At 30.3% G+C, this 72,089-nt stretch overlaps 7 protein-coding genes and 1 non-coding gene across 18 annotated transcripts in view; 5 read left to right on the top strand and 3 right to left on the bottom strand.

Moving 5' to 3' along the window:
- Window positions 1-3,111, top strand: part of LOC137836914 (transcription factor MYB16) — a 3,374-nt gene extending 263 nt beyond the window's left edge. Inside the window, exons 1-3 of one of the 2 annotated variants that reach the window (XM_068645708.2) lie at window positions 1-150; window positions 292-421; window positions 1,307-3,111. The exon at window positions 1-150 is cut by the window's left edge and continues 263 nt beyond it. In XM_068645708.2, the coding sequence (XP_068501809.1) occupies window positions 18-150; window positions 292-421; window positions 1,307-2,270 (1,227 nt within the window). In that variant the 5' untranslated portion in view covers window positions 1-17 and the 3' untranslated portion in view covers window positions 2,271-3,111. Of the gene's footprint in view, window positions 151-291; window positions 422-454; window positions 874-1,306 lie in introns of those variants that run through there. The other variant, XM_090301813.1, reaches the window with a different exon arrangement.
- Window positions 3,112-27,250: 24,139 nt separating this feature from the next.
- On the bottom strand, window positions 27,251-36,115 carry LOC137836375 (uncharacterized). Its single transcript, XM_068645103.2, has 7 exons — window positions 36,061-36,115; window positions 32,186-32,347; window positions 30,908-31,119; window positions 29,786-29,869; window positions 28,527-28,676; window positions 27,469-27,666; window positions 27,251-27,352 (listed from the first exon to the last, which is right to left on the bottom strand). Exons 1-7 carry the CDS (start codon window positions 36,113-36,115, stop codon window positions 27,251-27,253), a joined length of 963 nt encoding a protein of 320 aa, XP_068501204.2.
- A 1,003-nt stretch (window positions 36,116-37,118) lies between these two features.
- SPX4 (SPX domain-containing protein 4) lies at window positions 37,119-40,008 on the top strand. Its single transcript, XM_068645707.2, has 3 exons — window positions 37,119-37,517; window positions 38,997-39,162; window positions 39,364-40,008. The coding sequence occupies exons 1-3, from the start codon at window positions 37,221-37,223 to the stop codon at window positions 39,846-39,848; spliced, it is 948 nt and encodes a 315-aa protein (XP_068501808.2). The 5' UTR covers window positions 37,119-37,220; the 3' UTR covers window positions 39,849-40,008.
- A 1,719-nt stretch (window positions 40,009-41,727) lies between these two features.
- Window positions 41,728-43,757, bottom strand: LOC137836912 (UDP-glycosyltransferase 74E2). The gene is made up of 2 exons (XM_068645706.2): window positions 43,001-43,757; window positions 41,728-42,584 (listed from the first exon to the last, which is right to left on the bottom strand). Exons 1-2 carry the CDS (start codon window positions 43,661-43,663, stop codon window positions 41,871-41,873), a joined length of 1,377 nt encoding a protein of 458 aa, XP_068501807.2. The 5' UTR covers window positions 43,664-43,757; the 3' UTR covers window positions 41,728-41,870.
- An 833-nt stretch (window positions 43,758-44,590) lies between these two features.
- On the top strand, window positions 44,591-48,616 carry EMB2744 (Pentatricopeptide repeat (PPR) superfamily protein). Of its 3 annotated transcripts, none has more exons than XM_068645703.2 (3): window positions 44,591-44,967; window positions 45,384-45,456; window positions 46,464-48,616. In XM_068645703.2, exon 3 carries the CDS (start codon window positions 46,523-46,525, stop codon window positions 48,593-48,595), a length of 2,073 nt encoding a protein of 690 aa, XP_068501804.1. In that variant the 5' UTR covers window positions 44,591-44,967; window positions 45,384-45,456; window positions 46,464-46,522; the 3' UTR covers window positions 48,596-48,616. The 3 variants fall into 3 exon arrangements, with proteins under 3 accessions (XP_068501804.1, XP_068501803.1, XP_090157607.1); XM_068645702.2 differs by having other exon boundaries at window positions 44,615-44,967; window positions 46,456-48,616; XM_090301481.1 differs by having other exon boundaries at window positions 44,635-45,013.
- Window positions 48,617-48,639: 23 nt separating this feature from the next.
- Window positions 48,640-53,964, top strand: LOC137836911 (reticulon-like protein B16). Its single transcript, XM_068645705.2, has 6 exons — window positions 48,640-48,776; window positions 51,253-51,336; window positions 51,961-52,141; window positions 52,226-52,367; window positions 52,741-52,810; window positions 53,535-53,964. The coding sequence occupies exons 2-6, from the start codon at window positions 51,300-51,302 to the stop codon at window positions 53,675-53,677; spliced, it is 573 nt and encodes a 190-aa protein (XP_068501806.1). The 5' UTR covers window positions 48,640-48,776; window positions 51,253-51,299; the 3' UTR covers window positions 53,678-53,964.
- A 2,258-nt stretch (window positions 53,965-56,222) lies between these two features.
- Window positions 56,223-61,111, bottom strand: LOC137836909 (uncharacterized). 8 transcript variants are annotated; one of them, XR_011085351.2, is made up of 5 exons: window positions 60,538-61,093; window positions 60,225-60,455; window positions 59,926-60,134; window positions 59,363-59,815; window positions 56,223-59,225 (listed from the first exon to the last, which is right to left on the bottom strand). It is a non-coding gene; the product is annotated as an uncharacterized LOC137836909 (transcript). The 8 variants fall into 8 exon arrangements; XR_016520304.1 differs by having other exon boundaries at window positions 59,363-59,505; window positions 59,634-59,815; window positions 60,225-60,861; XR_016520308.1 differs by having other exon boundaries at window positions 56,223-59,241; window positions 59,418-59,815; window positions 60,225-61,111.
- Window positions 61,112-70,152: 9,041 nt separating this feature from the next.
- On the top strand, window positions 70,153-71,655 carry LOC137836908 (uncharacterized). Its single transcript, XM_068645688.2, has one exon. It carries the CDS (start codon window positions 70,708-70,710, stop codon window positions 71,434-71,436), a length of 729 nt encoding a protein of 242 aa, XP_068501789.1. The 5' UTR covers window positions 70,153-70,707; the 3' UTR covers window positions 71,437-71,655.
- Window positions 71,656-72,089: the final 434 nt, after the last annotated feature.

The following is a 72,089-nucleotide window of genomic DNA, read 5'->3' as shown; positions in this document are numbered from 1 at the left end:
CTAGTTTCATCTTGCAAATGGGACGATCACCATGCTGCGACAAGGTAGGTTTAAAGAAAGGACCATGGACTCCAGAAGAAGATCAGAAGCTCTTAGCTTATATTGAAGAACATGGTCATGGAAGCTGGCGTGCCTTGCCAGCAAAAGCTGGTACCTCACACTGTTTTTTGTTGTTGCTTTGGTTGTAATATTGCTTATGTAGTGTACATAGTAACATGTAAAAAGTACATGTTCCGATGTAGTTGATGTTGAAGTGAAACTGCTTGTGCTGTTGTGTGTGTCTGTGTTTAGGACTTCAGAGGTGTGGCAAGAGCTGTAGACTAAGATGGACCAATTATCTTAGGCCTGATATTAAGAGAGGAAAGTTCAGTTTGCAAGAGGAGCAAACCATCATTCAACTCCATGCCCTCTTAGGAAACAGGTTTGTTTTGGCACTTTTCAAATCAACTCTTTTTGCCTCTAGATGCTTAAATTCAATTTTCTTTACCAACAATGTTCTAAACTCAAGACCCATTATGGAGTTTTTTTGAAGATGTGATGCATTGTTTTTCCTTCCATTTCTTTTTGTAAATGAAAGTAAATTAAATGGATCATGTCACTGTTTTTCACACTGACCTCAACTTGTTATTTTATTCCCATACTCTCTCCTCACTAGCTTCATGAATCATTCATTCATTCATTCATTCATTTTGGGTGTGGAGCTATAATTTCTTTTCTGTTCCTGTGCCCTTCCTGTGCAGCAGAATGTCTTAAATGCAGTGACCTCTCAATTTCTTCACCCAACTATTCCAACCCTCCCCCAACAAAAATATTCAGAAACTGTGCTCTGTGCCATTTCCTTAAATTTTTCCCTGACATACAGGTTTATTCGAGGTGAATCTTAATTGCAAAATAATATATATATGTTATACACATCTTCTTCTGCAACAAAAGCAAAAATTCAATGCCATGTATGTGATTATCTAATTCTCTCAACATGGCACCACATATGCATACATACATACATACCCTTCTCATTCTCTCTCAAAAATCAAGTCACATTTTATATATATATATATATATATATGTGTATTAGCATTAAATGGTTAACTAAAATCAAACACAACAATAATCTGGTTTAGTAGTAACTTTTGGAACATTAGGGCTTTATTTAACATTGGCATTTTGTGGTGTGTCTGCACTATGCTTGTGCTGTCGTTGTACTCAGGTGGTGTTTGTAAGGAGTTTAGAAGATAAGAGTCTTAAACACACATTTTGTATAAGGTTGAGATATCCTAAAATACCTTGTTTATTCATTTGTTTTCAGGTGGTCGGCAATAGCAACACACTTGCCAAAGAGAACGGACAACGAGATCAAGAACTACTGGAACACACATCTAAAGAAAAGGTTAACCAAAATGGGAATTGACCCTGTCACACACAAGCCCAAAAATGATGCACTTCTCTCCAGTGATGGCCAAACCAAAACTGCTGCAAACCTCAGCCACATGGCTCAGTGGGAGAGTGCTCGTCTTGAAGCTGAAGCAAGACTAGTGAGAGAATCAAAACTACGTTCACATTCACTTCAGCAACAGATTGGAAGCTCTTCTACATTTGCATCATCATCTTGTGCATCAACTTCAGCTTCAGTTCTCAACAACAACAACAAGCCAGAAGCACCACCTCCGCCGCCGCCGCCGTCGCGATCCTCCCTTGATGTTCTCAAGGCTTGGAACAATGGAGGTTGGTTGAAATCCAGTGAAGGGAGTGGCGCCATTGCAAGCACTGTTGGGGCAAGTGGGGACCTTGAGTCTCCTACTTCCACGTTATCATTCTCTGAGAATGCACCACCAATTATGAACAATGCAATTGGAGGAGAAAGCAACAACAATGAGAACGCAATGCCTATGATTGAGTTTGTGGGAAGTTCAACTACTTCTCTTGTGAAAGAAGAGGGTGAGCATGAGTGGAAAGGTTATGATAGTTCCATCACCACTTTTAGTTCTGGTTTGCATGAGTTCACAATGTCCATGGAGGGCACTTGGGAGCACGAGACTCTGAGGACTAATGCCTCACATGATGACATTGTTGAAGAAGGATTCACCAATCTTCTCCTCAAGACAAACTCAGAAGATCCAAGTTTGTCTTCAGAAGGTGGAGGAGAGTCCAACAATGGTGATGGTGGCAGTGGCAGTGGCAGCCATAGTGATTTTTACGAAGATAACAACAACTATTGGAACAGCATCCTCAATTTAGTGAACTCATCTCCTTCTCATTCTCCTATGTTCTAATGTTAATTAGGTGAGGAAAACGGATCATCTAAGCTTGAGTTTTTACCTAATTTTGTTAAGGTGAAAATTGTGTTTATCTCTTACTTCGTTACAAGTATTTACAAAAATTTTATAGGCCCAAGGTTTTTAATGAGATGAACACATATTCATGTGACAAGGTCTAAGTGAAAATTCTAACACAAGAGTTTGCGTGTTGGAAAGGGTATGTGTTGGAAATGGTATCTGATGAAGAAGTTAAATATACCACTACAAGAAAATCATTAAATAGAAATTGATTTTAGAGGTCAGAATAATTAGTTGTTATATTGACTAATCAGAGAATTTTTAGAGACTAAACAAATTATTGATTTCTAAGTTAGTTTCTATTATCGATAAATAGTTTCAAATTGGTATCAAAATTTGGTGACTAACTAGATACCCATTTAAAAACTATTTATTAATAATATAAATTAATTTAAAAACCAATAATATTTTAGTCTAAAAATGGTATTTAGTTTAGTCAATATAAAAATTAATTATTTTTTATCTTTAAAATTAATTTTTATTTAATGATTTTTTTATAGTGTATATAAGGAGGTGGTGAAAGTCAAATCCAAGTCAGAAATGGTTGATTTTATCACCATAAAATGAAGATGCTCATCACAGAAACATGTGGAGTTGCATAGAGTGGTTTTAGTTGATGCTTTAACAGAGACTATTTTTTATTTTATTTTATATTTTATATTTTTCTTCCATTGGAAGTGTGTTATTGTAATTGTGATGAGATAGGTAGTTTTTGAAAACAGCTCAGAGGTTGGTCGTTTCCAGCATCAAATGTTTATATGAATTTGGGTTTGATTTTGATCTGTTTGAATGGAGAATGTGCAATTGGATCTGTAGTCAAAGTGATTGGAGACAAGAGTGTCTGCGAATTAAATGACTTTTACGCCAAGTAATTAATTTTCCGGTGTTTAAACTCTATACAAAAAATAAAATTCAATAAAGGAAACATTTAGTATGCTCTTTATTGCTGTTGGTTTCATGTCGCATTCGTGCTTTTTAATGTTTATATTTTTTTTAAGGATATTAATTTCCAATTCACCTTATCTTCAAACTAAATATTTATTCACTTCTACAATTATATCACTCTTTTTGTATCGTCTCAATCAATTTTATTTAGTTCCTCAAAAATTTAGAATAAGTTTATTTTGCTTGGTTGTTACATGTATATGTACTTTATAAAGGTGGAACCAAATAAAAAAAAATATTTTGAAAAAAAATTCTCCCTGAACTCGAAATATATATATTGTTTAAGATACTATTTTATGAAATAAGGGTTTCAAATGAATTCTCGATTGGAAAAAGTAAGAGTATTTATTTGGGTTAACTTTAACTTTAAACCGAACCATTTAAAATTGGTGGTTGATTTACCTATCATATTTATGATTCTTAAATTTAAATAAATGTAATATTTTTTTGTAATTTTGTTATAATTTAATTTATATAAGTTAAGTGTAATAGAAGATGTTGTTTAACTTTTTAATGAAAATATTACTTAACAATGTTTTTATTTTTTTTCTCAACAAATAATAAAATTAATAAATGAGATATTTAAGGGATGTCTCGACTCTTATACAGAAAAGCATTATTTGACAGCCAAAATTTTACTTTCATAATTCATGGTAAAATACTACACATATTTTTCGTTTGATCGACAAGGAAAAAAAAATCTCAACCACTTCAGGATGATCAAACCCTTATACCGAATAAAACATAACACAAAATCCTTACGTTTTCCCTTATAACTTGCCAACAACCCTACAAAAAAGCAAGCAACCCAACCAAGTGAAAAGCCCTATAAATACAAACTAACACCTCAAATCCATCATACTCAAACAAAAGGTCTTGTAGTTCAAAGTCACTTAATAAAAAACATACAAATAGGATCAATGCACCAATCAGAATAAGAAAAGCAAGCAGATACAAATTTAGATGTAACACTAGACCATACCTTTAGTTGGACTAAGGTGAATATTTCAGAATGATCAATTACTCCGTCTTTAAAAATGTGTTTGTTCATATGTTTTCAGATTTCACCAACGACTGCAAAAGTTTAAAATGTAACAAATGTGAAGCAGAATCATGATGGTCTAGAGACGCCAACCCCAACCAAGTGTAGCACTGGTTCCAAACTAGCCAAACTCTACATACAAAATACTTCACATATACTCAAGAGTTAGGCTTACAAACCCACATTAGACTATTCCAATAGGCCTTCAAATTCATTCCAGAAGCAACACCACCTGGTGCTCGTCGAATATTGAATGTATCTCGAACTAGTATTTGTCCAAAATGACTTCAAGAGGTATATATTGTTTTCAACACCAAAAGCAATTGATTCCTCTTAGTACAACCTTTGTGTAGTTCTTTCATCGATTGTTTCATATTCAATGCTGCAAAATAATGGATGATAAAACCCCTGAAGAGTAATTTGTAGCACCGTTCAATGTTATTATGCTTTCACTGACAACAAAAAATGCAACAATGTTGGATATAGTATCCTTTATAAATCACCCTAAACCATATTAACCATCTACCTACACCTGTAAAAGGAAAATACCCAACCTCCCAACATCTCATGGTAAGACCGAAGATAAGTATGTACCAAAAAAAACTATTTCGTAGACATAGATAAACTAATTCCATGTGTTTTATAGTCTTTATTCCATGTGTTTTATATAGTCTTTATTTTTTTCTATAGATTTCAAACAAAAAAGATTATTAAAACACCAGTCTGGGTAAGAGAAGTTTGTTGATTTTTGTTTACCAGAAATCCATGACCAAGTTTTCAATTGAGCAAGGAAATTTTTTTTCCAAAGGATCAGACCTAGCATTCCTGAAAATATTATTATTTCTTTGTCTCCGGATTTCTTCAATAATGGTTATCCACATGTATCCCCACACTTTATTTGAAGTTGTATTTAGTCTCAATATTGTGACCTAATTGAGATGATGTATTGGTTTATAGTGCAAAACAATATCCTTTTATATCCAATTGTAGCACAAGTTCTAAACTACCTTAGCTATAATGCAATTAAAAACAAATGGTTTACAATCTCCTCTTTGTTACCGATAAATGTCATTTCATACTAAAAGATATTATGGACTTTAATTGATAAAATAGTTATAATTCATCCTCTAATTTAGGAATTTGAACAGTTTTACATATTTTTTGATTGTGTGATGAATAAGAACGATTTATTCCCAATTTTGTATTATTTTTAGGAATTTAAGGAGAGATAAAGCAAAAGGATATATTATGAATAAATATGTCACTTAGTCCAAGCCCAATTAAGTTAAATAGAAGGCGTGAGGCATAACCCTAGACATGATTGGGAGGAACCAAAGGAAGGAGACCCTGACAATCGTCAAGAATAAACGTTCTAAATCTTCTTTTCTTGTTGTTCATGCTTGTAATAGCCACCATGAGTGGCTAATTCTTTTCTTTGGGATTATGAGTAATTTGTTCAAACTCTAGATCTTGATTGATGATTGATATTATCATTTTATTCTTAAAGCTTGAAACTATTCATGATTTTGATCCTTAGATTTGACTAGAAAGTATTTATGAGTATCTGACCTAAATGATAATGCTTAACATATTTGAAGGCTAAGAATAGATTTGAAATGTTAATTGTTTTATAATATTTGTTCGTAATGAAAAGGAGTTTTTATAAATATGCGAGGAATCGATATTTAGGATACTTTCTTAATAATTTTATATATGAGTAATTAATATGAATGATTTTTATATGTGCATCAATGCCAATTAAGATGGAATGTTATATGTTTAAAATTGAGACGAGTGAGAAGGATTAGCCCATAACCAATTTTCTTAATTCAAATCTTTAACTCATTTACTTTGCTTTTATTTAATTTTCATGCAAACTATTGTCAATATCAAATCAAATCAAATTATTGTACACATTCTTATACTCAGTGAATGTTATTATTAGGATTTTAAATAATTCTTCCTTGTGGGTTTGATATTCGTCCTTAGGGACAAATTATATTACTTTTGATTCGGTACACTTTCTGTAAAAAAGAGTCAATAGACACTTGACGCACAAAAGACACTTCAACAGTAATAATCTTTTACTCAGGTTAACTTTTGTGTCCACTCTGTTTTGTAACACTTTCCAAGCTAGAATCCACATAGAAGGAAGTGCTTTAATCCTCCAAAAAATTTCATATATACTTTCTTCCCCAAAAGCATGATTTAATAACTTATTGTAAGCTGATTTTACCATATAAACATGTGCCTCCTCTTCTTTTCACAACTATATGTCTTCCTCTTCTTTATTCAACATTACATCATCTAGCTCATGCAGCAAATTCATTATTTGTTCGACCTCCCACTGAAATGATATTCTTTTCCATTCCAAACTCCACCTCCAACTATTGTTTTGCTAACTCTCGGCTTCCGGCAAATTTGCATTCTTACAACTAAAAATGGCATATAACCTTGGATATTTATCTTTTTGAGATATGTTGCCTATCGATTTGTGCTCTCAACGTCAAGAAACACAGAGAACCCACCAATAAACTCCCCATAGTCCCACGGAAAATACCTCCACAAGTAGCAAGACCAAGATATCTCGAGCAGTCCCATTAGTATTAATTTTAACCGAGTCTGGTGAAGGGAATTCACATCTAACAGGGAGACGACGAAGAATTTTACTAGTACAAATATTAATACCAAAAAAAATTAATTACGATGAAATCCAACATATCATTCTTCATTGAAACTTTAGACGAATTTCTCATAAGACAAGTTAAATCTTTAATTACCGAAATAGCCCTAGAAACATCTATCTTATCCTGAAATCCAGCATAATTCCTCATACGCCATATCATTCAAATAGAAAAAGAAAAAGTTATAACATCAAGCTTAAGTAATTTAACTAAATGACTATCATCATTCTTCTTTAAAAAAAAAAGATCATCCTTATTAGAGAATTGAAGAGTAAAAAAAATTTGACGATTCTAACTCCAAATACGCAAAGCAGTAGAACATTCAAAAAATAAATGTTGAGTAAATTCTTCATGTGTCGTTCATGAAAAATTTCCAGAATACTGAAATTTTAGAAGGCGTAATAGATTAAGATGAAATGAATTTAACAGAAAAGTTTTGTAAAACAAATATATATATATATATATATATATATACACACACTACAAGAAAATCATGAAATAGAAACCAATTTTTAGAGACCAAAATAATTAGTTGCAATAATAGAAACTAAATTAGAGATCATTTTAGAAACTAAAAAAAAAATTGGTTTCTATATTAGTTTCTATTATTGTTAAATAGTTTCTAAATTCGTATCTAATTAGCAACCAAGGTTTTAGAGACCAAATTTAGATACTAAATAATTGGTATTTAATGTTTTTTTTAATGATATATATATATATATATATATAAAGCCATTTGAAAACATAAAAACTTTCAATCTTAAATGTGTGAAAACGAATTTTTTATCAATTTAAATAAATAATATATAATTTAAAAACGTTTTATATATATGTGTGTGTAACCGTGGAGGAGGGAAAGCATCCCATGTGGCCTGTTCCCTTCTCTTAAATGAGGCTTTGATTTGTCAAATCTGAACTGAGTTCATCCAAATACTGACGAAAGGATGTTTTACTGCGGATTATCATTTATGAAACCTGCAGTTACCACAATTTCTCAAAATGCTGCATTTTCAAACAATGGACAAAATCTGCATTTTAAAATCACAAGAACCCTTTCACCATGGACCATCAAACTTGTATACAAATTTATGCTAAATAAATAATGTTATCCAAGAACTTAATCAAGAATATACACAACACCATATTGAATAATAAATTGTACAAAAAAAAAAAGAAGAAGAGAGAAATAGAGTGGAGTTGTTGTGTGAAGGTTGGCATGCTCTCTTCTTTTGTATTGAGTAATGTGTTGTTTGGCAACAATTACTGATATCAAATTTATTACTCACAGCAAGTTCAAATCATGTGTACGAACTTTGGGAATCCTTATAAATGATAAAAAGGACATGACAGTTAATTTCCCAGAAAAATCATAGATAGGGCATGTCTCTTATTACTCATCCATAATATCACATACACAAATGTCTCTCATTCACATCATCTTATGTCACCATAGTTTACATCACATTAATTTAATTATATTAACGAAAATTATATCACTACAAGAAAATTATAAAATAAAAATAATTTTTAGAGAAAAAATAATAATTAGTTGCTATAGTTATTAAATTAGAGATCATTTTAAAAATTAAAAAAAAAATCTAAATTAGTTTTTATTATTGTTAAATGGTTTTTAAATTGATGTCTAATTAGCTACCAAATTTAGAATCTAAATAATTGGTAGTTAAAACTTTGGTAGCTAATTAGAGAACAATTTGGAAAACTATTTAATAATAATAGAAACTTATTTAGAAATCAAAAATTTTTTGTCTTTAAAATTGTCTCTAATTTAGTCACTATAACAAATAATTATTTTTTGTCTCTAAAATTGGTTTCTATTTCAAATCTTCTTTAATTCAAACACATTTTTTAAACTATATTTTATAGAGAGGAAAAGAAATAAAAGAAATAAATAGAATAAAACACAATTGAAAAAAAAAATGAAAATACATGTAGTTTTTAAATTGCTTGTTGTAAAAATATATATTATTAATATTTATTTACTATTATTATTGCAAAAATTGTAAAAAAACTATGAAGAAGTCACCTTGATTATTCATAATTATGAGATAGTTTAGAGTGAAAAAAAAACTTAAATAGTAAGAAGACATAATAGATTTTTTTTTCATAAGATTGGTGTGGGTTTCTCTAACAAAAATAGAAAGAAAGAAAAATTTGAGTTTGAATCCGTTAATAAAAACTAATATATTAACAATTTATTGATAAAAAATATTTTAATGTGAATAAAAAGTATCTTAATGTGAATTTCAAAATCCTCAGTAACAAAACCAACCAACAATGCAAAATCACAACATCTATATCAAAACACAACAAATCAAATCTACCCAATAACATGATTTTTTTATAAACAAAAATTATAATAAAATAAAATAAAATATTCGAGAGATGTCCCATTACATTGATATCATCAATCAATTTAAAAATAAATAAAAATTAGTAACCTCAAAAAAATTTGCAATAATTATTGAAGATCTCATGCCGACTATAGATAAAGATATTTTATAGGATATAAGTGGGTGCAAAACTCATCTTATAAGTCGCTTTTATAAAATTAAGTTAAACTTAAAGTCCACTTTTTAATAATATGGAATCATAATCATTTAGAGTGTATTTTATAAAGAATTTCTTAAATTCTACTTCTTATCTCTTTATTTTCTTTTTCTTTTTTACTGTATTTTTAGAACCTATCACTACAAGAAAATCATGATATAGAAACTAATTTTTAGAAACCAAAATAATTAGTTACAATAGGAACTAAAATAGAGACCATTTTAGAAACTAAAAAGAAATTTGGTTTCTAAATTAGTTTCTATTATTTTCTATTATTGTTAAATAGTTTCTAAATTGGTATCTAATTAGCAACTAAGGTTTTAGATACCAATTATTTAGTTTCTAAATTTAGTCTCTAAAACCTTGGTTGCTAATTAGATACAAATTTAGAAACTATTTAACAATAATAGAAAATAATAGAAACTAATTTAGAAACCAAATTTCTTTTTAGTTTTTAAAATGGTCTCTAATTTAGTTACTATTGCAACTAATTGTTTTGGTTTCTAGAAATTAGTTTCTATTTCATGATTTTCTTGTAGTGTATTCATTCTTTTTCGGATAAAAAAAATATGGATTAAAAGAGCCATCCTTTGATGTTATTTTAAGAGAAGTTATTTGTACAAGAAAAACTAGAAGAAGAATGTAGAAGTTGAATGCAATTTTTTTTGTAATTGTAAAGAGATTGAAAACCATAAGTTATTTGCAGTGAATAAATGTGATGATGTTTTGATAGTAGGATTAAAATAAAGTGGGGGAAGGGAGGGTATGGTAATAAGTTTGCTAGAAAGAGATATGGTCCCCCCATCTTTTGTTTGATTCCTTTGTCCCCTTTATTAATTGAAAATGGAATATCAAATTTAATTAAGCAAATGAAGGACATGGACAACTTCATTCATTGAAGTGAAACTCTACTTGTTTCTTCTAAGTTACATTCAATTCAAATTTGATGAAATGAAAAACAAAATATATTGGTAGAGAAGATTCTACTAGAATTGGTCAATAAGATTTTACTAAAAAAAGTTAATTATTAATAATTAAATAAATTATTCGATTGAGTCTTTTTTATTGTGTCAGTCACGAATTTAATTTTTGGGTGATTTTATTTTTACCTTATATGTTTGTTGTTATATGGGTGAAATGTGAGAAGAAAGTTTGTAAGTTTATGGTTATTTTAAAATGACATTTTTGTGGTTTCATTTGTGTACAGTTGACTATTTCACTACAAGAAAATTGTTAAATAAAAACTAATTTTATAGACAAAAAATAATTAGTCACTATATTAATTAGATTAGATAATATTTTAGAGTTTTTTGAGCTGACATGCTTATATTCTGGAATTGGACTAAGTTGCTGAAGTTTTTTATAGATAATTTGATTTATGCATTGATATCCTGATTTTTTTTTAAAGAGATTTAAGCTTATCAGAATTATATGTGCAGAATTTGACTATGTTTTGGTCATTTTTATCTCGAAACCTCCTTTCTCTAGCATAGGAGATTTTTGTTCATGGATTGAAGTACCCCGAGTACTCCTATTTATTAAATTTTTATTGCGGATTAAAAAAAGATATTATTTTAGAAACTAAAAAAATTATTGGTATCTAAATTAGTTTCTATTGTTAATAAAAATTTATAAACTAGTTTTTAAATTGGTATCTAATTAGAGACTGAGATTTTAGCTACAAACTTTAAAATTTAAAGTAATTAGTAGTTAAAATCTTAATAGTTAATTAGATATCAATTTAGAAACTAATTTATAAATCTTATGATTAATAAAAATTACTTTAGATACCAATCATTTTTTTTAGTCTCTAAAATAATATTTAATTTAGTTAATATAGTGACTAATTATTTTTTTTCTCTAAAATTAGTTTCTATTTAGTGATTTTCTTGGAGATGGGTTGAGGCACCAAGTACATTTCTATCTATTTATATTTTTTTTCTGATAAAAAAAAATAATTTAAAAATTTCCAAGTGATCTTCATGGCATCATATATTTTTCATGGGGTAAGGTTTCCAATTTAAGTTCATATTCTAGCTGTGATACGTTTTGTTAAGAAGTAGAGACATTGCCTTTTGAATTGGCTCTTATTTTAATAAATTTAAAGGTTTTAGCATTAGTTTAGCCACCTAAAATTTGAGAACCCTATATTCCATAAAAGTCTCTTACACCTTTAATTATATAAACCTAGTGAACCATTGTTCATGGTGTAGTAGTTGGCTATATTTGTGGGTTGGAATAACAAGTGAATTACATAGTTCATTGTATATTATATATCTTGTTTAATATCAAATTTTCTTTATTTTTAATACTGAATATATCTCTTAACTGAAAGTTGGAAATTAAACTATTTTAGTATTTAAAGATTGTTAAAATAAATGTTGTTTCTCTAAAAAAAAAAAATCACTATACATATTGATTATAAATTAAAATCCACGATTTTTTTTATCAGCAATAACAGATATATAAATGCAGGGGTGGATCAATCTTTATACAATAAATACATAATCCTGCGTCTAACAGTACCCTCCAAACCTAACAGACAAAAGCACAGTCCGCTTTAAAACCCCATAGTTGTGGAAAAACCAAGACCATTAAAACTATTGATTAGGGTTTATGGTGATGTGGTTTTGTGGAGTCTAAGCTTGTTCAAACAACATATTTAAGAAATTCAATTATTCATCAACTATGTTGAACCTTGATTGTTTAATATATTTAACAATCTCGAAATTTCCTCTTCAATTTTCCATTAGAAGAAAAGAAAATAAACGTGAACATCTTGGAATCATTTTCGTAATTAACATCGAGAGATACGAAAATCCAAATTCAAAAAAGAAATTCGTAAGAAATTATAAAACTTTATTCATTTATTATTTATTGTTGTGGCTCTATGATCACAAACATGATTAATCATACTAAAGGCCACGTTTTGCTTCTCCAAAAGTGTTTTCTCTTCCACACATTCATGGACCCATTGGAGAATAAAGTTTTATATTGGTGGAAAATACTTTATAATATTACAAATATTGTGGAATAATTTGAAAAATCAATATAAATCGAAGAACATCACTGCCAAATCCACACTTTCTTAATGCTTTACGTCACGTTCCACATGATTTTCAAATCAACTCAGGGTCCTATATTTTTGTTCAATCAATGCAAGGAGGTGGATGTTTTTTCAAACAAAAATCAAGTTTCTATAAATAAAAAACAACGTCACTCATTTATTATATTCTTTAATACCAATTCGAGAATAATTGCCTTTCTACAATATTTTCTTCCTCTATTTTCAATTTTTATATATTAGATAAAATTAATTACATAACAAAGATTTTCTGTGTCAATTATTTTAAAGTTATATATACATTAAAGAATTGACGTAAATCTATATAAATATTTTTTCAAAATTTATCTATATGGATTAAACAAATTTACATAATAAGTCAAAAAAAATTATACTGATTTCCTTACAATTACATAGATCAGAAGACTTTATCACATAAAATTTGATTTCTATAGAACTACCGAACATAGAAACTCACTTTATATCTTATGGTCATAATCAATAGTTTTTTTAAAAAAAATGTTTTGTTGGCTTATTTATTTTCTTCGTGCATATAATATTCCTTAAGTTAAAGTATTGGAAAAAATCATATACGTACAATATATATAAATATACAAACATATATGTACTATTGTATGTATAGAAATCTAGAAGCTACAAGTAGTTACAAAGAGCATGGATGATGTAGATGTATAAGAAATTTTTGAAAGACATAACTTTTTGCTTGAGTGTGATTTGAGCAAGTAAAATATCTATTTTAAATATCTTTTTCGAGATCTACGTGAGACAATAAGAAAAAAATTTGCTACAATAATTTTCATAAAATGCTTATAAGTAAAAGAAATATCAACGAAAAAGAAATTTAGAAATTAATTTATGAGATTTTTTATTTTTTTTCTCTGAATTTAAGATTTAAGTAATATTTTACTATGGTTATCAAAGAGTTTATAATAAGAGAAAGTTGCAACATGACCACCACCACCACCAAAACAATCATCATTTGGAAAAGGTATCTTGTAATACCAAACATTTCAACAACCATTTGCATTTATATAAGGACCAAGATAATGAATTTTTATTAGGAATATGAGAAGAAACATGTTGGAACAAAAATGGATTTGACACATGGAGCACCAAAGGTAAAGAAAACGCAACATACAATAATGAGAAGAAAAAACAAGAAGCTAAATATTTGCAAAAGAATAACAAACACGAATTTAATTTTAACCCCACATAAGATTTATTATATTAATTATTGATTTAAACAACATAGCAAGTATTTCTTATATTGATTATTAATTGACATATATTTTTTATCATCATAATAAATATTTAATATGTTAGTTTAATTAATAATTAACACAATAAAATTTATTATAATTGTAACTATATTGCTTTCTTATTTATTATAATAAATGAATTATTATTTTTATAAGGATAGGTTTTCGTGTGCAAATGAGCTAAAAGTGAGATTAGATAATATTGTGTTTTCTCAAACTCAAATTAATAGTGAGAAAAATTGTGTCTTTTATTAGAATGTTCTTCGAAGAGTAAGGAAGTTGTGTGAGATTGAGATAGTAATAAAAGCTTTAAACGAGATAGTTTTAAGTTTAATTTTTTCAAAGAGTTATGGGACCTTATAAAATATGACATGATTAGGGTTGTGATAAGTTTTCATATGTTTGGAAAATGGCCTAAAGGATGTAATGTCTCATTTATTACTTTCATCATGAAAGTTATTAATCCAGTAGGCCTACATGAATATATGTCAATATCTCTTGTGAGTAGCTTGTATAAAATCATAGATAAAATTATTTCTAAAAGGTTGCAAAAAGTTATGAATAAACTTAGATAAAAAAAATAATCTGCTTTCATTTAGGGTAGAGGAATTCTGGATAGTATAATGATGGGAAATGAGGTTATTGATGATGTTAGAAGGAGGAAAGAAAAATGATTTATAGTTAAGGTTGACTTTGAGAAAACTAATGACTCGGTGAGTTGGGAGTTCTTAGGTTATATGTTCGAAAGAATGAGTTTATGTGCTAAATGAGTATCTTGGATTAGGGGATGCCTTGAATCAACAATTATTTCTATCCTCATCAATGGTAGCCCATCCAAACAATTCTCTCCCTCTAAGGGGCTAAGGTAGGGAGATCCATTGGCTCCTTTCCTGTTTATCATTGTGGTTGAAGGGTTAGATGAGTTATTTAGGAAGACTGAGCGTAAAGGCTTATATGAAGGCCTCAAGGTTGGGAAAAATCAGGTGCAAGTTGGTTTGTTACAATTGTTATCTTGTGTCAACTCGAGATTTTTTTTCCTCCATCTTCTTTTGATATCATGGTACATTTGGTTGTTCATCTTGTAAGAGAAATCAGATTGTGTGAGCTAGTTTATATGTGATGGATGTATCCAGTTGAACGATACATGAAGATTTTGAAGGGATATGTGAAGAATCAATGTCATCCAGAAACTTTCATTATTGAAAGATATATTTTAGAAGAATCTATTGAGTTTTGTTTCCTGAAAAATGTTGGCACTCTCGTAGATATATAAGTAAATCTTCAAAAGGTGTACATGTCATAAGAAAATCTAGAGAAGAGGTTCTGCAAGCACACTTGTATATCCTGAATAACACTGATGAGGTGTTACCATACTTAGATACACACAAAGACATTGTCAAATATAAGAATCCAAGACAATTAGAGAAATGAGTGTTAATTGAGCATAACAAAACTTTCATGTCATGGTTTAAGCAAAAAATCATGAATGATCCATCAGCATCTGAAACATTAATATAGCTTACAAACGGTCTCAAGTTTGATGTTTTATGTTGTTTTGGCTATGAAGTAAATGGTTGTTTGTTTTATACAAAGTCTCGAGATGATAGGAGTATAATGCAAAATAGCAGAGTCACCATGGAGGTAGAGTTTATGCAGTTTTCAACTTCAAAGGATCAAAATCTTGTTGTGGGATCAATGCATTATTATGGTGTCATAGTAGAGATTTGAGAAGTTAATTATACCAAGTTTACTGTACCTGTTTTCAAATGCAAGTGGGTTGACAATAAGACTGATGTCAAAGTTGATGAATCAAGAATGACTTTGGTTGACTTTTGAAAGATATATCATGACGAACCATTCATAATGGCATATCAAGCTTCCCAAGTTTTCTATATCCAAGATCCTACGTCTAAACATTGGTTTGTTGTGCTACATGGAAAAAAGCAACATAATAATGCAGAAGATACAAACAATGACATTTGTGAGATTGAATCACTTACAAGAACGATGATCAATAAAGAGTACGAGGATGTTGTTGGTGTTGTACATGCAACTCGAAATGATCATGACGAAAGAATATATATTTGTATGTGCATGTGTTTCACGTTTAGTTTTACAATATATAATTTTTATTATATTTCATATTCTTGATGCTTATCATATTTGTTTGATAACTTGAAAATGGCAGATGATAAAGTTTCTCGTTCAAGAACTGGTAGAGGACCTACAAGATTAAAGAATATGTTTAAGAAGAAAAATGATGGTAAAAAAAACCATTAACTATTGATGTCAACACTGGTGTGGCAACTGGGCCATATGCAAAGGAGTTTAGCAGTTATCTCGGAGTAGTTGCTCATGAAAGGATCTTTATCTTAACTGATTCCTGGGATCAATAACATGTTGAGTGAGAGGGAAAGTGCAAACGCACAAAAACTCACTTGGATGTACCTTAAGGTATTTAAAGTATATATGTTCACTCAATTTAATGTGTCTCATTCATTCATTTAATACATTTATTTTCACATGCAGTCAAACAAGCAATCTGGAAGTTATGAGTGTGGTTATTATGTTATGCAGTGGATGTCGACTATTGTGAGAGCTACAATTGATAGGGGTTGGGATCAGGTAAATACCTCAATACAAAAAACACTTTAAAATTCAGGATTTATTATTCATGCACTAATTCCAAAAAAAAATCAACAGCCGCTAGCTTCGGAAGCATTGGAGTACGTAAGGACAACATGGTCAAAGTATTTTGTAACCATGTATAACACCTTAAGATAGATAAATTATTAAAATGAGATAGAACTTTTACATATATTAACAATTTTTTTTTACAATGTTATAATTTGTTGTATATGTATTTTCCATATTTAAATTATGATTTTAAATGTTTTAATTTTTTGAAAATTAGATATTTTATGCAGGTTTGAGGTGCATATAAAAAAATAAAATAATTCCACCTGGGAACTGTCTTTAAAAATAATTTTTTTTAAAAGGAGACGCACTTACAACGATGGTTTCTTTGGGAACCGTCTTTAAAAATATATTTAAAAAAAAAATTATTTACAGTATAGCAACGACGATTGAAGAACTGTCATTATCACTGATTTATAACGACAGTTCTCCAACCGTCATTATAAATGACTTATTTATAACGACACCCGTAATAATGACGATTCTAAAACTGTCTTTATTTGTCATTTTTAACCGTCATTATTAGACTCTTTTGTATAGTGATTAAACCCTAATTGAAAGGGAAAGAGAAGAATGATATTGGGAAAAGAAAGAGAATTTAATTGAATTTGATTATGTGTCTTTTTGGTAATTATATGAGTGCATCTAAAAAAGAAGGTGCAAAGAGCAACAAGCCTAAATACCAAATCAAATAAACTTTATCAGATTTTAGTTTGAGTATTTGTGGATTGTATATTAATGGAAGTGTAGTTGTTATGAAGAATTGTTCTATGTTTCTTTTTGTTGGGGTTATATGAAATAGTTTTTTTTAAGACTTTAAGTATTTATTGTTCCGACTTTAAGTCCAAAAGATAGCATTGCTAAGATCAATTATTGATGGGAAAAACGCACGCGGAAGCAACACACATAATCACAAATCAACTGCAGAAAATAAACAATACAGGATTTAACGTGGTTCGGTCGTCAACTGCAACCTACATCCACACGGACAACTATTAGGTTTTCATTCTGTCCTGTTGCACACCAATTACAAGTACAATTATCTCTTTAAATAGAGATTATAAAGAGGACACAATGATTAAGCTCACTCACTAGATATGGTGTCTAGTTAGCCCAACCCAATTGGTACTAGCTTCATACCCAACAATTATCGCATCTGCAGTATTGTCTGTTTTGGAGGTCAACACTTTGACACGATTTTATCCTTAAAAAGTATATCGATGAGTTAGGAGAAAAATAATTTATAAACATCGACTCTTAAGTTATGTAAAACTATATTAATATAATTTATAGAACATTATTATTTAAGGGTAAAAGAGAAAAGTGCATATATGTGGTTAAATTGTGGCCACGATGCAAGAAATACAGCTAAGATGCTGAGTTTCCTTTTTGAATTTGTTTGTGTGTTTTGGGGTTGTCAATGTTAATTTATTTGAGGGTATTATGAAGGCACATGCATGACTACGACAAACCATGCAAGGTTATTTATTGAAACCCAATATTTGATGATATATTCAATGTGCTTTGCACAACAAAACCCAATCTATGCAACCACTCACTTTGACTTTCATCTTTTCTCTGTTGAAAATGCTGTTTCTCGATCTAATATCAGATCTCAATCTAATCCCTTTCTCTCTCTCTCTAGGTTTCTATGCATTCATAATAGGGTTTTCTTCTTTTCACAAATCAAGCATTTATGTTTCTTGATTACCATTTTTATCAATAAAAAATAAATGAATAAAAAGAATCATTTAAAGATTATTTGTGTTTTTAATTATTATCGGAAAAAAAATGAATAAACAAATCGTTTAGAGGATAGATCAACTCGTAAATCAGGTTAAATATAGATATTTTACGAGTCTGAAAGGAAATAATTAAGAAGAATTTTTAGTTAATACAAGCTTTTAAAAATTTATATATTTTTTTTTTATAAAAATGTTCACGAAAAGTTGTACTTTTTTATTAGTTTTAACAAAAAGAAATCAAAAACATTCTATCTTGTCTTTTATTCAATTTATTCTTGCCTTGAAAAGAAATTACACACTAATATTTATGTATAGTAATGTGCCCAATGGAAGAATATACACACATATATTCAGTAATAGTTTTATAAATTTTATTTATTATAAATCTTCCAGCTTTTTCTTTCGATCTCATCATAATGTATTTTCCAATTTTCTTTCTGTTTATCTCTCTTACCAATCATAGTGAGCTACGTCTCCAAAAAATATACATCAAAATAAAGTTTATACATATTTTAATTCTCCTACTTTGTATTTATTTTCTTTATAACATAACTTTTTGATGTATATTTCTTTTTTTATAAACAATAAATACTTTTACTCTATTACCAAAATCATAGTATATTGCATAGTTAAAAAACCATTAAACATGAATTTATAAATGTAAAAAAAAAAAAAACTGCTAAGATAAAAGTACTTTTAACTATACATCATATACTTGTTTTGGAAAAAAAAGGTGAAAATGACACAAAAAGTTCAACCTATTTATGAAATAATATAAAACATTTTTTATATAATTTTTAAAAAAATTCCAGAGCCTTCTAATATGATCCGTAGCCATCATGTGTCTGAAGAATGGTGAGGCCAGGGACACTGTAATAATTGTCTTTAATAGTGACATATTTAAGAAAGTGTAGATACTACATGCATTATACTCACATAAGTAACAACTTTAGCATATATGTCATTTATTATATATGTACTTATTCACCCTTTTATTAAAAACTACATAATTTCATAAAAAAAAATTATATTCTCGTTATAAACACTACAATAAAAACATGAAATAGAAACTAATTTTAAAGATAAAAAATAATTAGTTATTATAGTAATTAAATTAAATACTATCTTAGAAATTTAAAAAAAAAATAGTTTCTATTATTATTAAATGATTTCTAAATTGGTATATAATTAGCTATCAAGATTTTAATTACCAATTATTTAGTTTCTAAATTTGGTAGAAATACTTTTGTTACTAATTAGATATCAATTTAGAAATCATTTAACAATAATAGAAACTAATTTAGAAACCAAAAAAAATTTAGTCTCTAAAATTGTTTCTAATTTAGTCACTATAACAACTAATTATTTTGTCATTAAAAATTAGTTTCTATTTCATTATTTTCTTGTAGTGTGAACTTATAGGTAGTATCACATTATTTTTTAAATTTTATTTTAAAAGCAAAATCTTTAAAAGGGTAAAAAAGAACATATTAATTAGTCTAAATTTAAAATAAAATTGATTAAAATTACAGTATTAACATATATTTAGGAACTCAGTTGTCAATAGATAATTTTGAAGGACTTATTTAATACTCAAGGATATTCAACTGTAGTTGTTGGATGTGTTTTAAAGTTTTATATCAATTAATGATATAATATAACAAACTTGAGTACAAAGGTGATAGATACATCACCTAAAACCATTTGAGGAACTTCAGTTAAACTCAAAATCTAAAATCTAAAAACTATATAAGTATGAATTTGGTGACATTAGAAACTCCAATGTTCACTATTATCCTTTCATGTAAACATGGAAATGAAAAATCTCAAGTTTTACAAGAGATTCTAATAACCTCACCAACTGTTTTCCTTATTTTTATTGGTTAAAAATAAAATAAATTAAAATTGAGCATTTAACACTCTATAAGAAAATAATTAAATAAAAACTAATTTTAAAAATAAAAATAATTAATTATTATATTAACTAAATTAATACTATTTTAAAAATTAAAAAAAAAATTATTAGTATTAAATTAGCTTCTATTCTTAATAAATAGTTTTTAAATTAATATATTAAAAATTTTAGCTATCAACTTTAAAATCTAAATAATTAATAGTTAAAATTTTAATAACTAATTAGATATTAATTTAGAAACTATTTATTAATAATATAAATTAATTAGAATATTAATAATTTTTTTAAAATTAAATTTTATTTAATAATAAGTTTTTTTTTCAACCCTCATACTAAAAACAAGTCATTTGTGATAACCTCCCACCTAAAACTAAAAGAGTTGCTTAAACATAATTCACTAAACCAAAATTAGCTGATATTAGTAAACATAACTCATATAAGTAAACAATGAACTCATATCAGTAAAAAAAACCCAATCAGCAACATAAATAAGAGAAGAAAAAATCGAAAGCTTGGAATCTGATGAAGACATGGGAGTTGTTTGTAAAATTGAAGTGTTGAAGAAAGTGTGTATAAGCAGTAAATGAATGGAAGTGATGGTCAAGAATTGAGGTGAAGATAGAAAGAAAGAGTTAACACTGATTTCAATGGAAGTAGACTTAGAGTTGTCAAAATTAAAGTTAATGCTTACCAACTCTGACATTATCACTGCTAATTTGCTTAAGATTGATTGATGGTGGTGCTTCAGAAAAGTTGTGTGGTGTAGAAGAATGTGTCAACAATGGAGGCTCACAACATACTAAATGATGCTCAGTCAAATTTAAGGCATCAAAGCTCATAATTCGGTTTTTAAACTGCACCATTCATGATATATATATATAGTACTGCTGTTAGACTCATAAAATTATTTGAATGGATATAACTATAACTTCAAAAACCATTTTTGTGGATCAAATTAAATGGTCAAGGACAACCATAAAGACCAATACTTTACTTACTTTTAACATTTCCATCTTCAACCTAAGTGCCATAATTATCTGTACTTATTTATACAGGTTTTCTCCTTTTTAATGTGTTTGTTGTTGGATGAAAATAACTTTGACTGGAAGTTTGTTCTGTGAAAGTCAATATAGTTTTAATTTAGAGTCGAGACTAATTACAGTTTATTATCTATAAAGACGTTTTTTAGAGAAAAAATTATGACGGAACATCGACCTTTAAAACTGATAATACTTGAAATGCAGTGATTAATCTTAGTAATATTATCTCTTGAATTTGAAGTTGACTATATATATATATCAAAGTTTAATTTTCATACATTATCAATCAATTAAAAATCACTTTAAATGGGATTTTTAATAATTATTACTGAAAAAGAATAATTTTATTACATACATTTGATCTTATTTTGCTAATGTAAAGGAAGTTATTTCATTTCAAATTTATTTATCAAATTACGTTATATAAAGAAAAGTTTACGTAAGGTTAAAAAATGTAAGAAATATGCTTTTAATGCCGAATTTATATATATAACATAAAAAATGTTTTTATATAAGTTATAAATAAGTCGACGTATTTAACTCTAATAGACCTAGATCAAAAGTGAATATAATTATATAAAAAAATATATATTATTCTAAAATTTTTAACATCTAGATATAAAATCAAGTTTTTTGTAATATCCTAAAAAATTTATACTACCAGCATAGTTTAGTTATATTATATAAATATTGTTGAAATTATTTTGTAATAAAAATGGACACCTCATCTCAATAATGGACGCTTTATTTTAATAAAATTAAAATATATATTTTTCCTTTACTGATATTTTAGTTTAATAGTTTCTTCTAATTGAACTGAAATTTTTTTACTAATTTTTTACACGAATGATGTGAATTTCAAGTTGGTTGTGTATTACTAAGTTCATCAAATTAGCGTAAAAAAAAAATCTAATTCACACATTAATATTTTCTAAACAATTTTTATCATGTTATCATGAACATTGAATAAAAAAATAATACTAACTTTATCATATATAATGTGACAAAAAATTATTAAAAAAATGAGAAAGAAAAACATAAAATCAACACAGATGATTTTAATCCGTAAGTGAAATATTAATTTTGTTGTAATATGTTGAGTTTAAAATTAAAATGAATTTGCATGAAATTTTGAGAATTAAATGTTTGCCTTGTAGGAAAAGGCAGCAGTTGTATTCTGACAAATGTAAGAGATGCAGAGAAAATGAGTAATGAGCTTTGAAGAACATTATTATGTGGCCATCATGGAATCTGTGACCTTCAAATTTATGATTCTCAACTTCCTTAAAATCCCAAAAATATGGCCATGACATCATTCTATCTTCAACTATATCTTACAAAACTTAAATTGTTCAAATAAATTCTTTAAAACCAGTACTTTCCCATCTTCAATATAAATAAATTATAATAATATACACTTTTTTATATCACTTTATTTCATTTAATAATATTGCTTTTCAAATTTTATTTTTATACATGCATAAAGTAGTTTAAACCATTATCATATAAAAAAGCATTGCTAGCATGTCTTTCAAGATAATTATACAAGAATTAATAAATTTACTATGCATAATGGTTTTGCAATCTAATGATATTATAAAACTTTTAACTTGTTGATATTTTATCTTATATTTGTATATCAAGTTTCAATATATAAAGTTTCCAACCATAATACAGCAATAAAAGTTTAGTTTTTTATATAGTGAAAAAAACCAGTTTAAGAAAAAATATTAGATGAGGTTAATAGAATTAAATAATAATATAATCAACTTATTTAGTTTTGAGTTAGTTTTTTTTAATTATATATAATACTGATTGCGTATTTTAAATTATCACCTGAGAATTATTTTAAAATATATTTTCTCAAATTAAAAAACTAAATAATAAATAATAAATTATATATAAATGTGAGAAAGGCCTTTCTTTCAATAACAACTTTAATATCTCAATTAGATATTTATAAATGATCTAAGAAGTGTTCGATAGTGACATAATATACTTAATTATTTTTACCAGATTAAATTCCAATAACATATTAGAAAAAAACGTTTAAGTCTAATTCAGATACAAAATATATATTTTTTTGTTCCGGACATATAATCTAGAAAATAGTTTTAGAGTAAAAGTGATATAATGAAAAGACACTTGAATATTTTATTATTAGAGTAAAAAATTCTAATAAATAGAAAAATCAATTATCAAAGTTTGATTTTAAAATAATCATCTATCTAAAACAAATTCCCCATTTGCATTCTCTATAGAAACCTGACTCCATTCTTCATCAAATTGACGATTAGAAACCCTTTTTAGACTCCTGATAATGAGTAGAATAAAGTTGTCTGACCAAATTTTGTTTAGAGTAAATTCTTTTCTCCTCCTTTTTCTTTGACCAATTTTGAGTTTTCTTGTTTATTTTTGGATAGACGTATTTTGTATGTGTTGTTTGTGACTGTAGGATTAGTCTCTGTTACTTCAGGGTTTTAGAGATCGATTCAAATCATTGATTAGGATTTGTGATGCAGGTTACGTTATCCTTGTTTTCTATAGGAGTTAGAGCTTTTTGTGAGTACTCGTACTTCTAATCAGGTAAGAGAAGTTAGTTTTATCTTTCAATAGAACTGTAAGTTAGAGGGCTTAGATAGATGTAAGGTGACATGGTCAAAAGTTCCAAAATTCTCTTGCAAGGTTGGTTGTTAATTGATGAAAAATGTTTAAAGTTTGTCAATTTGGAAAGTAGTTTATAAAGTTAATTATTTGTGTTTGAATGTGAGTTTAATGTTAAAGTTAAACTATATAAATTTGAGAAAGGACTTTCTTTCGGTAAGAACGTTAACATCTCGATTAAATATTTATAAGTGGTTTAAGAACCACTCTATAACTAGTTTTTTTTTTTATCAGCATTCGATAGCTAGTGATATAATAGACTGAATTATTCTTACTAACTTTAATAACATATTAAAAAAAAAACGTTTAAGTCTAATTCAAATACACAACATATTTTTTTTTTGTCCTGGTCATAGTATCTATAAATGAAATAATCCTGTAATAAATTTACTACGGGTTTTATTTTATAAGGATCTAGAAAATAGTTTTAGATTAAAAGTTATATACTTAAAAAGACACTTTATTTTATTATTAGAGTAAAAACTTCTAATGAATAGAAAAATCAATTATTTGAGTTTAATTTTAAAATAATCATCATCTCTCTAACACAAATTATTCCTTTGCATTTTCTTTAGAAATCTGACTCCATTCTTCATCAGATTGACATTAGAAGCCCTTTTTAGACTCCTGACAATGACTATATTAAAGCTGTCCGACCAAATTTTGTTCATAACAAGTTCATTTTTGCTTCTTTTTCTTTGACCAATTTTGAGTTTTCTTGTTTATTTTGGATAGACATATTTTGTATGTGTTGTTTGTGATTTTAGGATTAGTCTTTGTTACTTCAGGATTTTAGAGATCGATTAAGATAATTGATTATGATTTGTGATGCAGGTTACGTTATCCATGTTTTCTATAGTAGTTGGAGATTTTTGTGAGTACTCGTACTTCTAATCAGGTAAGAGAAGTTAGTTTTATCTTTCAATAAAACTGTAGGTTAGAAGGCCTGAATGTGAATGTGACATGGTCAAAAGTTTCAAAATTTTCTTGCAAGGTTGATTGTTAATTGTATGAAATAGATGTTAATTGATGAAAAATGTTTAAAGTTTTTTAATTTGAAAAGTAGTTTATAAAGTTAATTGTGTTGTGTTTGAATGTGAGTTGAGTATTGAAATCAAATCAATTAAATAATAATCTAAAAAGATTCTTCTTGTAAAAGTTTAATACGAGTGCTCTATATCACTGAAGAAGAAAGCACTATAATGGGCCGGATCAGAATATGTGGCCCAAGATAGTTTTGGTTAAATTGTAATCAGTATATTCTAGTCCGGCCCATATCATCCGATGCAGGTTTAAGGATCAAATTTGGGGATTTCTTTTTGCACCCCTTCTGCACCTTTACAATTATGAAAAATTTCACTTTATCCTAAACACATGGCTTTCAGATTACGCAATCTGAAATTCATTTCTTTGCATAAGAAAAAAGCTTTAGGATTTAACAGTTTGGAAGTAAAAAATGACTTCTAGATTGTATAATCTATTTTTTTTTATACTTTTAGAAAAAAGCTTTGGAATTTGAAAGTTTTTTAACTTCTAGATTTTGCAATTCAAAAGTATTTTCTGCATGAAAAAAAAGAGTTTCCAGATTAAACAATTTGGAAATAATCTTTTACTTATGGATTGTACAATGTAGAAAATGTTTTCTTTCAGATTATGCAATTCATAAGTCCTTTTATACATGAAAAAATTTATGAATTTCACTATCCAAAACCCTTTCTATCTTGAGTTCATCCATGACACAACATATAACACAAGAGTGGTTGCCATGACAAGGGGAAGTGACGGTGGCGGCAAAGAAGGCGCAGTTTAGTCTTTTAACCACCTCCATGGGGGTATAGATGAAAACAATGGAGGTTTAGAAAGAAATTGCCTAAAAATATTCTTAGCTTTTTTCATAGTTTCAAAGTCCAATTCTAAAAGCAATGGGAAAAAATTGGAAATAACATCCAAACAAAACAAGTGTTAAACTCTAGGTGTTTACACTCCACAACTTCAAGACGTTTAAGTTAATAGTTTTTTTTTCTCTTTAGACCCAATGGTTTTTTTCTTGCAATCACTATTTTCTGTTCAAAATTATTTGTTTTTCCCTTTCTATTTTAGAACAATTGTGAACTTCCATTGTTGGTCCTTGGTGGTGATGTTATTTGCTTTGTACATCGGTAAAGATTGTTGTTAGAAGTTAGGTGTTGAATTTGGTTATGTTATGTAAGTTTTACATTTTATTTTAAGGTATTTGAGAAAGAATGAAAGTGTTTGACATTAGTTTTCAAAGTTTTTTTTCTAGATTGTGCATTTCAAAAGTCTTTTGAATTGAGCAATCTATAATAGTAATTTAAGTTTCAATGTTCTTATCCATGGTATGTTCCAGAATATTAAATGTAACATTTTATATTAGACAATTCGTAATTATAATGAGATAAGAAGTTTTAGATTGTACAAAAATCAAGAAAAAAATTCAGAATTTCGAATTGTGCAATCTAGAATAAGATTTTTAAAATTCCTTATTAGAGATTCCATAAGCCTTTTTCAAAACACATTATATGGAAGTATACGTATGAAGTTTGCATTTAACAATCTAAAATACATTTTTTACTTCTGGATTGACGTGATGGAGATTCTATATCTAATTAAAAATAAGGTTAAATTTTAATATATAAGTGGAGTGCAATACTCACTTTATTAGCCGATTTTGTGAGGTTGAATTAGACTTAAACATACTTATTAAGATGATATCAAAACTATTTTGAGTCTATCATATTCAAGTTCTTTAGGACTATTATGTTATCGTTGACTCGTGTTGACCACCCATAAGATCTTAGTAAGTGGTGAATGACTTTGATACCATTTTAGTAAGTGGTTTTACGTCTAATTCAATCTTACAAAACTGACTTATAAGATTAGAATTGCACTTCACTCATAAATTATAATCTGAACTAATTTCTATTTATTTGACTACGTCCTTTATAATTTTCCATTATTATTATGCTCCAAGGAACACACAAATAAATACTAGATACCTAAACAATTCAGCTATGCCATTTCTTGTTCTATAAAAAACCTTTCAGAAATTATATGCACATAAGAACATTACAAATATAGATGGTTCTACAAGATTATTGGTTGGTATGCTGTTAGTGGTTAATTGTATTGTATAATTCATGTTTATGAACAAAATATGTCATACTAATTAGCAAAACTATTGAAGCATTCAAGACTACTTATTTATATCATCATAAATTATTATTCTTGGGAAATCTCTCAATGAATAAAAGATTACACCAAGTTTTTGGGTTTTTTCCTCTTGAACAAATTGTAATCTGCTAATAATCTAACAGCAAATCCATTATTAATATCATCCACATAAGTTTTTAGAACCTGCAACATCATGTCTCAAATTAGCATATAACTAATCATAAATTGAGGTGAAGGCACATTCACTAAGTACTATGATAATGAGATGATAAATTAAAGTAAGTATATATGATTCTAACCGATTGTAGAATGGTTTGCAACACCAAATGAGGAACCCAGTCTAGTAATGGAGGAAAATCAAGGTTGAAATTAATGTCTAAATGATTCTTCATCCAATTATGCATTCCCTTCTTTTCCAAATACAAGACTCCTTTTGCATTCATGTTGAAATGTGGTGGCATATAATCACCATTCAGATCAGGAAACTCAACCCTTGTCTGTCAAACAAAAATGCATGCTAGTCATCACAATTGCTAAAACTTTTAGGTTTTGATCCAACTTATTAAAGCGTTAAATATGTTTTTCGATCACTATAACACGAAATTGATTTTTATTTTTGTCCAAACTTTATATCGTTTCAGTGTTTATAGTATGAAAATGATTGAAACTTAGGTATGTACAATTAGTTCAATTTTAGGTTTCACTTCATTAATCCACTGAAAGTAACTACACTGAACATTAGTCTCCGATCAAAACAACAAATTTTGAAAAAAACTATCAATCTTTGAAAAAAAATTAATCATTTCATATCACTACAAGAAAATCATTGAATAGAAACCAATTTTAGAAATAAAAAATAATTAGTTGCTATAGTGACTAAATTAGAGACCATTTTAGAGTCTAAAATAATTTTTAGTTTCTAAATTAGTTTTTATTATTGTTAAATAGTTTCTAAATTTGTATCTAATTTAGCTACCAAGGTTTTAACTACCAATTATTTAGATTTTAATTTTGGTAGCAAAAATCTTGGTAACTAATTAGATACCAATCTAGAAACTATTTAACAATAGTAGAAACTAATTTAGAAACCAAAATTTTTTTTAAGTCTTTAAAATGGTCTCTAATTTAGTCACTATAGCAACTAATTTTTTTTGTCTCTAAAATTAATTTCTATTCAATGATTTTCTCATAGGGCATAGAGAATAACTCATTTCAATCATTTTCATATTATAAGTATTTGAATGATTTAAAGTTGGAACCAAAGACGAAAACTAATTTCGTATTATAGTATACCCTTAATTAAATTATTCTCTCATCAAAGTTTGATTGCATGTATATATTGATTTGTAATACTTACAACTTGAAACTCCAGATATTTGGTGATCTGGTGAGGAATGTGAGGTGGGTATTCATGAACTTCAGATTTGCATTTAGCTGTAATGTATATTACTGGATGACACTTTAAGAACAAGGCTTCCACTGGACTCATCTTAACTCTCCACTCTTCCTATATATAATTCACAGAGCTTTTTTAGATGAATGATTAATTAGATTAGTGCAAAATTTAGATATTTATAATAGGGTTATGTTTGAAAAAAAAAAATCGTTAAAATAAAATCAAAGTTTGCAGAAATAACTTCTAAAATTTAATTTATAAACATATATTAATTCAATATATAAATAAGTGATTTTATTATTTCTTAATTTTTTTTAAAGAGGTTTTTCCCACAGCCTTAAATACAATATTAAGATCCTTAAAAATTGTAGTTCCAAAAATATGTCATGGATTCATTAACACGAACTAAAAATTTCATTTTGGTGTATAAATAAAAAATGTATTTATTTTAATAATATATATATCCTTGGCTCATAATTAATAGGTTTCTTTTAATTATCAAAATAAATGAAATTTTTAAAATAATTATTAAAATGGATAAGTCTTAATATTTTAGTAGGTCTTTATTGTAATGAGATTTGAACTAATGAACTGAATCTTCAAAATTAATTGTATGTCTCTTGCATGGAATTTAAAAAAAAAAAAAAAACCACTTCACATGTTAAATCTTACGTTAAAATTATGAATTTAAGAGGATAAGCTGAAGTCCAAATAATTAAAAAATATTTGGTACTCAAGGTTCAGGTATGGCATATATATATATATATATATATATATTTATATATATATATATATCACTAAAAAAAATCATAAAATAAAAACTAATTTTTAGATATCAAAATAATTAGTTACAATAGTAATTAAATTAAAGACCATTTTCAAAACTAAAAAAAAATTGATTTCTAAATTAGTTTCTATTATTGTTAAATAGTTGGTATCTAATTAGCAGTCAAGGTTTCAACTATAAATTATTTAGTTTCTAAATTTGGTATCTAAAACGTTCGTTGTTAATTAGATACCAATTTAGAAATTATTTAACAATAATATAAACTAATTTAAAAACGAGAATTTCTTTTACTTTCTAAAATAGTATCTAAATAATAACTAATTATTTTGGTTTCTAAAAATTGGTTTCTATTTCATATTTTCTTTTATATATATATATATATATATATTTATAATTTGAACAGTAAAATCATCAATCTTCGAAATGAAATTACCTTATTAAGCTGCTGGCTTGCCGATTCTGAAAATATAGATCGGATTACTCTTCCCTTGTCCTCTATATATTCATTAAATGAAGCCTCACAAAAAAAATTGTAATTAACATTAACTTTAGTATAACACAAATTAAAAAAAAAAAGTATATCGCAAATTTTAATGCACAACTATCAACATTTTTAATCATGGTATTAATCAAAGTATTAACCAACTTTGATGATGATTATTTTTCCTTTATATAATTTTATATATCACTACAAAAGGATTTTTTTTTCTAACTAAAAATTCCTTAGAAAATCTCTTGTAAGAGTTTTCATTACGCAGATGATTTATTCTATTTGCTAAAAATTCCTTACTAGTTACTATCTACAGCAAGTAGAATATATTTATACAAACAATTTTTGAAGCATCTAATAAAATTAATTTGAATTAGGATAAATTTCAATTAAAACATACTTTTTAATGAATCAAATGTTATATGAAAGTAGTAAAAGTTTAATTTTAATTTAATTTTATAAGATTGATTTATAGTACTGTTTAAAATAATATGTAATTTAGTAAAATAAGATTTATTTTTAATTATATATTATATTATAATTTGATCTTATTTTTATTTTTAGTTAATATAAAATATGAAATATAAACCAATTTTAAAGACAAAATAATTAGTTGTTATAATGCCTAAATTATATATCATTTTAGAGACTAAAAAAATTTAGTTTCTAAATTAATTTCTATTGTTGTTAAATAATTTTTAAATTGGTATCTAATTAGCTACCAAGATTTTAACTACCAATTATTTAGAAAATTAATTGGTAGCAAAAACCTTGATCGCTAATTAGATACTAATCATTTAGAAACTATTTAACAATAATAGAAACTATTTTTAAAAACCAATTTTTTTTAATTTCTAAAATGATTTCCAATTTATTATAATAATTAATTATTATTTTTTTCTAAAATTAGTTCTATTTCATGATTTTCTTTTGTAGTAAGAAAATACAAAAAGAAAAGTTATATAAAAGAAGCAAGAACTTGTTATGGTTTGAAAAGAGATTGATGGAAATATTTTTAGAGGTAAACCCTAGACATTAAGCAAGAAGAAAGTGGGAGAAAGATACCGAAGGAAACTCATGAAGTGGAACAGAAGCACTGCTTCTGTAATTAAAGGAGGAAGTTCTACTCATACTGTTGCATTTGAAACGATGATTCCTTGAAGCAGAAGCATGGTGATGAACCTTGTGGTTCTTCAATGGAGCCAAAAGGGTATCTGAGAAAGAGGGTTGAGTTGGATTTAGGAGAATGCTTCCCATGTTCTCTCTCTCTCTCCTTTCTAAACAACACAATTGCTATATATCAAAAACTCTTATTAGAAACGTTACGTATCAACAACATCCTTTTCTTATATAATGCCAAAACTTTGCCTATCAAGTTATAGAAAGTTAAGGAATTAACACCGTTTTTGAAAATGAGACGTGTTTAGCTTGGAGTTGCACACGCTGCTAAGGAAACAATTCCAGAAAAATAATGAACAGCGAAAATAATATGAATACATGTGATACAATATAATAAGAAGAGAATGAAATAAAATATAAAAAAAGTGTAATAAAGGGTATTGAACTGAACTCCACAATTTAACATAATGGAACTAGCAGGGAACAAAATTTGGAGAGATCGTGGTACTATGCATTAAAATGATATTTTAATATTGTACTGATATGGATCGAACGATCGAATTTCATAATTCGATCTTTTTAACATTCGATCTTTTTGACCGAGCTGACCGAGTCCTGTATTGACGTGCAGGTCGACCAACATACTTAAACCATTAACGCTGAAAGTCAACCAATACACTTAAACCATTAATGCTGAAAGTCAGTAGTTAAATTATCATTAACACTACAAGACAATCATGAAATAGAAACTAATTTTTAGAGACCAAAATAATTAGTTGCAATAGTAACTAAATTAGAGACCATCTTAAAAGCAAAATAAAAAATTGGTTTCTAAATTAGTTTCTATTATTGTTAAATAGTTTCTAACTTGGTATCTAATTAACAACCAAGGTTTTAGAGACCAAATTTAGAAACTAAATAATTGGTAGTTAAAACCTTGGTTGCTAATTAGATACCAATTTAGAAACTATTTAACAATAATCGAAACTAATTTAGAAACCAATTTTTTATTTAGTTTATAAAATGGTCTCTAATTTAGTTACTATTGCAACTAATTATTTTGATCTCTAAGAATTGGTTTCTATTTCATGATTTTCTTGTAATGTAAGAACTAGGTAATACACCCCTAACTATGATTCACTCCATTAATCTGACCCAATAAGGTAAATCCATTAAAATAATATAAATAGCGCACTTTCCAAGAACAAGGTACGTCATTATTACCGTACACTTTCTTTCGAGTGTCGAATACCCATTTTACTGACTTGAGCGTCGGAGTACCTTTTACTGGTACCCCCATTTGACATTCACCTGAGATAGGGTGACTGAGATCTGAAGGAATACCATTAAAGCGAGGAAGACCACACTGAAGCTCTGATGGTTTGCCTGAAAAAAAGAAGAAGATGAAATCATTCAATAGTTCTTTAGGTCACATCTTCCTAACAGGAATAAATATGTTTATGTTTATGTTTATTGTTGTAAATTAGAAGAAAATAATATTTTGCGTGGGTTCTGCAGGAGTTTGGCAATACTCGTAAACCAATTGGGTTCATACTGGATTTCACTTAGATTTTGAAGATCCCTAAATAAAACCAATGAAACAACAGTTTCGTTTTCTTCTTCAAAAGACTATATAAAACAAATTCAAGAGATAATATAGATTAATGAACAATATAATATACTTGGGAATAATTTTTTTTAGTCAAAATTTATAACATAATGTTTTTAAAAAAAAAATTGTGCTAGAATATACCATGAATAAAATAAAACAGAGTCATATATGGTCATGTGAAAGTTGACAAAAGGCAAAACAACATTAATTATAGATAGAAAATTCCTAAAATGGAATTTTTTCAAGTTATTCCAAACAAAGTATAGATACTTCTAAACAAAAAAATTCAAACCACAAACTGACACCATGTATGATAAAAAAATATGGACAAACATATTCCTTTTTTTATCAATAGACAAACATTTATTTCAAAGTCTATGAACACATAATCATAGATAAATAATTTAGACTAAATTATAATTTTGTTCACTCTATACTTTCGAAGCTCAATTTTGTCTTTTTTATTTTAAAATAGAAACATCCAGTTTTCCATTTAAAAAAAATAAGTCATTTTAGTCCAACGGTCTTAATTAAAAAATTTACATTTAATATTTTAATGTAAACTCTCATGTCACATACTGCAATAAATATTCTCTAATAATATTATTTGATTTTTCTGTAAAAAATTAAGAAATTTTAAACGATTATGTGGAAGTAAATGATAAAACCATTCTAATCTTCTTAAAATAAAAAAATAATAATCTTAGTATGATGTGAATTGGAGTGTTTTACATGAAAGTTAGTATAAATGTATTAACAGTTTTAGATATATATGTATTAACAGTTTTAGATGAGCTCTATAAAACAGTTTTATATGAGATATTTAAACTTATTTTGTTTTAGATATTTAGATATATATGTATTTAGTCTCTATTTTGAAAATAAGTGGCACCAAAATTGCAAAAACAAAATTTGAGTACAAAGCTTTTATATATATATATATATATATATATATATCAGTCAATCATTTATTTAAGTTTAAATATGTTTTTAGTCACATATTTTTATTTGGTCTTTTGTAGAAACTATTTAGTTTCTCTAGTGTCATTATTTGTTATCTTCAGTATATTATGTTGTATTAATTAAGTGTTTATTTATTGAAAAAAAATACCAAATGACATATTAAATATATTAAGCTAATAATATGTGACATCTAAAAAAATCTTAAAATTAAAAAAATAATATAATCTATTTATCTTAAGATGTATATTCAAAGTTATTTCCAGTTATCCACGTAGATAATGTAACTCTAAATAAATACACAAAGTTATGATAATTTCTCTTAGAGATTAAAAGTATTGAGTACAATATCTCTCCTCAAAGTATTTTTTAGACTATACAACAAAAGGTTGTTAAGTTTATAAAGCTCATTTTCAACATAGAGGATATGAAAGTATATAGTTCTTGAATTAAAGATATAAATATGAGTTTTCTCTCTATGTCGTCTACAAGACGAACTGGATACTAAGCACTTGAAGTTTTTCTAACTTTTCGGCATTCACATATAACTCTTTCAAACAAATTTGATCCTTGGTTTTTTCTTCGTGGAAAAATTTCATTTTATAGATGTCCAAAAAGGACTATTATAGCTTTGAGTGCTTTAGAGGATCTTGTGTCAAAGCTTTATCATAATGTTATGACTTTATGTTGACATTTTTTGTTAATAAAAAAGGTGTGTGAGCCACACTATTTATCTATGTTAAATCTCGACTTTTGTTGACAATACCATATTAAGCATATGCATATAGATGATTAAAACTTTGTGTCAAACACTTTCATGAGAAGTGCTCTTGGTCAATTGGTATCTTAGACTAGGTGCGTCTTGTGTTAATCACATGTAAATAACACTTATCTTGTGTTTTATTCTTGAACTAGTCAAATGCCTTTGTTAGACTTGTTTGGTCTTGTAGCATATCTATCTAATGACACTGTCTTTAGCGCTTTTAGGACCCACCTAGTCTCCCGAGTAGTTGTGTCTACTAAACCTTTCATTTTGATACTTCACCAATTGTGTCTAGTTAGATTAAATTTGATGTGTGATTGATCTAATCGATATGATGTGTGTATTGGTTGGACATAGACCCAACTGGATTTGGTCTTGTCCATCTTGATCCCACTTTAGCCCTACTCGACATAGACCCAACAAGACTCAGCTCAATCTTAGCCTAACCTAACCGAATCTCGATCGAATCCGACCCGACCTGGACCCAACACCACTCGATTGAATGTAGGCCAAGTCGAATCAATTTGACTTGGACCCGGAACGACTTGACTCGACCAACTTGTCTCAACCTTCGTCTTTAGCTAGCTCGATCTAGGCAGCTTGGACTGACTTGGCTCGACTTGGGCCCAAGTTGATTTGACTTGACCTAGGCTCGGGCTCACTTAGCTTAACCTATGATTGGGCTGACTTAACTCGACCTGACTTGGACTAATAGAGCTTAACTCGGGCCTGAGATGACTTAACTTGAATTTGCCCATGCCCACTTAGCATGACTTGTGCCCATGCTCACTTAGCTTGACTTGAGCTCGAGCCCCCGCAACTTGACCCAGGCTACGTCGACCCACCTAGACCTAGGTCAGACTGAGCTTGCTTAACCAAGGTATGGCCAACTCGGTTCGACCTAAGCCTAGATCAACTCAACTCGAATTAGGCCAAAGCCCACTTAACTTTATCTAGACATGGTTGACTCTACTCGACTTGGGTCCAACCAACTTGAATCGATGTGGGCTTAGACTGACTCAACATATATGGAGTCTGGCCGACTTGGCTCAACCTAGGTTCGAGCTAGACTTGAGCTCGAACTGAGTCTACTTAAGCTGACTTGACTCGATCTAGTTTTGGGCCGACTTAACTCAATGTGTGTCCAAGTCAAATCAACTTGACCTGGGCATGGGTCGAGTGACTCAACTTGGGCCTGAGTAAACTCGACTTGACCTAGGTCCAACCTGAATCAACTCGACTTGATTTGTGTTTGAGTTTACTTAATTTGATCTGAGCCCGAACCGATGCTACCTTACTTGTGTCTGACTCAACCTACCATTTCATAACTTGAAACAATTGAGACACACCTGATTTTTTTATTTTTAAAATTTAAAAAATATCCAATTTATATCTAGTTAAATATATTTAATTTAAAATCCAAAAAATATGAATTTAAATTTGAGATAAATTCATTACAACAAACTTAAAATAATATAAATTTAGATAATTATAAATTAGAATCGATAGTTTTTTTTTTTAACTCTAGTGGCACACTTGAATCATTAAGGAGGTAAAGATGAGGGTGGTGGCTTTTCTGTTTGGGTTTGTGTCTCGGAGAGCAAACGTTGAATCCGAATCATTGCAAGACTCACTTTTTCCATCTTATTGTCGAAAAAGATGATGATGGCTCACTTATAAATGACAAACCTTTCACAAAACTCGACCAAAAACTTGTACAAAACATGAAAGTTATGATACTTTTACAAAAACATGCTTCCAAACCAATAAGCCAAGCCACCTTCATCTTCAACTCTCCAACCTCATTCAAAGTTACCATTATTGTCAACTCCTATTTCTGTCCTCTTAAAATTTCATGAAAATATACAATAAACAATAGTAAAATACAATAAACAAAATGAATTAAAAATTATAAAATATACATATTAATTTGCATCTAATTAATAAAAAAAAGAAAAAAAATACTACATATGACAACATAGGCTAATTTGGCCTATTTTGATATAATATGTTGTCAACCCACCAAAAATGGATGGAGCATACTCACTCCTCCTTGTTATGTTAGATAAACTAAAATCTTGACACCCTCAATTATGTTTTTTTATATTTTATTTTATTTTATTTTAATATATATATATATTAATATACTAATTAAAAGCACACTTAATTGTAAATATCTGAATGAAACAAAGTAGAATAATTGGTGGCATTTGATGTTGTTTGTTAGTCTCACTATTATATGGTGACGATGATGGAAGAGATACTTCATTTCCACCATCACATTCCATCAAACATTTTCACATAAAATATGATCCAACTTTCACATTAAATAACATTCTTAGATTCCTTCTAACTCACGAACACCCACTTTCCAATTTCCCACAAACACCCCACCTCTCTCTATGTGGATTCTTTATTAGAATATATATATATATATATATATATATATATATAAGCAAAAAAAAATGTATAAGTATATCAAAATTATAAAACTGAAAATATTAGAAAAATAAAGAAAGTAAGAAATAAATAAAAAAATACTACTAAAACTATCTTATTTATATGTTAGTTTTATCATATGGGACAATTTTCTATTTCTACACACTCTCTCTTATTATTGATTGACCTATGAAATAAGACAAAAGAATCGGTTTGATAGAAATAAACAAGCAAAGTGAAGAAAAAATAAAATAAAAGAATAAATGCAAATAGATAAAATAAATAAATAGAAATGTTTGTTTATGGAAAAATAAATGAATAATAAATAAAAATGTAATGAATTTTTTGATATTTTCACCCCATCATAGAACAAAAAATATTTTCACCGATTCCATCTTATTTTCATCTTTGCAGAGAAGACATAAATATGCAAACTCAAACCCAAATCCAATTGTGGAATTTTGAAGTGTGTTCACTCGCCAGCAATGAAATTTGGGAAAGAGTTCAAGACCCATTTGGAAGAAACCATCCCTGAGTGGAGGGACAAGTTCCTCTGCTACAAACCATTGAAGAAACTCCTCAAACAGCACCTTCCTTCAACCGCTACCACCCCCACCACCACCCCCATCACCACCCCCATCAACCTCCCTCTTCACCTTCTCCCACAACCCTCTTCCCCTCAACTCCTGCAGGCTTGGTTTGTCAGGATTCTCAACGAAGAGCTTGAAAAGTTCAATGATTTCTATGTGGACAAAGAGGAAGAGTTTGTTATCCGCTTCCAGGTTCTTTCAGTTTTTGCCATGTACTTTTATTTTCTTATTCTTATTAGTTACTGTTAAAATGGATGATTAGTAAACGGCAAAGGTTTTGAATTTCAGTTGTGGTTTCATCGCAATCCTTGATGTATAAGAAAATTGCATAAAAATGTAGCTCGTGTGGCCGGAATTGTGGTTGTTGAAAAGCCTAAAGCTTTGATTTTGTGGGTGAAATCACGATTGTGGACTGTTTTTTAAAAGCTTGAAATCGTGTTTGCACAATTGGGTATTTGAGAAAGCTCTGGGCTTGATCAAACCCAATTTTTATCTGTGATGGGCACATGGGATGTTGGTATACCAAGTGCCCTTTTGTTTAGAAGTCAGAAAGGTTTCATTTTTAAGCTGTTTAAAGTAATTAGGACATGTGTCTAACTTAGTTACTGTCATAGATTTTATGTAAAACAAACATATCCCAATCCACTACTTTTAATTTCTATCAAAATGGGAAATTGGTAGTCAGGAATTGTGTTTGCACAATTGGGTATTTAGGAAGGTCTTGGCTTGTTCAATTTTATGCTGATACAAAGAAAGTTTTACTAAACTATTGTAACCTTAAAATTAGTTGGGTTGGTTGGGTTCTGCAGAGAAGCATGCCGGGAGATGTCTGATACCATGTGGGTTCTTCAAGTTTTTTAAGAAATATACAAAATAATCTAGTATGAAATAACCTTGGTATGATACAAATTTGTACAATAGCTTTTAGTTGAAAGGGTGAATGGAATCAATACTATTTGTTGGTCTGTTTATAATCCTACTATACAATAGTCTGTCATTTCATAGAATTTATAGATTTTACTAACTTACAAATGGTAGGTAAGTATGTTTTTTCATGGACATGGCTTAGAATTGAGATTTATTCTCTCTGTTTTCTCTCCAGTGTGTTGTATGTAGCTCCTATGAAGGCACATATAAATTTATACTGATTTTCTTCAAACAATTTGATTCTCAAGTTTGGATCATTATGATGAAAAACAAAATGACACAAGTAACTATTAGGAATTAATATGCGAAAAGTTGATATATATTGTTCTAACATGTAGCAGATTGAAATTTACTCTATTCATTCAGTTATAACATTATTAATACTAGACCCCTCTATGTTATTCCTGCAAGCTGAATGAAGCTTCTCATCTAGTGCAAAATTTATCATAGTTTTAATGTGAGATGACATGGAATCTTCCATGGCACACTTCAGTGACCACATAACTATATTGACGGCATTCAAGAGTGTCTGGAGCTAATCTAATGTATGCTTTTCCTACTTTAGAGGATTAGTTATTGATATTTCAGTCATGAATTGTATACTGAATCCAACTGGTGCGTGGAAAACAGATCAAAATAAAAGATATTGCTGAATACCTAGAGAGTATATTTCCATTATAATACCATTTATTGAAATCATGTAGCTATGTATCTTCCCTGATTTTTGCCTGAAACATTGAACAGGAGCTGAAAGAGAGAATCGAGCGTCTTAAAGATAAAAGCAGCCAGAGGGAAATGTACACATCTGATTGTGAATTCAGTGAAGAAATGATGGACATCAGGAAGGACTTGGTTACCATCCATGGAGAGATGGTGCTCCTCAAAAACTACAGTTCTTTAAACTTTGCTGGTACATCATCTAACTAATCTAATATCTATCTTTTTATATACGTATGGTTTGTGAAGTCTCCACTTTAATGTGGAAATGCCATTTCTATAAGGTTTCTTGTTATGGCACATGCATATTACCTGATTCATGTTGTGTGTTTGATGGGGTTTCAGTTAGGTAATTGTTCATTCTTAAGACATTAACTTCTTATCACTTCCACAGGACTAATTAAAATTTTGAAGAAGTATGATAAAAGAACTGGTGGGTTGCTGCGTCTTCCTTTTACACAATTTGTTCTTCGTCAACCATTTTTCACCATTGAACCCCTCACAAGATTAGTTCATGAATGTGAGGAAAATCTTGAACTGCTATTTCCCCTACAAGCAGAAGTAATCCAATCTACTCTCCGTCCAGAAAATCCGGCTAGACCGCCAGTAGATAGCGCAACCAAGGCCTTACCTGAGCCATCCTCAACTCTTGGGGAGGAAACCATGTACATATATCGTAGCACTCTTGCTGCTATGAGAGCCATAAAGGGTCTTCAGAAAGCAAGTTCCACTTCCAATCCATTTTCATTTTCTTCCCTCTTTAGCAACCAAGATGGTGATGGCACTGGTGCTGTAACAGCTGAAAACTCAGCAGCAAATTCTCCGGTGACTTTGCCTAATGAAGCAAACACTGGCAAAGAGGGAGCCAATTCTGTGTAGGATAAGTTTTCTTTCATGGTTGCTTCTTGTATCTTCTTTTGAATTGCTTTTTCAGCCTTGTTAGTGGAAACTAAATCAAATGGGATCTTTCTGTTCGTATATACAATAAAACATGTTTGCTAGTGAGATGCACTTTCTCTAGCATTTTTAACCCAGAAAATAATGCCTCAACAATGCCTTTTTTTTTTCTTTCCTTTCACTTTAATACCACTCTGCTTCCTTGTAACTCTTGCTGTTGAAGTTCTGAATTATGACGATAAGTGGTAGCATTGTAATATAGTAAATTTCACTGATACCTCTTGAAATAATTTGAGATTTCATATGACCCCTACTTTTAACATTTATAACATATTTCTTATGGAAGTACATGGTATAATGTAACTCTTCTGCAGCAAGGGGTGTGCTTGAAATGTACAGGGAGTGTCTGTGTAACCTATTTCAAACAATTAAGGAAGGTTGGCATAGAAAATAAAGGTGAAAAAGAGGAGTTATTACGAGAAAATTTGACAAAACCGAAAATGGTGCCGATGTAATTTATTCTTTATGATAAATAAGATCAAAGTATGAGGAAGTATACTTAACATTCAACTTTTGGAAGTAATACTTAGCTACTGTTTTTTACATTCCACTTCTTTGTAACTCTTGCTAGACAACCAAAATTTTCCTCACTAGATAACAACCGAGCAATATTTGTACACACTTGTGATTCTTTGTATGGGATCAAATAATTCTTATGGATTGTGATTGAGATACAGGAATTAAAAACAGATTGCTGAATTGCAATTTACAAGTAAAAACTAATATTTGTACACACTTGTGACTCTTACTGTTAAAATAGAAAGCTTCCTATGTCTTGTGAGCAAATTTCTCACCCTTTTTTTCTACCTATGCATGATCATGTTGTCTCCACTTTCCTTCACCCTATCTTTTCTGGCCCTTCTCTCTTCTTCATCTTCATGTTTAGTATATTCCGGTTTCTTTTTTTTTTTATGTAAGTGTCTTTATTATCAAATCTCCTTCATCTGCATTTTTTCCTTTGCTAATCTGATAACTCTTTTGTAAACTTTTATTCACTATCATTTAAATCATGTCTACCAGAGTGCAAATCAAAGAAAAAGAAAGTGTATGACAACATGGTGGAAGTTATTTTCCACTATAATTTCTCCATGAAACTCTTTCAATTCAATCCATCTACACATTTTGTTTTGTGTGTATATTTGTTTTCATTTTTCCATGAGATTCTTTCAATTCAATCCATCTACACATTTTGTTATGTGTGTATATTTGTTTTTTTTTTTTAAAGATGATTATAGCAACCAGAAAATAATTTTCTTTTAAAAAATTGTTGTGGTTAGCAAATATACCAACTCAAATCGAATAAATTTTGAAAATAAATTTCATTTAGTGTCGTTTTAAATGAATTTTAAAATAAAAATTAGTTTTAACGCAAAATTAATATATTTAAAAATCAATTTAAAATTAGTGATTCATTTGTGTTGCTTTAATCCATGTTACATAGGGTCAATTTTTAAAAATGATACTAATGAATTAATGTCTATAATTGTAAAGTTCACTCTATATGTAATATTAATACAACAAAATTAACCGTCAATTTTTACTTATTAATGTCAATTTTTTACTAACACTAAATTCTTAGTACGACTATTAAAATCCTTATTTTTAAAGTCTAAGAACTATGTTCAATCTTAAATGAAAATTAATAAACCTGAATTTGTTTTTATACAAAATCACCATATTTTATATAAAAGAATATGTATGAATCATATGTATTCTACACATGTATTATGTCTTCAAAGGAAATAATACACCTGCATGAAGAAGAAACTAGAGATATAAGATGTGAGAAGAGAAAAAGAGGTTAGTTGAAAAATGGTTTATATAAAATGTTTGATGTAAATCAGTACATATACATGAATACATTATTATATTGATTACAATTACATCAGAGATAAATCAGAAGTATAACCAACCCCATAATTTTATTCAAATGTATGAAGCTTGTTAATGAAAAATGCTGTTTGAAAATTCTATAACACTTTCATAAGAACTTCCACCTTCACTAATGGCCCTTAAAGCCAAACTCTTCCACTGCATGACATTACTCTTGATCCCTTTGCCTTCCTCATTCTCCATCACTTCTCTTATACAATGCTTCAGTGTTTCTCCTTGCACAATCTTTTTCTCATCAGTAGGAGCTCTAATTCCAATCTTCCAAACATCTGTCATAAGCTTTGCATTTGTGGCTTGATCTGACCAATGAGGTATTGCAATTGTTGGAACTCCTAAACACAGAGTTTCTAATATGGAGTTCCAACCACAGTGTGTCACAAAGCAACCTATAGCCTCATGAGCTAAGACTCTTAATTGGGAGCACCATGTCACTACCAAACCCTTCTCTGATCTCTTTTCAAAATCCTTGGGGAGTTTGGTCTCTTCTGAGGCTCTCACCACCCACAAGAAGTAACTGGAACACTGCTTCAAACCACAAGCTACTTCCTCCATTTGCCCTTCACCAAGCATGGCCAAACTTCCAAATGATACATAAACAACAGACCCTTTTGGCTTACCATCAAGCCATTCTAAGCATTCTTCACTTTCAAATTGTGCAATGCCATAATCTTGGTCATCCTTGTATTTCTTGTCCAAGAACATAGATGGTATGTTTGGTCCAATGTTCCTAAATTTTGGCCAAATCTCAGTAAACCAATCTGCTACCTAAAGTCAGTTTCCATTCACCAATCATTACCATGAACCAAAGCTTTTAAATATATAATACAATTCTAGTATATGTATAAGTCAACAAATCAGATATTAAATCATTTTATATTAATATAAGTTTTTCATACATGATCTAAACTAAAAATCTTGTTAAAGTATTTGATAAAAATGAGCATGAATCATTAATCTTTTAAAATTTGATGCATGCAAAAACTATTCTGTACTTTCTGATATATTAAACAAGTTAGATTTTCTCAAGCCACTCTTCTAATAATGTCACAACAACACATAAATTGGGTGTTAACTTTCAAGTTTTGTATCACTAAAAATGCATTAAAATATGTTTCTTTATTAACAAAAGAATGAAATGAATAACTTAAAACATGAACATATACTAATGAGATTATTCTTACCTCTTTATCCAGCTCATAAAATGTGTTGCACAGAACCCAGTCAGCTTTGTCTATATTGCAGAATTGATCTGCAAAGAAATCAAGATAATAGGGATGTTGTGCATATGTGAGAAGGAAAGAGGGCATGTCCTGAAGCTCAAGTTTGGGCAAAGCCGGAAGAGAAAACTCATGTTGTGTGAGGGGAACTTGCAGGTTTCCCAAGTGAACATGATAGTATATGCTGTTCACTGTCATATTCTGAGTGAAGAAAACTGCTGCAACTATCTCAAATCTCTTCACAACATCCAGTGCCCAAGGGAAGAATGAATCATACACAACACAATCAACATGCTCATCTTTTGATCTACCAAGTTTCTCAAGAAGCTCAGCCAAAGATTCTGACCCCACTTCACAAGACCGATCTATGAAGGCCTTGTGGCTATCAGCATCATGTGGTGGTCCTCCTTGGTCAAAACCATCTGATATGGTTTCAATGGCAATGGAAGGAGGCACTCTTTTCAAGTTGTTGCAGTAGAAACGGGTTGTCACAAGTGTTATTTTCACTCCTTGATGTTCCAACTGTTTGGAGAACTGAAGCATGGGATTGATGTGGCCTTGAAGTGGATATGCTAAGACCAAACAGTGAGCTCTTCTAGCCATCTTCTTCTTCTCCATTTTCTCCATGAACTGGTTCTGTGTGATGGAGGGAAGGGTTGACTTATACACCAATAAATAACAGTTTCTGGACGGCAAAATAATGTGCAAAACACAACCTTATATATAAAGTTCATGGCAGAAGTAAAGAATTTGTGTTGCTCAAATTGAATTTAAATATACGAAGGAAACATGGTTTATTTATTTATTTATTTTTCTTTATAAATGTTGTTTATTAAAATAAGATCTTTGACCTTGTTAGAGTAGACTTTTTCAGTCCATTAAGAAAAGAATGTGTATATTTAAGGGTAGACTCCATTCCTAAACTCGTTTATTTGAAAAAAAAAAAAAAAAAATTATATTTAGTTCTTATATAACTTCAAAATACATCGGATAAAGAAATTTATACGAATAATACAAAAGTTAAATTATTTAAATCATTAAAAATAGAAATTTCAAGTTTCTATGTCCAATTCTTTAATATTCTTTCCTCTTCATCTTCATCACAATTCACATTTTATCACAATTCCCATTCGCATAAAAGTTGTATTTTCAAGATCAAATGCATCTAGAGTGAATATTTTGACCAGCACAAAGTTTAAAGGCCTCTTTAATTCAAATAAAATGATACTTGAATCTAAATATTTATCCAGTCACATTTTTTCTAATAATAATTACATTTCACCTTTTACTATTTTCATTAATATCTATGTGAGGCTTCCATCTAAAATCCGATTTATTTCCTAAAATATTTTTATTTCTATTAAAAATAATAGAATATGCACTTATATTAATCCTAGTTGAATTTAATCTACTTTTAGAGATTTCTTAAAAAATACACTGCTTCAAAATCAATTTCTGCCAAAATAAAATAAAGTTTGCAGAAAGTTTTTTCAATTAAAAAAAACTGCACCTCAATTAAATAAATAAAAAAATCTAATTTGGAACCCATCTTGTATTCTGCAGCGCAATTAAAAAATTGAACCCTAATTCCCTAAATCACACCACATAACAATGGAACCCTAATTCCACACCACCCATCTCTGTCCTTATATGATGAACGGCACCTCCGGCACCACGTCGACCTGCAACCCGAGACTACCGCTATCGCCGCACGAACGCACGAACGTACGAACCGCCACCACCCCGCGACCTAACCACCACTACCGCGCGACCGTGTTCGTTCCCTAATCGCGCTCCCAAATCCTACCCCCAATTTGTTCCCAAATTTGGTTGTTCTTCAAATACCCTAACGATTCCAAATCCCCAAATCGCAGTTGCAAAGCGCGACTCCAAAATGTTAGTGAACTAGATCACCGTTCGACGTTGTTCAGGTGCCTATCTCCCTTATCGTCTCACACGTCGAATATCTTTTACTGTGTAGGTTCTTTTTTTTCATTGAAAGTAATGGGTTAAAGATACTGGTGCTGTATTACTAAACGAAATTTGAGATTGTTATTTTTTTCATCTTGTTAACTGTCTGAGATGAATACCACCAAGAAAGAATAAAGAAAGATTTTGTTTGAATTTGAGAGGAATTGAATTGGTGTAAAACAGTTTTATTATCTTGTTCTTTTTAAGTGCACCAGAATTTTATGACAAATTGAGCATATGTAAGGAACTGGATTAGTGTAAAACAATTGTAAACTGTGTTGCACAAGTTACTTTGAAAGATGTCTTGTTCAATGCTGCAAGTGGTCAAGTTTCTTGATAATGTAGTTATTTGTTAACTAAATTTAATCTTGAACAGGCCATTTAGCTTTGGTGGCAAGTTGACTCAAACGGCTAAGGCAAGGAGATCTCCACTAATTGACCATTCCCAGGTAATGAAACAAACCAACCATAAACTATTTACATTTCTGGATATAATTCTTTTGTTGAGTTTGTCATATAAGTGTATTTGTTGAATGACTTGATTGCTGATGTTGGTTCTCTGCATGGTTAAAACTCTTTCTTGAAATGAGAAGGCATTGAAAGAAGTGAGAATTATCTTATTCTAATACTCTAGTCATGATCATATGCGCCAAATCCTCATAAATGTATTTTTCATTCCGTATAAGAGGCCCCTCCAATGTCCCAATATAAAAATATTACTAAATAACCTGTTATATCCTCCCTTTCTATTACTGAATCAACATTTTCTATTATACAATTTTCTATAGGCATTTTGGACTCTCAAATTTAGCCTCTAAGCATCCTAATTCTGACTCAGTACAAGTCTCTTATGGTTGAATTCCCCAATTTCAATCTTTTCCTCATCAATTTTATGGTTTCACTTCTATTCCCTTTCTCATCACAGTCAAGTATAAATTTGATTCAAGCTTCTCTCTTTCCATCCTCCACTTTGTGTTCTCGGAGAGACATAGGATTTCAATTGGTTTTCCTCGGATCTCTGTGGTATAAACTGTGTAGCCCGGTTTGAAATTTTGTTTTTTGATATTTAACATTTGTTGCTATTTTAGTGTTTTTTTTTTCTAATTGAAAATGGTATTTTAGATTTAGGTTTTCCTTTGATCATAGAGTTTCTAGCCTGGATATTTCTCTTGGTTAGTTACTGTGTTAATTGCTGGGATGGTTGTGAATATGATCTCGGTAATTTTTGTCTTTTTTTTAATGTAATTTTGTGTGTGTTTGCTCTATCCATTGTGTCAAACTTGTGCTAGTGTCTTTTCTAATTGCATGGGTATTGTTGTGATCCGGCTAACTTGTTGGATTCCGATTTGGCTGAGATTCCAGAATTTTAAAGCATGATTTTGATGCTTTGATATCATATATGGCTAATATGTTGGTTATCTCCTTGTCTGGGGGTATCTGCTTGGTAGGACTTCAGTTTTGGAGATATATGGTGATATATGGTGAAACAAATGGGGAATAGGGTGCTACATCAAAATGGCAAAGATGAATTTGAGCCACAAGTTCAAAGAACTTGTTAACCTTTTGAAACTCTCTGCCACTTCAAAGAGTCTAAGGTTGGGCAAAACAATCCATGCCCAATTGCTTGTTTGCAACCAAACTTCAAAAGATAGTGGCATAACTCAAATAAACTCATTGATCAATCTATACTCCAAATGTGGTCAATTAGAGTATGCCAGAAAGCTGTTTGACAGAATGCCCCAGAGAAACGTGGTTTCTTGGAGTGTTTTGATGGTGGGGTATTTGCACAAAGGGGATGTTTTGGAAGTACTTGGGCTATTCAGGAACTTGGTTTCATTGGACAGTGCATGCCCCAATGAGTATATTATTACCATTATTCTTTCTTGTTGTGCAAACGGTAGGAGGATCCAAGAGGGGAAGCAATGTCATGGGTATTTGTTTAAGTCCGGTTTGTTGTTGCATCAATATGTAAAGAATGCACTTGTTCACTTGTACTCTAGGTGCTATCATGTGGAATCAGCCATGCAGATTTTGGAAACAGTGCCAGGGAATGATGTGTTTTCTTATAATTCTATCTTGAGTGCACTTGTGGAATCGGGGAGTAGAGGAGAAGTTGAAAAGGTTCTGAACAAGATGGTGGATGAACGTGTGTCTTGGGATGGTGTTACATATGTGAGTATGTTGTGTCTTTGTGCTCAGATTAGAGATTTGCAATTGGGTTTGCAGATTCATGCGCAGTTGATGAAGACTGGTTTGGTATTTGATGTCTTTGTTATTAGCACACTAATAGACATGTATGGGAAATGTTGTGAAGTTCTAAATGCAAGAAAACATTTTGATGACTTGCAAGATCGGAATGTGGTTGCATGGACTGCCATTTTGACTGCATATTTGCAAAATGGATATTTTGAGGAAACTTTGAATCTATTTACAAGGATGGAGCTAGAGGATACGCATCCAAATGAGTTCACTTTTGCAGTTCTTCTAAATGCTTGTGCAAATTTGGTTGCACTGACATATGGTGATGCATTACATGGTCGTATAGTGAAATTAGGGTTTAAGAATCATCTCATTGTTGGAAATGCTTTAGTAAATATGTATTCCAAGAGTGGCAATATTGATTCTTCATATAGTGTGTTTTCAAATATGATATATAAAGATGTGATTACATGGAATGCTATGATATGTGGTTATTCCCATCATGGACTTGGTAAACAAGCTTTACTAGTGTTTCAAGACATGATGTCTGTGGGAGAATGTCCAAACTATGTAACCTTCATTGGGGTACTTTCTGCTTGTGCCCATTTGGCTCTTGTGCAAGAAGGGTTCTACTATTTTGATCAACTAATGAAGGAACTTAACATTGAGCCTGGATTGGAACATTACACGTGTATGATTGCACTTTTGGGTAGGGCTGGTCAACTTGATGAGGCTGAAAACTTTATGAAGACAAAAACACAAGTCAAGTGGGATGTAGTTGCCTGGCGCACTTTGCTTAACGCATGCCATGTTCATCGAAACTATAGTCTAGGGAAGTTAATTGCAGAAACTGTGATACAGATGGACCCTCATGATGTAGGAACATATACATTGCTATCAAACATGTATGCCAAGGCAAGGAAATGGGATGGAGTAGTGAAGATTAGAAAGTTGATGAGGGAAAGGAACATTAAGAAGGAGCCCGGTGCGAGTTGGCTAGATATAAGAAATGACACTCATGTCTTTGTTTCAGAAGGAAGCAATCATTCAGAGTCTACTCAGATTTATGAGAAAGTTCAAGAGTTGTTGGCAATGATTAAGCCACTGGGGTATGTGCCTGATGTTGGTGCTGTGCTGCATGATGTGGAAGAGGAACAAAAGGAAGGTTACCTTAGCTATCACAGTGAGAAGCTAGCATTAGCATATGGCCTCATGAAAATACCTCCACCAGGGCCAATCCGAATAATTAAAAACCTTAGGATGTGTGATGATTGCCACATTGCTGTAAAATTGATCTCAAAGGTCACAAATAGGTTGGTAGTTGTAAGAGATGCTAACCGTTTTCACCATTTTAGAGATGGATTGTGCACATGCAATGATCTTTGGTAGCAATATGAGGAAATTTCAATCCATGTTTGTTTGAAGTCTACATGGTGTGTTTTGTGGAGCGTAAAAGAACTTCAAATCAATTTGCATGAGTTGGGAGCTTAAGGATATCATTTTAGTTTGAGAATGTCAATCAAACATGGACATATATTTACAACAAAATTGTCACTATGGTGTTTTGAAGGTATCTGTATATCTTGAAATCAACTCCATTTTAAGGTTTCCCAATACAAATTTGGTGGCTTATCTAAACGAACTTAGTAGGTTTGAATGTTGGACCAAAAGTGAAAAAGCTTGACCAATACCAAGTATTTCTCACATGAATTTCTTGATTTGATTAACTTCATTATATATTTAATTTCTAATTTCTTTGGGAGAAGAGAAAGTACTTCTTAAATACAGATATCTGGTCAGTTTTTTATTTTTAAAGTATTTTTTTGTAAAAAATCAAATTTATGTTTTTTTTTGTAAAAAAACAAATTTATGCTTTTTTTTTTAACGTGTTTGTCTAATCTGTTTATTTTAAAAATAAGTAGTTTTCAACTTATTTTAATAAGCAAATCTTATCTTCTTAAATATGTGATTTTAAAAAAAAATCTTATTTCAAAAATTGGCACATGATCTCAAGATGTATAAATATGGATCATCCACTCTTATTATTTTACTTCTGAATTTTATTTTGTCAAAATAATTTTTTTGTCTTTGGTTCAAACAAAGAATAGAGTAAATACTCAATTGTTCCCTAAAAGATGAGTTCGCTGACTGTTACTCATTAAAATTTTCATATAAATGAATCATTGAAAAACTTATCTGCTTACATGTAAGTCCTTTATCTGTATTTAATACTTGATATGCAGACACAAACTTTTCTTTGTATTTGATACAAAGGGACTTAGTGCAAGCATATGAATTTTTCAAGGACCCATTTACATGAAATTTTTTAATTTGGAACCTACCAGTCAGTGAACTTTGCTTTGTATTTAATACAAAAGGACTTATATGCATCATGCTTTTATCTTGCAAGTCCAATAGGAACATTCTTGATCAATGCTTAGATTTTATTAACCAAATGCTTTTGGACGTGACACCCATAATATTAGTATCAAAGCTAGGATTGGAAGCTAAGAGGGTTGATTGTGTATAGATGGTTGTATGTTTTATGACAACGACTTTTGGAAAACAAGATGGAAAGTTAGTTAAATCAAATTTGTCACAAGCCAAGCATGACTTCAATACTGAAACATGTAACAAAAAAGAAGTTTCAATTAAGGCAATTTTCTATTTGCCTATAATCCTAAGGTTACAAAGAATGTCTGCATTGTTTCAAATTGCAGGACAAATGACATGGCATGGCACCATGAAAAGAAAAGAACTTCACGAGTCTTATGCCATCCATATGATGGCATAGCTTGTAAGCACTTTGATCTAGTACATCTAGATGTTTCTATAGATCTAGGCAATGTAAGACTTGGTTTATGTTCTCATGGGTTTAATCTATATATCAAGGCATCTTCTTCACTTTATTTTTATTGGCCTGTAACTGTTACCGTATATATACAATCTTCCACATGAAATGTGCATGTCAAAAGCTAGTATGTTTTTGTGTTGCCTTATACCAAGTCCATCTTATCCAAAGGCCAGTATTGATGTTTATTTAGAGCCTTTTATTTATTGTCTATCTAAAGAAGTTATGGGGTGGTGTTTTGACATGATGTTTCAAGGAAGCAAATTTTATATGAAGAAAGCAGCTTTGATGTGGATTATTAATTACTTTCCTGCTTATGTTTTGTTGTCCGGTTTGGGTACTCATGGTAGGTTTGCCTTTGTTCATTGCATGGAGCATAAGAAGTCCTTCACATTACATTATGGCAGGAAAAGTTGTTGGTTTGACTCACTGTAGGTTCTTACCCTACGTTTATCCATTTCAGAAGAACAAAATGGCCTTCATAAAAGGAGAAGTTGAGCAGGATGGGCTGCCACTAAGCTACTTGCACTACTTTGGCATAGATTTGAGAATTTTCCAAAAAGTCACAACTTTGACATATTAATTTAACCAATTCTGAATGATAATTAATTAGAAGGGTCTCCTAATAAATCATTCAAATAAGTTTTCAAAGATGAACAATAATTTAAATAATTTTAAAAACATACTATTACTATAGTATTTGATTCAAGCTTCAATCTTTTAATTCTCCTCATTGCATTCTTGGCATGACATAGAATTTCAATTGGCTTTCCTTGGATCTTTGTGGTAGAAACTGTGTAACCGGTTTGAAATTCTGGTTTTTTTAATATTTAACATTTGTTGTTGCTATTTTTATTGTGATATTTGCTAACTGGAAATGGATTATGATTTAGGTTTTCAATGGTCATATAGTTTCTAGCTGGGATAATTCTCATGGTTAGTTACTATATTAGTTTTTGGGCTGGCTGTGAATATGATCTTAGTAATTTTAGTCCTTTTTTTCTTTATGTGATGTTTTGTGTGATTGCACCATCCACAGAGTCAGACTTGTGCCAGTTTTTTTCTTCAAGTGCATGGGTATTGTTGTGATTCTGTTGACTTGTTGGTTTATGAGTGGAGGTGACTGAATTCTGAAGAATGATTTTCATGCTTTCTTATTATTATATATCTGTCTAATATGTTTGATTATTTCCAGATCTGGGGTATCTGCTTGGTAGGACTTAAGTTTTGGAGTTCAGTTTAATGTCTGAATCAGAATCTCAGCTTCCTACTGCCTTTGGTATGTTGTAATTTTCTGGCTTCTGATTCATGTTCACAGATTGTCTGGTTTATGATGTGTTCATTCAAGTGGAGATTTTGATAATTGGACACACGCACACACATGAACTTCCCCATTTTGATGGCTATTGAATCCAAGGTTTTAAGTTGTGGTCACAGTATTGTCATGATCCTTGTTATTGTGGTTTAGTGTGACTGATGTGTCCACAATTGTGATTGTGGAGACTTCAAAAGCCTTGATATTGTAGTGAAAATAATCGCCTTGAACTGTTTCTTTCTAAACCCTAAATCCTAAACCCTAAACCTTTCTTATGTATGGGTTCTTTGATTAGTGTATGATTTTTCTTTCTTTTTTCTGTCTGCATATTCTTTTCTTCTTTTGTGTTGGTCAACTTGGTGTAATATTAATTGTTCTGAGGAATTGAGAATTGTTTTGAGTTGACATTTTTGATTTCTTTCCCACGTGCTCAAACCAGTTAATGATACCTTTTAATAAATTGAACTCTATCTTTTCAAACAGAGATAAAACGCTGAAGGGCATAATTTTGATTGCTGCAGTTTTTTGTTATGGGCTCAATATGGTTCTACTAGTTCTGATGTTTGCTTTCCTTTGTCTGTTTTGTAGTTGCTGATGTTCTAATGTGGAAGAAGTGGCAGGTTTCCTTGGGTGTTATTGTTGTTGCCACAGTTGCCTGGATCGTGTTTGAGTGGACCAACTTACCATTTTTAACAATTTCTTCAGATGTCTTACTGTTTTTGATCATACTGTTGTTTCTGCGTGCTAACTATGCCGTCCTTAGAAATAAGTATGACTGCCATCCTTTAATTGTATTTTTTTTTATCGTTTTCAACTTTAGAACTGTCATTTGTATCCTTTTCTTCTCATGCAGACAACCACCAACATTACCTGAACTAGTTGTGTCAGAGGAGATGGTTAATAATGCAGCAGCTTCCTTTCGGGTCAAAATCAATAATGCTCTTCTTATAGCCAATGACATCACTATTGGCAAGGATTTTATAATTTTTTTCAAGGTTAGTATGTTTCATTTTACAGCCTTTTAGTACTGTGGCTTGGGGAAGTGTGACCTAAGTAAATAATTAGAATTTCTTTTTCTAAAGATATTTTTAGGTTTTGTATGCTATTAGGATTACTCATAATTTGGCAATGGCCTTATCAAACATGCTGTCAATAGTCACTACCTTCCTTGAACTTGCTCTGTTGAAGCAACTCCTTCAAATGTATCATTTGTTTCAGTACTATCTGTGGGCTTGAGTTTTTTCTTTTCTTTAGCAACGTGATTTTTGCACCTAGAATTAGAAATGAGATTATGGTAATTATCAATATTTTGTATGACTTGATGGAAAATTAACTGAGATAATTCAGTGTATATTGTCTACTTGACAGGTGGTTATTTGTCTGTGGCTCTTGTCTGTCATTGGCAGCGTCTTTTCCTTCTTTACTCTCGCATATATTGGTATGCTTTCAATTTGTGATGTCTCTCGCTGAAACCATCCCTTTTCATTGATCGATAGTAAATTCAGTAATATATCATTTTTGGATGTTTCACTTGATGCTCGGCTTTCCTTTCACTGCTTTATCTTTTGTTTGGTTTTTGGTGGGTTGTGTTGAAGGTCATTTATATCCAGCTCTATGCAATGTACTGTAATCCTTCGTTGTATGTGCTTTTGAACTTTTTTACCTTCATATCACTGTACACACATACATTGGATGTTTTGTGTACTGAAAAGCCATTTTGACAGCCAATTATATTGAACATCTCACGTCTGTTTTTAGTAGTAAGTTCTGAAAATATGCTTGAGTGTTATTTGCTAACATAATCCTTTTACAAAAACAAGTGGTGTATATTAGCCAATGCTTATAGGATCTGCTAATGTATACTTACATTTTAGGAGTACATTCACAAACTATAACTACAATAGATCTTAAAAATACAATCGAATATAGTTTGCTAACTTACTCCTACAAAATAGAAGTGTGTGTGTACTCACTTTTTTTTTTAGTGAGTGTGTTAGCAAACTATAATTACAGTAGATCTTAAAATACACCCATGTGTAACTTTCTAACATACTCATCTTAGAAAACAAATTGGTCTATCTTAGAAAAAACTTTTATTGCATACATTACCCTTTGTTAATCTTTCTTATATATTCACATTTCTTCCTCTTTAATGGTGACAGGAACCCTTCTTATGATTACCATCCCTGTATTGTACCGCAAGTATGGAGGTTATGTAGATAAATGTTGTGGAGTTATAAACCGCAAACTTCCAAGACGTTATAGAATAGTAGATAGAAATACACCACAGGAAAAAGACTCTTGATTTCCAAGGTCTTCCAACCCAATTCATGTTCATTGTGAAATAAACCATTCCATTTTGTTGTTTGTTGTGTTGTTTAGAATCGTACAAAATTGGCCTTGTGTAGGAGACAGCTTGTAGCTTAGGTTGTTGTCTGATCATGTCAACTAGTGGCAGTTTTCATTCTTCTGACTTCTGATAGAAAAATTGGAAACTTTTGTGTACATAGTTGGAGTACTTTGATGTAAAATTTGGTGATGTTTTTGTGAAAACCTTGTTGAAAATTTTATAGGAGTTGCACATTGTCATTATATGTTGTTATGTGAAGCTTCTTACTTTTCAATGCCAGATATGTATGTTTTTTAACTGGGTTTATAAAATGTTAGTCACTTCATTAACATCATATAATTTGTTAATCTACCATTGTTGCACCATTATTACAGCAGAAGAAGAAAATAAAGAGAATGCTGCAAAGTAAGAAAAGTGAAAAAAAAAACTCCTTCTAAAAAATGCATTATGAAAAATATTATATATGTTCTACAAAATTTATTCTGAAAATATTATTTTACAAAGTGTTTTCTGAAATTTTCGGAAATCTCATCTTATTCCACAAAAAAGTATGTTATTCCAAAATGTATGTTATGAAATATATTTCCATGAGTTCTGGATAGCGTCTTATGGAAAAACTGAAACTTGTAATTTCTTAACAAACAAACAAGAAAATTTTAAAATTATAATGCTACCCTCCAATAAAAAAAATACCAAAATAACAATACTGCTTACTGCTAACTTTAACAAAATTGAATCTTCTTTGTAGCCTACTAAATTACTACTAAATTTTGTAATTTTAAGTTTTTATATAACAAGTCTCATTAATAATTTCACAAATTTTCGTAATTTTAATCAATAATAGGTATTTAGTAAACATGTATTAAAAAAAATGTATTACTAGAACTTTCTTAGATGTCCAAATCTGAATCACATTTGGTGGCTCAGGCTCATTGTCTTAGACAGTATGCACATAACAGAAACTTGGCAAATTCTTATTGCACTTCCATAGTTTCATATCACACTTCCATGTTTTAAAATATACCGAAATTTTTCATTCCAAATTTTAATTTATAATTTGAAATATAAAATTTTACATTTTAGATTATAGAATTAGGAATACAAAATTTATATTTCAAATTATATAATCTAAAAATATAAATTTGTATTTCAGATTTTACAATTAAAAATATAAATTTTAATTTGTGCTATTTTTAGATTATTTAAAATATAAATTTGTTTTGTATTGTGAATTGTAAATCCAAAATAAATTATATTTTAAATTGTAGAATGAAGAAGTTAGGTGAAGAATTGGCCCACAAAAATTTCTTTTGCTCTTCCCTTACCTTCTTAGGCATATTCCTCTTTCCATTCCCTATACTTTCCCAAGAGAAACCCTACTATTCTTTGTTGCCTTATTATGGATCAAGAAAACATCAAGAGTACTTACTACATCCTCAAAAACCATGTTCTCACTTTTCTTCAAAGAAGCAAAAATTTGCAATTTGGTTGAACAACATTCACTTGGACCCTCACTTCATTCCATCTTTGGCTGCTATTCAATTTTTTTAATCAAAATTGGGAATACAAGTGGTTAAAAGTTCTAAATTAAATAGAAATAAGATAATAAATAATATAAAAAAAATGCTCAAATTTATTATCTTCAATTTTTAAGTTGAAATAAAATCTTATAATTTTATATCTTTTCATAAATTTTTGCATAAACCCTTTCATTTTTCTAAAGGTGAAATCAATTTTTTCACTAGTTAGTAGACTAATTTATAGGAGGTGTTCTATGTTAGTTTCTTCAACAAAAATTGATGGTTCCCGTATGCCAATATAGTTCCACATCGCTTAGGAGTCGAGGTCAAGGGCAGTTTATATACTTCCTCCTCCCTCAACTCACTGAGGCGTCTGTTTAGGACAAAACCGTGAAGGAGCACCGACCTCCAAAGCGAACAATACTTCGGATGCAGTGATTGACCTTAGCGATGCTGCCCAACGAACTTGAGGTCGGAACATTGGCGCCCACCGTGGGCCCGAAGAGGCTCCTTAGCCCCTCAACTAGGGGGATCCACTCCCCTTAGACCTTGACTGGGGGGCTTGTTCTCATATGCCAATATAGTCCCGCATCGCTCAGGAGTTGAGGCCAATGGCAGTTTATATACTCCATCATCCCTCAACCCACCGAGATGCCTTTTAAGGACAAAACCGTGACGGAGCACCGACCTCCAAAGCGAACAATACTTCGGATGCGGTGATTGACCTTAGCGATACTGCCCAACGGACTTGAGGTCGGAACAAAAATAATCTTATATATATATATAAATTACATATGAGTTAAAAGTTAATACTAATGATATTTATATTTATGATAAAAGTTCATCCAACTTTATTTCAATTTTTAAAATATTAAACATGAAAGATATAATGATAGACAGTCTAAGAAAGCAAGACCCATTAGAAACAAAATAAAACCCATTAGATATAGAGATTACATCTAGAAGTATTGAGCTATCACTTTAGAGTAGGAAGAATATATTTTTGTTATTCTTTTTGTTATAAGGGTACAATTGTTTCTTATAGACCAACTAGCAAAAACAATATAATGACCTTGATGGTTTGTCAAGAGGGGAGAATGATATTATAGCTTTTTCTTATCTTGGTTAGTTCTTTTTCCCCATGTGTTCTGCTTTCCTATACTCACAACGTAACATTTTGGTGCTTTTATTGAGCTCCCTACATGTCTCCCAAACCAACCAAAGATATGGAGGATACCCTCCAAGCCATCCTTGACAAACTAGTCAACCTTCAACATGAACTACACACCACACAAGAAAACCACTTGGCTCTCCAAAGAGATCTGGAGTCCCGACAATCTGTCTGGGAATCCAAACATGATATACTCACCCTCACTAGCCTTTTTCCCACCTTGTACTCACAGACCACCACACATCCATCCTATATGAACCCTACTTCTCATTTTAACCAATTTTCCATGGATGTCACTTCCTTTATTCCACTCCCGGGAACAACAACCACACAGCCTACACTACTACAACAACTACAACCATTCCCCCCACTTCTTTTTCTCCTATACGCCCACCAAAAATACAACTATCTTTCTTTGATGGCATTGACCCTTTGGACTGGTTATTCCAAGCTGACCAATTTTTTCAATTTTACAATATTCCTTGGGATGCTCGATTGAATATGGTTGCCTTTTACATGAGAGGTGATGCACTCAGTTGGTTTAAGTGCATGTACCAAAATCATCAACTTACTGATTGGATTTCTTTTAGTCGTGCCCTGGAACTTCACTTTTGGCCTTTAACATATGCTAATCATCAGGCCGAGTTGTTTAAGCTACGTAAAAACACCACAATTGTGGAATATCAAAAAACTTTTGAGAAACTTTGCAACCGGGTGATTGGCTTAAATCCGGAGATGATACTTAATTGTTTTATATTTGGCCTACTTCCGAAAATTCAAAGAGAAATTGTAGTTTTGCAACCCATTTCCATCACCCAAGCCATGGGCCTAGCCAAGCTTTTAGAATCTAAAATCTAGGATTCCAAACGGTCTTTTCGTTTTTCCCATACTTTACCCCAACCATTCAACCATTTATTACCACCACCACGTTCCTCTTTGTCCCCCACTATACCTCCACATGCAACCCATTCCATCCGTATAAAAAAACTCACATCAGCCCAACTTCAAGAGAGTAGAGTCGTTGGTTTGTGTTATAACTATGATGAAATATTTTTTCCAGGGCATAAATGCACCACCTATTGTTTTCTTCTCTTACTAAGTGACGATTCCTCGGTAGAAAACACTATAGAAGACTATCCTACACTTTCAATGACCCGCCCATAGGTACACCTACACACATTCACCTCTCCTTCCAAGCCTTATGCGGAACTCCCTCAACCCACACTTTTACCTTTGATGGCTACATTGGTCATCTTCCTATTACCATTCTCATAGATACAGGCAGTTCCCATAACATTGTTCAACCCCTTTTGGCCCCTCACCTCCAACTTTGCACCATTCCTATCACCCCTTTCTCAGTTATGATTGGCAATGGCAACAAAATTTAGTGTTTCTCTTTTTGCCTAGATGTCCTAGTTTCTATACATACCTACACTTTTCCCATTTCCTTTTACCTCTTACCCATTGAAGGTGTTGATGTTGTCCTGGATATGGACTGGTTGCACTCATTGGCCCCTTAATGGCTGATTTTTCTAAGCCGCAACTATCGTTTACCCACAATGGGTTACCCATTACCCTACACGGCACCACAAATCTTCTATGCCGTCAAGCTTCTTTCACTCATCTTTGCCACCTGTTACACATAGATGCCATTTATTCTCTACACCTCCTCATTATTTTCCCTCTGCCATCACCATCCACCCCAGCCAAATTATCTAACCCTCCAGTTATATCCACTCTTTTGAAAATATATAGTTCAATTTTCTCTTCTCCCCATGGACTACCACCCCCCCAGACCCCACAACCATCATATTTCCCTTCTTCCCCAATCTATCCCAGTTAACATTAAACCCTACCACTACCCACACGCTCACAAGCACATTATGACTTCCCTCATTCACGAAATGCTAAAAGAAGGCATTATCTGCCCCAACACAAGCCCTTTTACATCCCCAGTTATCCTCATAAAAAAGAAAGATGGAACCTGACATTTTTGTGTGGATTATAGAGGTCTAAACGCCATTATTGTTAAAGATTTTTTTCCTATCCCAACTATTGATGAATTGTTAGACGAATTAACCACTGCCAAGGTTTTCACCAAAATTGACCTACGTTCAAGTTACCATTAGATTCGAATTAGTCCTACAGATTGCCACAATACCGCTTTTAGAACTTTTGATGGCCACTACAAGTTCCTAATGATGCCTTTTGACCTTGGTAATGCCCCATCTACCTTCCAGGCAACCATGAATGATTTACTCAGGTCCCACCTACGACACTTTGTCCTACTTTTTTTATTACATTCTCATTTACAACAACTCCATGCAAGAACATATTCGCCACCTCACATTGATCCTTCGATTATTAGACACTCATAATTTTTTTGTTAAGGAATCAAAATGTGTGTTTGCCACCACCAGTCTCATATCTAGGCCATCTATTGGAAGATGGCACAGTGGCTCCAGATCCAGATAAAATCCAAGTTATCATACTTTAGCCTAAACCTACATCCCTTACTACCCTACGTGCGTTTCTGGGTATTACAGGATTTTATTGGAAGTTCATCTGCAGTTATGTCACTCTTGCCTCGCCACTCACGAATTTACTCAAATCATCAATATTTACATGGAATACAAATGCAGAGGAGGCCTTTACAAAATTGAAAAAAAATTCTAACTATAGCTCCGGTGTTGAGTCTTCCAAATTTTTTTCATACCATTCATGATTAAGACTGACGTTTCCAACATAGCAATTGGCGTTGTGCTTTCCCAAGAAGGTCACCCCATTCCTTTCTTCAGCAAGAAACTTTGTCCTAAAATGCAAGCTAGCTCAGTATATGTTAAGGAAATGCTAGCTATAACAAAAAGCAGTCAAAAAGCAACGTCATTATCTCATAGGTACGCATTTCACAGTAATAACAGACCAACAAAGTCTAAAGGGGTTACTCACCAATGCATAACACACATCGAAACAACAAAAGTGGACTACCAAGTTGCTAGGATACAGTTTTGACATCCGATACCACCCAGATTGCCAAAATCAAGCTGCAGATTTCTTGTCCCGGCCACCCCAATCTCTCATTTTTTCCATATCTTCATCAGTTTCGAACATGTTCAAGGAATTACAAGATTATTACATGACGAAAAGGGGAGAAGAAGAGGTTCACAGATTAACTTCATTACTTAACACCAATTATAGTTTTTAACATGACCTTTTATACCATGGTCAACGATTGTACGTTCCTTCCATTAAACAAATTTGGTCTGTCATACTCCATGAATTCCATGCCTCTCCCACCGCTGGCCACTCAGGCATCAAGGCCACCAAGGCCAGGCTCGCAACCTCCTGTTTTTGGCCCGGTATGTACCGTGACACCAAAAAGTATATCAATAAATGCCTTCCCTGCCAATAAAACAAATCCTTACATCAAAAACCTTTTGGCCTACTCCAACCCATACCCATACCAACCTAACTGTGGGAAGAACTAATTACAAATTTCATCACGCACCTACCTTCATCTTTTGGGCACATGGTCATATGGGTTGTCTTTGACAGGCTTTCCAAATCAGCCCACTTCATTGCCCTACCCATGTCCTTCGCGACCACCCATTTAGCTAACCTCTTTTCTGTTGAAATTTGCAGATTACATGGAGTCCCTAAATCCATCATTTCAGACTGTGATCCAGTGTTCCAAAGCCATTTTTGGAAGGAGTTGTTCCATCTGCAAGACACGAAATTAAAGTTCAGTATGGTTTATCACCCACAAACTGATGGTCAAATCGAAGTTATAAATTGTTGTTTAGAAGCTTACCTCAGGTGCTTTACCAACGGAAATCCCCGAACATGGTATCGTTATCTCCACCTTGCAAAGTTTTGGTACAACTCCTCATACCACTCAGCCATCAAAACTACACCCTTCCAGGCCCTGTATGGACGATCGCCTCCCTCCATTCCAGATTATGTCCCAGGAATAACCCAAAAACCCACTTTGGATATCACACCACATGATCGCACACGAATGCTCCACCAGTTAAAAGCCACGCTAAAAACAACACAACAACAAATGACCGAATCAGAAAACAAATCAAGACTCAACTACAATTTCAAGGAAAATGACTGGGTACTTCTCCAATGCCAAACTTATCGTCAAACATCACTCTCTTCCAAAGCTCACAATAAGCTTGGACAAAGATTCTTTGGTCCCTATCGCATTAAACGCCGCATCGGTGAAGTGGTATATGAACTTTTCCTCCCTCCGTCATCACGTATTCATCCAGTCTTCCACATTTTTCTATTAAAACTGTATCATGATTCAACTCCTCCTTCGGATTTCCATTTCCCTCTCGAACCAAAGTACCCACCCGTACCAACCCACGACCTCCTAACTCTCTTCCCAAACCTTACTTTACATTCTGAGACTTCCAATATCCCTTTTAACTCATTAAACACAAACCCACCTAACACTCTCACGAAATCCGCATCTGCAGACACGTGGCACCCATCAACAGTTCACGCTCCACTTAAACTGTCACCATCGTCATCTGCACGTGACCTTGCACTTCCCCAAGCCCATCCAATTGTAACCCACTCACCAAAACTACCCCTTTCAAATTCCCATCCAGCAGCAAAACATTCACCTAACCATGCCTTTTCACATTTCGAACTAGCACGTGACACTCCATTTTCCAATACTCATCCAATTGGAATCCACTCACCAAAACTACCCCTTTCAAATTGCCATCTAGCAGCAAAGCATGCATTCACCTAACCATGCCTTTTCACATTCCCAACCAACACGTGACACTCCATTTTCCAATGTCACTCCAGCTGTAAATCGCTCACCGCACCATGCTTTTTCAAATTCACAGCCAACTGTAAGCTAGTCAAATAACTCTCCCACTAGCCAAAAGGTTCTAGACTCACACGGTACCAAGCCCACTACACTAAAGTCCAACATTTCCATTTCATTCCAACCCAAAAGAGTGGCTCCATCTCACACCACAGACCCTAGTCCAAATCAACAATTCGTAACCCATCCAGCCCATTATGCCACACAATCCCCACTCCCTCTCACGACCCAAGAGATCCCATCCACTTCTGTAATTCCATGTCTCAACTTTGAGGACAAGGTTTTATTAGAGGAAGAGACAGTTGATAGACAACCCAAGAAAGCAAGGCCCATTAGAAATAAAATAAAACCCATCAGATTTAGATATTACATCTGAAAGCAATGAGTTGTCACTTTAGAGTAGGAAGAATATATTTCTATTATGCTTTCTGTTACAAGGGTACATCTGTCTCTTATAGACCAACTAGCAAAAACAATATAATGGCCTTAATGGTAGTCAAGAGAAAAGAATGATATTATAGTTTTTTCTTATCTTAGTTAGTTCTTCCTTTAACCTTTTTTCCCCTTGTGTTCTACTTCCCTATACTCACAACGTAACATATAAAGTTTAAATAAAAATGGAGTGCAAAAATAATTTTTACAAAAAATAATGTAGAAATTAAAAAATATTAAATTTTGACCAATAAGTCATATATATTATTTATGATACACGGTTTGCTATTAAAAAATTGTTATATTTACTAAATTATAGTTTAGAGACTTAAAAAGTTATTTAGATTCTAAGATATTAATTTAAAAATAATTTATCAATAATAAAAATTATTTTAAATACTAAAATAATATCTAATCTAATTAATATAATATTTTTTTAAAATTGATTTTTATTTAATAATTTTCTATAAAATAAAATCTCCCCATAATTTGATTTACCAATAAAATTTCTAATGCCCAATAAAATTACTCACTATCTTTTCCTTTAACTCTCATTTAAATATAACCAATATTGTATGATCTGACTAAAAGAAACTCAGTAACATAATATAATAACAGTTATATTATTACTATTATCATAAGAAAAAAAAAATCAACAAGAAAAGCTATAGTGATTTGACTGAATCCATTTGCAAGAATGTTTGGCATGTTATGATGAAGAAGGAAACGAATAGAATAAAGTAGAAGATGTGAAATCTGAAAAAGGAAGAAAGATAACATGTTTTGTTACCTCATTCTTCTGAAAGTAACAACGAAAGATAAGATGTCTGTTATGGCATGGCGAAACACACGCAGAGCTATGAGATCGTCTTGTTCCAAACAGTGTTGGTTACAAAAACTGAACCATCCTCTGTTTAACACATAGAACTGGTTTGAGTCTTTCACCCATTTCTTCAGCATCATTTGAAATTCATGCCCACCTTTGTCGTACACCTTCACTTCAATCCCCTCTCTCACATCTTCTCCCTCCTTCAAGAACCCTATTAGGGTTTCTTCAAACCCTAGCCATGGCAAGAACAGGTTCCACTTGTCATTGCTCAATTGCACCCCATAGGGCAAACTCAACTCACAATCCTTCACAATTCCTGCGTCAACTATGAACTCCACCTGCAACTCGTCGTTCAATTCCAAGTCCTTTCCACCCATCGATTTTTCCACATAGGAACACGATTCTTGGTGGAGCTTTTTAGGGTTTTCTTTCTTCCAGGGTTAAAAACAATAATCATTATGAATGTTTCACCTGAACTAATTGCTTTTTATTGCGTAACTCTTTCTAATTTCTGATTTCAATATTTTAAAACTATTATTTTACTTTTAATATTTCTTTTAGATTTAAGGAATTCTTTGTATTTTATAAATAAAAGGTGGTTTCAGTTTAAATATATTAATTAGTTTACTTTTATGTTTTTTTCTCGCGTTTATTATTGGGATGGAAGGTTTATGAATATAATTTTTCAGGCTGTATATGGGTATAAATACAATTCAACCAATCAATTTTTAATTTTATTATTTAACCATTAACAATCTATTTATATTTTTATTTTGATTTATTATTTAGGTAAGTTTTATAATATATATATATATATATTCATAAGAAAAAATAATATATACTTATGAACCATTATGAATTTTAAGAATAATCCAATCCATTAAAATAAAAATTAAGATAATCATACAATCCAACACTTTCACTACTCAACTAATCCTGTCAAATAAATTATAAACAAAACCAATTAAAGCGAAAAAAAGAGAAACCATAGACACCAATCAAAATAAAAATAAAACAATTATATATATATATAAAGTCCTATAATAAAAATGTTTTCTTTCTTTATTGTTTCCTTTTCTTGTTTCCTAGGCTAAACATTTCCTACACCTTACGAAATGAAAAATAGAAGTTCTTCTCATTTGATAGTTTGCTGTGGATAATTTTTATTCATAGGTAATTATCCACTAATTTTACCTATGAACTTCTTTCACTGGTTTTAGTTTTGAATAATCTTATGTTTGAGTTCTTCAAAACAATTTAAACTATTTACAACATTTTATATGATAACATATGAGCATGCATAACTATTTTACTGACTTTATAAGAGCATGCATAATCTCTTTGTTTTGTGTTTGTTTTGTTTTCTCACATAGATGTTTTCAAGCTTCCAAGTTGTTTTTTCTGTCTTCATTTTGAACACCATACACACTAGAACCACGATGATTAGAAGGATTCTAAGATGTTGTATGTTTTTATTTACCATGAATTCTATAACCATTTATTCTTCTTTTTACTTAAATTACAAGCACATTTTATTCAAACGATGCTCATATACCTTGAATTAAACATCACACACATTGTCATACGTGTATATATGACTTCCTCATATATAATAAACTTCATGTTTTCATATGTTTTTATATGATATGCTTAGACGATCCAGTTGGATCGTCTATTGGTTTTGTTAGACAGATCCTTTAGATCATCTAATGATCTCCTATATGATTTTGATAAATCATTTAATTGTTTTTCTTTTGTTCTGGTAGACACTATCTCCTTATTGTCTAAAGGTTCACCTATTGTGTGTTCGTTTGCCTTCACGCGTCACGTCAGATCGTCTTTCTTCTTTTTATTTTTTTTTATAAATACAATATCTTCTCTTTGTAACTAAAAGTTTTTCGTTACCAAGATTTCCTTTCTTTTTTTCTTATTTCTTTCGAGACTTTTCGTTTTCTCTTTTCTTGTCTCTACGTGTGAGATTTTCACATCAATCATTTTAACTTTTTCTTCTATGACTTTGTATCATCTTTTTTGTATTATCAGACATTTCTTCCCAATAATACAAGTTACATTTTTTGGTCTACAATGGAGCAAAGATATTTAGAATAATACAATAAACCTTTAGATGACAAAGATCATGACTTATGAAAATTTATCTATGTGTAACATCTATTCATATTAATTCATTGTACGTTATGCCAATTGACTAGCCTTTTCCTTAAAATATGTAATAAAGTTATAATCTTACTAAAAAAAAAAATATGTTGATAGGTATATAGAAGCACGTATAAATATATAATTTTGCATAGGATATATATATATAAATTATTAATTAATTAAAGTGATATATTTTATTTTAGAAATATTATAATTTATGAGTTGAATTATTAAATTAGAATATTCCTAATTATCAAAATTTAATTCTAAAATGATAATAAGAAGACGTTAAAGAAGGCTTTATTAATCACATGGTCTAATTAAAATATCACATCTAATCGGGTCTTATTCTGGAAAACTTTTTCTAAAAAATATATTTCAGAAAACACATTCTCGATAATTCTTTAAAAAATGATAAAATTGTATTTTCAGATATTGATGGGGTGCAGGAATAAATTTGTCGGGTGCAGAAAGAAATATCCAAGCTAAATTTGGGTATAACTATTCTACGTATGAAATATGGGCTTAACTTTCAGTACAATAAACTTCATCACCAAAAACGAGTGCAGAATAAGTTTTATGGGGGTGTATAAAAAAAATACCCATTAAATATGAGTCTAAATATGTTTTATCCAACTTTTCAAAAAATATTTATATGACAAAATAAATAAAAATATAGAATTGTTACTTAAGGCCTGAGTGAGTATACAAGTAAATTAAATATTTTTGTTGTGAATAAAAAGTGATAAATAGGTTTTATTTACAAAAGTTATAAAATAGTTATTTTCTTATTAAAGTTATAAAAAAGATGGATGATTATATAGTAACTTTTGCACTACATAAAATTGCGTAATAACTTGAGTAATGCTATGTTTATCTAATAATATGATTTTTAATTTTATAATAATTATATATTTATGAATTATATTTTATATATATTGTTTTATATTTCTATTTAATACGATAATATGTATATATACTTGTTTTATATGTTCTAAAACTATAATATAATAACCTGTAGAGAAGATACAAAATAGAGCCAGATATGATAATTTTTCATTTTTTATTTTTTTAGAAAAATCTTACTAATAGTGATTTTGTAATTTTTTTATAAATACTAATTGTTAGAGATAGGGTAAATACACTGTACTAATATTACAACTATAGGTTATTGACAATTTTTTTTAGACGTTAATAAAAGTTTAGTTTCTTTTCATTTATATATTTATATACATATAAGAGAGAGAGGTCACCTCAAGTGAAAATATATAATTTTATTACGAAATATGAGAAAAAATAATAATTACTTTTATTTCAAAAACAAAAGGCTTGATTAAAACATTTATTAAATGTTTATTGAAATCTGTGTAATATCAAATCCGTAATATTTTATTTGATTTTTATTAAAATATTTAGATATTCATACAATACAATTAATATTTTAAGATATCTCAATTATTTCTTTATAAATATTTTAATTATTAGATCAATTTTCTTTAAGACTACAGTAATTAACTTCATTGTTGTTACTAATATCGAAGGAATCATTAATGACATCATCCAATACCAGTCAAACTAATAATAATGTTGACAGTTATAATAATAATCATAAGATAATGATAAATTAAAAATTATTTTAATAAATATTTTTTATATGAATTGTTAATATATAATTTTGTTAACAAAAGACTCAACACATTATTTATCCCTTATTACCTCTCCAATTTTGTATCAACATATTGTTAATTAAGTCATTGAAATAATGCATTAAATAGTTTAAAATTTTCTAGTTTATTAAGTAAAACTGAGTTCAAATTTTAATACGAAATCACGTTAATTTTTTTTAGGAGATAGTTTTGTCATATGTGACAATTTTAATACTTCAAACTGAATTATCTATAGCAAAATATAGATATAAATAAATAAAAGTGTGGCCAAGTTTTGTAGTTGAGAAAGTAGAAAGTATATGGTGGAATTGGGAAGAAAGAGTCACTTTCTTCAATTGATCTCTACTTAATACAATAATAAATAGAATAATAAATAGGATTATGAATACTTAATACTATGATCATGACATCATTGTTTTCTTGTAAAGTGGGTCCAAAAGCACTTTTAGGCTATTCTTGATTCTACACAATTTGTAAAAGTAATGGTAATAAGGAGAAATGCCAAACAAGTCAAAACTTATAAATTAAATGGTTCATGTAGAATCTTCTCATGAAAATATCTCCCTAAAATAATAGTGCTATAAAGCTTTTTACACGTCAAAGATGGGAAAAAAAAAGATGTTGCAGCATATTCTCAATGTTTGTTGTCTTCTAATTGTGAATGACCTAATGAATATTGACTTGACCTAATAAATCTTGACTCTTACAGCTAATAATACACAATTATAATACACAAATACTTATTTTTTCAGACAGAAATGTAAAATTATAAATACAATAAAAATTGATCAATTATTCAAATATAATTATTAACAGTAAAAAAAAGTTAATTTACAATGTGTAATTATATAATATTTTAATTTTTAAAAAAATCATATGAAATTGTAATATTTTTTGATATAATAACTAAACATAATTGATAGTTATGGTGGAACTCTTTCTACTTAAGAATGTAGTAGTCCAAGTGTTTGGCCTACTTCATGTATCCTGTAAGAATCTTTCTTTCAACAATTGTTCAGTTAAGAATCAAACTCTTTGATTGTGTCACAAGAATAAATGATGTCACATACAACAATCTCCTCCTCAATAAGTGTCTCATTGAGAATTTAACTTGTGTCAATCTGGGTCAAACACTTACCACTAAGTCACAAGTTATAATTGATAATTAGAGTATAACGTTCTAGTTAATAGCGTAGGATTCTGAAGGTCGCGATTCGATTGCAAATTGTTCTATATGGCGTTTGTCACAAAATAATTGATGCACCCCCTACAACTTATTATTTATTAATTAAATTGATATGTGAATGTTTTATTTATTATTTTTTCAATAAAATAATTTATTACTCGAACTAATAATTAATAGTTCATCATCACTCTTCAACCATATAAATTATTGTTTGATCATTCATAGGTTATCATATATTAGAGAAGGTTTTACTCTTAAATATTATTTAATTTCTTTTCTTGAATATTTTCTGGCAATTATCATGTCTTCGAAAGAATGTTAAGAGAATAGTAGTTGGATATATCAAGGGGAAGGATAAGTAGATAATCTCTTCGCAAACATTAAAGGATGAATTTTGGTACTAAGCTATGAAAGATGAGTCTCGAAAAGTTTGAAATGATAGAAAACTCATTACACATTATTAAAAAAATGGATTAAGTTCAAAAGGGTGTGTCAATTGAACTTTCAAAAAATTTAGAAACTTTTTCAAATGAATGAAGAATTTACTTTGAATTGATAAATATTTAAAAAAAAACACTTTTAGCTTCAAGAAATGTTATTCTTAATGCTCTTTAATCTTCCATAATCATACAATATGAATTCAATTTATATAAGTTGTAAAAAATAAGAGAAAAAGAATAAGATCAAGAATTACACTAGTTCAGTCTCACAAAAGAGCTATATCTAGTTGCTTAATCACCTCAATTAAGTCAATTTACTAATTCAAGATTTTACAAACACCCTATAAGAAAAAAAAAACAAGAAATACAACACAATACAAGATCTTGAACACCACAAGATCTCTTAAACCTCTTATGAAATCTTATTGCAAGAAAACCTTATTGGTAACCTTAATCAAGAGCAATCAACAATAGAGAAAACAAATTGCAACAAAATCATCTAGATAATAAGTACAAAGATTAACTCCATCTAGAAACAAAGGTAGCTGACTTTCCAACAACAATGAAATGCAACCCTTGAAACTTGATCTTAGAGATTTTCCAAAAGAGTTAAAAAAATAAATCAAACAACAAAGTAGGATTTTAATGCATAAAACTGTTGTATTTGAAAATCTTTTCGAGTTCTCTATTTGAAGATAAAAGAGAAAAATCAATTTTCTTGAACAGGTAAAATCAAATCAGTAAGTTAAAAATTTGTTTCAATCAATTGAAACATAACAAATTGAGTTCCGAAACACATTCCAGTTAGTTGATTTATAATTCAATCAATTGCAATTACTTGAATTGACTTCTTTAGTGATTTTAATTGATTGATTCGTATTTCAATTAGTTGAAACGTAAAAAATTTGATTATGAACAAAAACTTCAGGATTTAAACCGGTTGAAACCTTGTTTTAATAAATTGAAATATTTAAGCTTGTACTTGTGTTTCCAACAAGGTTATGAACATTTTAACATGGTAAAACTACTTTCAATCAATTGAAATCTATTGGCGTGCATTTAAACCAAAAGAAATAATGTAAAAACCTTTTGAAAACAATTTTAGCACACAAAATAACAAGATGAAACATCACATTCTCACCGAAACATACCCTAAACCTAAGAATTACAACTCAACATAATATCAACTCTTCATCACATTCATAATCAAATCCAAATGGTCTAGAGCATCTAATCAACTCAATCAAGTTTGCATGAATCTTCAATGTCAACACACACAAGTTTTTGGAACTTGATTGGTTCAATGGTAAAGGTTCCACTTTTTAGGAATTTTATAAAACTGTCTCATAAGGTGAGGTTTGCACTCACTTATATACTATCAAATGTTCTTATTTCTAGTTGATGTAGGATCTCCAACATACTCTCTCACACCAAGACCCTCCAATTCGTGCGGGAAACTACATCTTATGGGTGGTCTGATAGCGGTTCGATAGCGGGTTACTTGATAAGACCAACAAACTCTTGTTAGGATAGACTCTAAATGGCTTATTCTTAATATTATTAAAAAATTATTAATATCTGAATTAGTTTTTATTATTAATAGATAGTTTTTAAATTAATAGCAAATTTTAGCTATCAATTATTTAAATTCTAAATTAATAATTAAAACATTGATAATGAATTAAATATTAATTTAAATATAAATATTAATTTAAAAATTATTTATTAATTTAAAAATTATTTATTAATAATAGAGATTAATTTAAATATTAATAACTTTTTTAGTCTTTAAAATAATATCTAGTTAATATAGTAACTACTTATTTTTAATCTTTAAAATTAATTTTTATTTAGTAATTTTCTTATATTTGGAATAGTTAAATAGTTAATATTTTTATATTTTAAACATATATTATGTAAATTTTAATATATTGAAATCAAATATAAAATAATATAAAATTTATAAACATATTTTTTTATAAAAGGAATTTTTTTACCAATGATTGAATTTAAAATAAAACTATCTAATGACAAATTATTAAAGAATAAGTGATACAAGTAGTAAAGTTACAAGAAAATTAGCTAAATATTCTTTATAGCTTTGTGGAGAAGTATCTGTGTTCTCTTCCTCCTTTTATCACATAAATTTCAATTTCCATCTTCATCAAAACTTGTCCTTTCCTTCAACTATGATGGCTAGAGTGCATGTAACTTAAACTAGTATCTATCTCCCTCCTTACAAGTAATAATAAATAAAATAAGTAAATAAATAAATAAATGAAGATTGCTGATTTCATATGATGATAATAAAGCAGTGAATGATGATTCTTCTTTCATTGTCCTCTCTCTATCCTTCTTCTTCAACATCTTCTCTTACTCTTTCTGCAATAACAACAACAACATCACCAATCCCTTGAAGCCTGCAAAAACCCCATCAGCCCAAACTTTAATTTTTTTCTTCTTCTTCAATACTCTCTTCTAGATAATCACATATTCAATTTCATTACCCTGCATAAGAAATTAAGAAAATTAAAAAAATGATCTTTTTGTGAATTTTGACCCGGTTGGTCACAGACAAGTTTCGATCTTCTCCGGGCCAAAGTTGCAATCTTTTGGACTTTTGGCGAGGTGGGTCGATCCGATTTCGTTCAAATAATTGCGGGTTTGATCTGAAAAAGGAAAAGAGGAAATAATTAGGCAATTTCCGATTCAAGATTTTGTGTCCTTTTTTGAAATGGTATATTTCCATAGTTCAATCTCTATCTGCAAGTCCGTTGATCAATCATCTCCCATGGCGAATTCAATTTGTTCTGCGGATTTTGGCTCGAAATCGAGGCAAATCAATCATGTTCAGAAGAATCGGAGAATCCCTAGTTCTTCATCCTCAGCGTCATCGAATTCCCTTCAGATTCCACTTTGTGATCGATCTCGATCGGCCATGGTGGATGTTGTGATGTTCATTGCTGTTGTCTGTGCCTGTGGCTTTTTGTTCTTCCCTTACATGGAATTTTTGGTTACAAAGTGCTATGATGGGATTAAGGTTGTTGTGTTTTTGGTTAAGGAAGAGGTTTCGGTGGCACCATGGATCTATGCTTCCATAGGGTTGAGTGTTGTCTGTGCTGCATTGGCCACGTGGGGTGTGGTGGCTTGCACCACTAGGAGGTGTGGGAATCCCAATTGCAAGGGTCTGAAGAAGGCTGCCGAGTTTGACATTCAGTTGGAGACTGAAGATTGTGTGAAGAATTCGGCTTCTACCTCGACAAATTCCGGGAAAGATAGTGGTGGAGTGAAGAAGGGTCTCTTTGAATTGCCCCGTGATCACCATAGGGAGCTGGAGGCTGAGCTCAAGAAGATGGCACCGCCTAATGGAAGGGCTGTTCTTGTGCTCCGAGCAAGGTGTGGATGTTCTGTTGGAAGGTTAGAGGTGCCTGGACCTAGGAAGCATCGAAAGATCAAGAAGTAGCAGCAGCTGCAACAATCCTGTTTGATTTATTAGAAGGAAAGAAGGAAAGGGATAATTGGATAAAATAGAGAATGTGTACTTGTTGTCCTTGTGTTCATTGATCTAGTAAGAATTTAGGATGTCTTTAAATAAGCCCCTTGGCAATAAGTTGTAAGGAACTATGGGTCATACACACTTAGTTGGTTATACCTGGAAATATAAAAAACATTTTTATTTTAATTTACTTCTTGAGTTTTCAAGATTTATATATAGTTCTGAGAAGATTTTGCATCATGGTTTTGAATTTTACTCTCTTGGGGTTATTGTTATTTTGTGTGTTATTGTGATGATAAATGTAGGATAAGTTCTCAATCTTGCTATGTGCTGCAGGTTATGAATAGATTAAGTTTGATGTTCTGAACATAAATCTGAGTTTTGCCTGAGTTTGTTTCAATCTTGAAAAATTCATTTAAAGGTTAATGTTTTGTTTTTTGTTTTTCGATTGTACTGCTAAACAGGGAGGGAAGGTTTCCCCTATTTCCATTGTCCTGTGTTGTGATTGTAGGCAGACTCTTATAGCAGAAGATGTCTGGAAATGTTAACTGTGGAATAGACCTTCAACCTCAAGCACATGGCATCATCTTTTTATTCAGGTAGAAGAAAGCGTTGATTCT

This window comes from Phaseolus vulgaris, chromosome 4, assembly GCF_051622355.1.
Source record: "Phaseolus vulgaris cultivar YP4 chromosome 4, ASM5162235v1, whole genome shotgun sequence".
In the NCBI taxonomy this organism is placed as follows: Eukaryota; Viridiplantae; Streptophyta; class Magnoliopsida; order Fabales; family Fabaceae; genus Phaseolus; species Phaseolus vulgaris.
Note: the sequence above shows the minus strand (reverse complement) of the source record. Positions and strands in the feature narration are given on the sequence as shown.

Excerpts from the sequence above, each read along its gene's own strand:
- LOC137836912 (XM_068645706.2), bottom strand. The coding sequence starts at position 43,663 with ATGGAGAAAATGGAGAAGAAGAAGATGGCTAGAAGAGCTCACTGTTTG. Across the intron at positions 42,585-43,000 it reads TTTATGAGCTGGATAAAGAG|GTAGCAGATTGGTTTACTGA; the intron begins GTAAGAATAATC and ends AACTGACTTTAG.
- LOC137836375 (XM_068645103.2), bottom strand. The coding sequence starts at position 36,115 with ATGGTAACTTTGAATGAGGTTGGAGAGTTGAAGATGAAGGTGGCTTGG. Across the intron at positions 32,348-36,060 it reads GAAGGTGGCTTGGCTTATTG|GCAAACCATCAGAGCTTCAG; the intron begins GTTTGGAAGCAT and ends TCTTTTTTTCAG. Across the intron at positions 29,870-30,907 it reads CACTTCATGAGTTTCCTTCG|GCTTCATTTAATGAATATAT; the intron begins GTATCTTTCTCC and ends TTTTTTTGTGAG.
- LOC137836911 (XM_068645705.2), top strand. The coding sequence starts at position 51,300 with ATGTCTGAATCAGAATCTCAGCTTCCTACTGCCTTTG. Across the intron at positions 51,337-51,960 it reads TCAGCTTCCTACTGCCTTTG|TTGCTGATGTTCTAATGTGG; the intron begins GTATGTTGTAAT and ends TCTGTTTTGTAG. Across the intron at positions 52,368-52,740 it reads ATTTTATAATTTTTTTCAAG|GTGGTTATTTGTCTGTGGCT; the intron begins GTTAGTATGTTT and ends TCTACTTGACAG.
- SPX4 (XM_068645707.2), top strand. The coding sequence starts at position 37,221 with ATGAAATTTGGGAAAGAGTTCAAGACCCATTTGGAAGAAACCATCCCT. Across the intron at positions 37,518-38,996 it reads AGTTTGTTATCCGCTTCCAG|GAGCTGAAAGAGAGAATCGA; the intron begins GTTCTTTCAGTT and ends AACATTGAACAG. Across the intron at positions 39,163-39,363 it reads CAGTTCTTTAAACTTTGCTG|GACTAATTAAAATTTTGAAG; the intron begins GTACATCATCTA and ends TCACTTCCACAG.
- LOC137836908 (XM_068645688.2), top strand. The coding sequence starts at position 70,708 with ATGGTATATTTCCATAGTTCAATCTCTATCTGCAAGTCCGTTGATCAA.
- EMB2744 (XM_068645703.2), top strand. The coding sequence starts at position 46,523 with ATGGCAAAGATGAATTTGAGCCACAAGTTCAAAGAACTTGTTAACCTT.